This window comes from Hipposideros armiger, unplaced genomic scaffold (assembly GCF_001890085.2).
Source record: "Hipposideros armiger isolate ML-2016 unplaced genomic scaffold, ASM189008v1 scaffold_188, whole genome shotgun sequence".
Classification (NCBI taxonomy): Eukaryota; Metazoa; Chordata; class Mammalia; order Chiroptera; family Hipposideridae; genus Hipposideros; species Hipposideros armiger.
The window spans coordinates 38,863-110,951 of NW_017731538.1; the positions used below are offsets into that span (position 1 = coordinate 38,863).

Sequence of the window (72,089 nt, forward strand, 5' to 3'; positions counted from 1 at the left end):
AGTGTGGAATCAGAAGATGGGTAGCCACTGGGGGGATCCACAGTAGTGCTCAGAGGACTCTGTAATTCCAGTGCATCTATTGAATGTCAGCACAGGAGTCACCTTCTATGGGAAGCCTCCCTCTCCCCACCTCCCACCCTGGATATCAAGGCGACTCTGTGCTCCCAGAATGCACAGTCCTATCAAGGCGCAGACCACACTGCTCAACAATCTTTACAATCACTCAACAGCCTGCTTGCCCCATTGCACACCTTGTGCCTTTGAGGCAAGGAGGGTACCTTATTCCTACAGTGTCCCATCACCTGGGCTCAAGAAATGTTTACAAACGATGTAAAAAATATACATTCTTGGGCCAGGCTCCCTCCTCACGAGGCAGTTGCCTGAATGAGTCTGTCAACTTCAGGCTGCGTGCTGACACCACCCTTCTGTTTGATCTCCAAATGGGATAGTTATCACTGAGTTTGTTTCCTACTAGCAAAATTATAATCACACACCAGTCTCACCTTCCCAAGATTATACCTGATCATCTCCACTGAAGGTTTGTGTCCCTGCAGTCACACAGTCAGTCCCAGGTAACCTCCAGGGACACTCTACCCATGACATCTGTTGTATTTGAGGAGTTTTCAGTATTTAGCCCTCAGACAGCAATCAAAATGTCTGGTGATAGACGATTGGTTAAATAGGCCATACCTCCTTACAACGGAACACTGTGCAGCCAACACCATGTTTACAAAATAGTTTTAATAAACCAGAAGAATTCTTATTCTATGAAATTATGGGGGAAAGAAGTAGGTTAAAAATTTGTGTACATCATACGATTTTAGCTATGTGAATAAAGAGCAACGATAAAACACTGGAAAAGATATATTAAACTGTCAAAAGTAGCCACTTCTACATCATGGAATAATAGGTAATTTTCCCTCTTATGCCTTCATGTTCTTTCCAATCTTTAAGTATTATGCTGGTTTTACAATTAAGTAAAACAATAAACTTTAAGGAAAAATTCATGAGTAGCACATTTTCCATTCCTCTAAAAATGTATTGCTATTTAATCATATATCCTCTGATCGATTTGTTTTTGTAGGTCATACAGAAGCTGCATTTTAAAAAGGTCTCGTACCTCCTACATCCCAGGCAGAAGAAATGCCCCAGCATGTCTTGAACAGAGTTTAACTCTCCTGCCTTGGCTCTTTCCCCAACCCTATCACCCTCTTGTCATCCCAAATGTTTTCCTGGGACACCCCTGGTTAACACAGGCTGCAACCTTGTCAGTGTGGGGAATGTGTTATTCACTGGGAATGTGGCAAGACTGAAAAATACATATGATGCTTTCATTGAAGGATTAGGTAGATGTTGACATGACTTCAAACACTTTCTAATAATCATGTGATGTTTTAACCAACTATCTCCTATGTCGCATTTTTTAAAATTCGGCCTCATTTTATTGAGGTGAGATTCACATAACTTAAAATGAACCATTTGAAAGTGAACAATTCAGTGGCATTTAGTACATTCACAATGTTGTGTAACCACAACTTCTATCTAGTTCTAAAATGTTTTCATCACCCTAACAGAAAACCCCATGCCCATAAAACAGTTGCTCCACGTTCCCTCCCATTCCCACCCCTCCACCCCCCTTCTACCCCCCCCATCCCTCAGCCCCTGGCAACCACCAATCTGTACCTGTCTCTATGGGTTTACCTATTCTGGGTGTTTCACATAAATGGAATCATGTAATATTTTGAGCCTGGCTTCTTATAGTTAGCATAATCTTTTGGAGGTTCATCCACACTATAGCATATATCAGTGTTTCATTCCCTTTTGTGGACAAATAATAGTCCATTGTATGAATCTATCACATTGTGTATATGCACTTGTCCACTGATGTCCATCTGGGTGATTTCCACCTTTTGGCTATTGTGACTAGGGCCTCTATGAATATGTGTGTACATGGACTTGATTCCTACATGATATTAATGAGTTTATATTTTAGGGTAAATATCTGTGTTCACCATCTCAAGGGGAACCCACATTCAGGAGCCTATCTCTCTGTGCTCTAAACCAGGACAAAGTCCCAGCAAATCAGCGAGATGGAAAGGGTTGTAGATTGAGAGATGGCCAGCCATGGCAGGCCTTGAATTTTAGGTGGCTGCCAGAAGCAAATTAGCAGGAGAAAAGGGGGACGTGACAGAGAAGAAGTAATTACCACTACACATCTCTGGGTATGTCATTTAATTAAGCAAAGTACTGGCAATAGAATTAGCCACATGCTACCTCTTTTTAGTCATTATATATGCCTGGGAGTAGGTCCCATTGTGTCTTTCTAGCGCCTCACATGAAGCTCTGGCTGGGCCCCCAGGCATATTCAGGAACAGAGTGCCATGCAGCTCAGCTGACCACTGGCTCCCAGATACTCCAGGGTTCACCAACTAGCTTCTCCAAACTCTCAGAGAATGGCTTCATCCAAGCAAGGAGAGTGCGTGGACATCACCCCAACTACAGTGATCCAGCCCTACTTGTGTCTCCTGGCCACACTGGAAAGCAGGATACACAGGAAAACAGTTAGAGAGGGGGTTGAGTATAATGGTCAGGACCCCAGGCTCTGGAGCTGCAGAGCTGCCGGCCTATGGTTGAACTCTGGATTCACTTCTCACTAGCTGTGTGATCTTGTGCAAGTTATAACTACTCCAAGCCTCAGTTTCCCAAATGTCAAACTGGGGATAGTGAACAGTAGCAATCTCATCCAATTGCTGTGAAAATTAAAAACAGAAAGTAGGACACTTTAGTGTAAGAGCTCAATGTTACGAGGGTGGTACTGGAAACAAAGACTAGCTCCAAGATGATAGGCCCCCGCAGGGCAAATGGCAAGGGCCCCAGGAAGGCCCCAAGGAGGTTGATTTAAGTCTTCAAGTCTCCCCGAGGCGACCGCTTCCCAAGCCTTGGTCACACACAGCCTCAAAGAACCCCACCGGCTGAGGCTGATGCCACCAAATCCATGGAGCCCTACATCCTTCAGGGGACGCAGATTGTCTCAGGCTTCACCTGGTCCCCTGCAGCACCTGAAATGCAGCCCTCTCACACCACGTAGGACCCAGAGGCCAACAGTGGAAAAACTCCCACAAGGAGATGGGGAGAGGGAGCCATCAATTCTTTGGGCTTTTTGTTTTCTTTTTAAGGAATCTAATTTGTATATATTTTTAATGAGTACATTTAAAGATATTGAGCTAATAATCAGTAATGCACGAATATGGCAAAAACGAAAACCAGGATGGGTAAACTGGGAAATATTGACTGAGTCTAGTCTGAGGCACCTTCTGGACCTGTGACTGTGATGAACACAATATTCCCTCCATGTCATTGGGTTTCTTTAACTCAATACCATATTCATCAATAACCTTTTCCTCATTTACACTCACTCTGAGCCAGGTGTCATGTTAAGTGCCGAGAGATACAGAGGTGAAGAAGAAATGATCTCTGTCCTCCTCACACTCACAGAGGACACAGGTATGTGAACCAATAGTACAAGGGAGGGAGAGGCCAGAGGGAATTCCTGTAAATGCTTACATCAGTGGTGCTTCTGGGCTGGGCTTAGCCCCCTGAAGTATCTAGACTCTGAGCTGATGAGACCCCATCAAGGAAGTTAGTCAAAATAGATGCTATGTGGTTAGAGCTTTGCAAAATGCTAGTGTATTGTCAAGGCATTGCAATATCATGATGTGGGTGTGATTATACCATGATAAGTGCAGTCAGTGGCTCTCAGGGTGTTACATTATAATCTCTGTTCTGGCATGGTGGTGGTGTGAGGTATAGGGCCTAGTTATAATCTCACTGTGTGGAGTTGTGTTGGTGCCAAGTCCTATTTTGTCATGGTGTAATGTTCTAGTCATGTGCTATTGCAATTGTGTCACAGTGTTATGGTGCCAACTTGCCAGGAGGTAACAGGGTCACGATGACTTTGCTGTGTTCTGCTTTTGTGAGCTTGCAACGTGGAGTGGTGGTGAGGTATGTGTGATGCTGCCTTTCTTGCATGTTTTCTCTGTAAGGCACATCACAGCCCTCCTATGCTTAGGAACAGTAGACAGCACTTCACCACTACACTTGTCGGGCATTTTAGACAGTGAAATCACCAACAAAAGGCATAAAAATGCAAAAGAAAACATGGCATTAAATAGACTGTGGAGAGGACACTTGTTTATAGTACAAGAGCTGACACAAGAAGGCAGAGTGACAACTTAACCTCAGTGGGGAACAATGCACACCAGGCAACTCAAATTCTTCTCCACTCTGGCCAAATGACCTGAAATCACCATGAGTATTGATGTTTGGGTTACAAATAAATTTTAGCCAGTAGGCAAATTTGCAAACACAGAATCTGTAAATAAGAAAGATGAATTGTAACTGGAAGGAACATACATAGAAACTTACAGGACACAAGGAACCATTCTAAGTGCTTTACATATATTGACTCATTTAATCCCACCAGCAACACAATGAAGCAGGTGGTACAGTAGTAATACTATCCCATTTTACCACTCAGGCAATGGAGGCAAAAGAAGTAAAGTAACATGCTGAAGGTCCTGTGGGAACCGCCATACTTGGTCCATATTGCCTCGGGGTAACAATTACCATCAGTGGCCTTAGTTTCTCAAGAGAATCACTTCGAAGCCAAAGACCTGAACCTCCTACCTTTCCTCCAGCATAGCAAGCTGGCTCATATTTTCTCATTCAGAGAAGTTGAAGCTTTCCTGACGCTTCCGCTGAGGCTGGGCTCCCATCAGTCATTTGGTGACCTCCTTTGAAGCTCTGGCCTTACCACTATTGACACATCCACCATGGCTGCCCTGCCCGACTTGGGAGGGCCCTGTCTTCCTACCATTGGACTACTGAGTTGCCACTTTCTTGTGATACTTTCAAAAGGTTGTTTTTTTTTTTTTCGGGGAGTGGATAGAGGGGGAGGGGGAGGGGAGAGTGTTACATTATATTCTCAGAACAAGTCATTAAGGCTAGGCACATGATGCCATCCCCATGACTCAAGCAAGAGTGGAAGTACTAACTTTAGAGAGATTCCCTGACCCTCTGAGCCCCTTTCCCCACGAGTGTATAAGCACTAAGAAGTAGGAGGTGGTATGATAGAATGGCTACAGGCACCAGCTTTGATTTGAGAGATCTGTGTGACTGTGAAAAAGTTACAAACCATTCTATGCCTCTTTTTCAACACCGTAAAGTAGAAGCGATACTACCTGCCTTACGACAAAAGTGATAAAGTAGGGGTGATAATAGTACCTGCCTTATAAGGTGGTTGAGAGACTTAATTGAGAAAATTCATATAAAAGATTTCACATAATACCTAGTACCAAGAAGAGCTCAGTGAGAAACATCTTGCTTTTTCTTCCCACTTTTATTTCACAAGCATTATTATTAGTGTTCTGAGCTTACCACCATCAATTCTAAAGGTCTTTTGTAGTTTCTCACAAGAGTCCTAACATTTTCAAAATCAAATAGGACTCTTGGTGGTTTGTACACATTGCCTAAGCTCCTAAAGTGGTTGTATAACTGTATATCTTTCCCCCCACCTCCACCATAAAATTTTCAGAGACATTCAGGGATTTTAGGAGGGTGGTAGCAATGGTGGTGTAATTTTTTTTAAATCTTTTTGAATCACCCCACAAAACATACAGAGGGAGAAAGATAGCAAAATCAAAATCCTGCAGACAACATCTACAGCAAAACAAGGAATTTATACTAGCCCCAAAATATGAGCAATTGAGGGGGGGAACCCACAAATATCATCCAGACTATGTGGCATCAGCCAGTGTGTGGGAGAAGCAAAGAAGAGACAGGATTTATATTGAACTTGAGAGCCAGAGAACCCCAAATTGCCAATAGATATGCCTAAAGAAAGGTGAAAACAATCTGGGAAAAACAGCCATAACCAGGAAAGGCCTTGCAGGCATCAGTTTGTGAGCATAAGATCAGAGGACGCTGGAGCTGCCTGGGTTCCATCAACTCTTAGAACTAACAAGAGCACCCTTCCATGACAAAGGCCTGCACTGAATAGAAATTATTAGAAGTATAATCTAATTCATGGAGGATAAGGCATTAGGGGGAAAAAAATTCCCGATAAAACTGGGGGAGGTTAACTGAGCCAATAGGTGTTAGAATACATAAATCATATATTTGAACACTTGGTAATAACAACAGGATAGTGAACTCTAGAGCTATAAAGCTAGGAAAACAATCCTGGCCCACTTTCCCTACCAAAGTGAATAGGAGAACTAATGCCCTTTAAACATAAACAACAAAAAAGGACTGTGTTTGCATCCCACACAAAGTTGTTTTAAGAAAAAAGAATAGCGAGCAGAATAGCGTCCCCACAGACAATAAAGAATGACAGAAATAAAGACTAAAAATGCAGGAAGAAAACAAAGAAAACCTCAGGCACAGATGGCTGCCCTGGTGAATTCTATCACAACATTTAAAAGAAATGATGCCGGTTTTAAAAAAGCTCTTTAAAAACAGAGGAAGACAGAACACTTCCAGCCTCATTAAATGGGACCAGAATAACCTTAGTAACAAAACAAATGAAGACACTAGGCATTACAGGTTAATATCCCCCATAGATATAAAACCCTAGAAAATATTGCTAATAAGATACAACAGTATATAAAAAGGATAAAACTTCATGACCAACTAGGGTTTATCTCAGGAATTCAAGGTTGGCTTAACTTTCGAAAAGTAATCAATGTCACCACATTAACAATAAAAAAGGAGAAAAATAGTATGATCGTTTTAGTAAATAAAGAAAAAGCCTGTCATAAAATTCAATACATATTTAATAATTAAGAAAAAAAAACACCTCTCAGAAAACTAGGAATAGAAAAGGAATTCCTCAATCTCTGTGTTAGTATGGATCCTCTGAGAAGCAGACACCATGACAGGACTAGACATGCAAGAAATTTGTTAGAGGAAATGCTTGTAAGAGAAAATAAGGAGGAGACATGGAAGAGAATGAGAGACTTGTCAGATCATGACACAAATACGAGCAGGTGAAGGGGGAGGGGAAGAAAGCCGGTGGTGTAGAGCAACTGAAACTCCAGTGCAGGTTTTAGAGAAACAAAGCCATCAGGGAGTCCTCAAGCCAAAGTTACCCACCAGAGGAATTCCACATCTCCTAGGCATTGGCTGGAAGAAAACTTTGGGAAGTGTGGCCTCAGCACCAACAAGCGAATGGATTTCCAAATGCAGCTGCTGGGGCTTGGAAATCTGAAAGGTACATTTTCATAGCTGCTAAGCTGTTAAAGGGTATCTGTGAAGAACCTAAAACTAATCTCATACTTAATGGTAAAACCTGGAACACTTTCCTCTAAGGTCAGGAATAAATCCAGGCTGTCTACTCTTACTATTTCTATTCTTCATTGTACCGAAGATTCCAACCAATGCAAAAAAACAACAAAAAGCATAAGGATTGGAAAGGAAGAAGTAAATGATTGTATATGTAAGATATCTATTTTAAAAAGCTACTAATCAATAAGGGAATTTAACAAGATTTCAAGATATAAGGTCAACATACAAAAACCAAGAATTTTAACTTACATAGCAAAAAAAAAAAACACCATAAGGAAAGTAAAGGGACAAATAACAAACTGGGGGCAATTTTTCAACTTTTATCATAGATAAAGGGGTGATACTTCTAATAGAGAAAAAACACTTATAAAGAAAGAATGAAAGAACAATAATGCTATAACAAAAAGCTTGTGATGCATACAGAGAATTCAGAGAAAAGTGAATACAAATGCCTTTTATCTATATGAAAAAACCTTGATTGTGCACATTATAGGAAAAAGGCAAATTAAAAATACACTAATATGCCACTTTTCACCTATGAGAGTGGCAAAAATCCAAACGACCGACAAACACTCTTTTGGCCAGGCTTTGAGAAAACAGGCACTGCCATCAATGCTGGAAGGAATGCAAAAAGGTATAAATCCTATGGAGGTGAATTTGGCAATATCTAGCAAAATCACATATGCACTCTGGCCCTTTGACCCAGGAAGTCTATTTTCAAGAATCTGTCCTAAATAAATATTGATGGAAACACAAAAACATGAATACATGTTTATGTAAGAGCAAAAACCCAAATGTCCATCAACAAGGAACTAGTTGTACCTGTTGGTACATCCAAATAGTGAAGTACAATACCATGCAACTATAGAAAGGAATGTGGAATATCTCTATATGTTACTATGGAATGATCTCCAGAATATAATGATAAGTGGGGGAAAAGGTGGACTAAAGTATGTATAATAATAAGCTAATATTTATCTAAGAGAATGTGTATATACACATATACACACATGGAGAGAGATGCAAGTATATAAGTACATATTCATGTATGATTTTGCTTATGTAAAAAAAATCGGAAGGATCAACTATAAAGTAAATGAGATTGTTGGTTAAAGAGATAGGAGAAAAAAGGGAGGTGAGTTTGGGATAGAAGCTGGACTTCTCTGAATAGGACCTTGTTTTTAATATTTGACTTCAGAACCATGAAAATGTTTTAGGTGATTATAAATAACATTAAATCAGAATGGAAAAAGGAAATTCCTAAAGTCAAGAGTAAAATAAAATAAATGGATTTAACTGTGCACTGAGTTGACAGCTCAGTGATGCAGAGATATATTTTAAATGCTTTGAAAATACAGTAATTCAACTGTGCATCTTTAGTGAGATATACATAAGAACTGCAAATAATAATATTTTGGCATTGTTTTTCAAAAATATATTATTTATAATAAAATAAATATAACATGATAAAGCAAATAAACAATAATGCTATTGTCATTAAGAACCAAGATTTTCAGCACAAGAGCAAAAGATTCAAAATAAAATCAAAGAACTTAAACAAAACCCTGTATGTAATCCTAAATTTGAATTGAAAATACCAGTATAAACTCATAATATAAGAAATAGTTCTATTTCAAAGCTTGGATATCTTTCCTTTTCAGAAAGCGAGGAACCTATCAATGACTACTACATGCTCCTATCAGAACTAGGGAAGCAACTCAGGAGAGAGGCTCCCACAGGCCAGAGATGGGAAAATCTGAGCATCAAAGAGAACAATAGGGGGGCCGGCCGAGTGGCTCAGTTGGTTAAGAGCTCGCTCAAGAGTTTGAGCTCTGAGCAACAGCAGTTCGAGTCCTGGCCCGAGCTGAGCAGCCGCCGAGCTACCAACAGGTGGCAGGATGGCTCAGCTTAAAAAAATAAAAATAATAAATAAATAAATAAATAAATAAAGGGAACAATAGCTGCAATGGATTGAAACACATGGACTATGTTTAAATTCACGAGTTCCTGATGATTCTATAAAACAAAAAATCTCATTGGTCACCTCTAGAGGATGTAAGGGACCCAACTCACTATCCTGAATGCTGGTAAGTACAGGGAAAGAATCAAAGCATTTAACCTGTTTTTCCTAATTAAGTTATATCATGAGGCAACCAAATAGTTGATGAGGAAACAATTCTCTATAGAAATAGTCCATGTAATAAATAGGGAAGGAAAGACAGAATTAGAATGCCACCATTTTGCAAACCCATCAATGAAATCATGGATCTGGGCAATGATTATCAATGGCTGTCATGTCACAAAAAGAGACAACCAGTCAATATGTGCCAGTTGATGGAAGCACAGGATAACAGTTACAGAGTCACTAGATCTTACTGTGATTTTATAGGAGATATAGGGGACAAAGGAGCAAGGGAGATGACACCACAGGATGCAGTCTTATTTAGAAAATAGGAAATAAACTGGTTTCTTCAACAAAAGAATTGCAAGGGGATAAAAATATCTGTGGAATCTATCAGTTGAAGAGGCAAAGAGAAATATCAACCACTTGCAATGTATGAATCTTATTTAGATCCTAATTCAACTTGGAAAACACAGAGACAAATTTGAACACTGACTGGAAAATCCTTTCACTGCAGATAACTCACCCAAAATGTATCTTTGCTTTTTGTCACTTTCGGCAGCCACACTTTTGCTGGGGCTGGATTAGCTGTTAAACAAATGCTCCATTCCGAGTGTGCCATGCCAACAGAACTCTCCATCTGAAGAGGCTGCCAAGCCTTAACACTGGACAATGACAGCCACGCCACCTTCCCAGGCTAAAACAGCTTTTCCTAAAAGCTGTTCTAAGGCATTCTGCCAACCCACAATCAGGCACTGGGTACCTTGCTGGCATGTCCAGTAACATACATCAGACACTTAAGCAGCTCAATCGCCCCTCCCTCCAAGGAGTCCCTTCTGACCTATCCTGCCCATGGGTTTCTGTCAAAATCATAAACACACATACACACACACACACACACACACACACACACACACACAGAGTAACTAGCAGTGTCTTATAAGAATAGGCACCAGTGCTCAGCTCAGCAGCCCATATACTAAAATTGGAATGGTGCAGAGAAGATTAGCATGGCCGCTGGGCAAGGACGACATGAAAATTCATGAAGCGTTCCATATTTAAAATTGAAAAAAAGAATAGGCACCGTATACGAGTATCTCCCTACCACCTGCTACGTCAGGCACTGCTCAGCCCCTTGCATTCAAACCTAACAAGGGCCCTGACAGGAAATATTAGTATCCCATTTTATAGATGAGGAAATGAAGGCAGAAGCTCTAAGTAACTGAACCAAAGCCACATAGCTTGTAAATGGAACCCCTGGGATTTAAACCCAGATCTATCTGCTTGCAAAGCATGTTCATTTAACCACTGTGCTGAATACTTTCTTTAGCAGCGAAGTGGCCATTTAGCCAGTGTTTGCTGGGAGAAACATGGATCTAACTGAGAAATTCAGGTATCCTGTCCATGTCTGCCCTCCCACATCTTCCTCATGCCCCAGTGTGGGGCATCCCTTTGGCTCCACCTAGTGGAGGGGCTGAAGGATGCAGTCCACTGGGCCTGGACGAATATAAACCCACCCGGAAGGACGCTGCTGCTGAGCAAACCATACTCCCTCCAGAGTGTGGACAGGATGAGTTTTCTATAAATAATCATAAGACTGTGAAGAGATTCTCTCTCCTGGGGCTCCCTTTGCAAAGGTTGATGGTAATTGATGAGGCTACAGGGACATGCCAATCTTTCTGCTCTTACAACAAGGTGTGGTTATTTACAGAACTGTCACTTTCCCAGCCCTCCCTGCCCATCTCTGCCAGAGGCTTGGAGATCAGCAAATATCAATTTACTGCTGCCCCCAAGCACAGGCAAGGAGCCACCTGTATACCCCACTGCCTACAAAATAGGCTCAGGCTCCCGCTCTGGCTGAGAGTTGCTTTCTGTTTGGAAATTTGGAGAGAGAGGGAGAGAGAAAGATCACAGATTTGCTCCTTTCCCCGGCAGAGGGAGGTCAAGTGACCTTCCTGGAACCAAATAATAAACCACCAAAGCAATAAAACCTGGAGTTCCCACATTGCCCACTTCATCGTGGGGGAAATAAAGAGGCCACCAGACCAGAAGTCGGAAGTACGTACACTCAAACCAGATGGGCCATCTGTGAACAATTGACATCTGAGTTCCGGTGTCCACATTTGTAAGAAGGAGGCGAGTCTTCCATCATGTGCCAGCCACAAAAGATTTTTTTAAAGAATAAATGGTCTGTATTGTGTGAGAGAGCACCACTGTGATAGTCATTATTACAATGCAGTCCTATAAACCACTGTTAGGAGTGCCCACGACAGGTCTCAGAAAACACCTTCTAACAGTGTTACCAGCACTCCCATGGCCATGCTGGTCAGATGCCAGAGCAAAATGGAAATGCAGCACACCAGGTAAGCTTCTCGGGGCATCTGAATTTTGGGGGAAGATTATTTTGTTCCAGCAGGGTTTACACATATACAGAAAAATCAATTTCACAACTAAATAAAACACTTTGGGGAATCAGAGGGCAGAGCTACATTTCAAGGTTGCTCAAGGTGGCTTGAGGCTCTACCCAGAATTCCTGGATCTCAACCAGTAATGGATGGAAAATTGTCATACTCCTTCCTCGCCGAGGGAGATACTGAAAGACGGCACCAAAGGCTCTCCATTGTCAAGATGTCTGAGCCGACTCATGCAGAGGGGCCAGAGGGAGTGACAGACTAACGAGCAAGAACACACCTGAGCCTGATGGTCCAGCTTCTTCAGGGGACTCATGCTGGCACAACTGCCCATTGCACTCTCGGGCAGTAGGTCTCCTGGGAGCCACCTGCCCTGTGCAGCTGCGACATATGACCTCGCTCAGCCCTATAAAGTGGGAAACTTGACCTGTAAACAACAGAGTCGGGATTTGAATCCAGGCCCATCTACTCCCAAAGGACTGCAACATCCCCCCCACCCCCCAGTCTGAAACTAGCTCCCATTTCAGCAGAGTCCAGTTAGAGTCAACAGGGCTTCTTGTGCAGAAGGAACTGTATCTATCCCCTTTCATCAGACATCTTTTTTAGCCAGCTGGCCCTTTGATGCTTCTATGGGATGGGCTTATACTTGGAAAGTAAAGCCCTGAAGCTGCCCCCGTCTAAAGAAGGTATCAGGCTGGATTGACCAGGGTCATATCCCTCTTAGTGAGAAGGGGAGCCTTCTTCCTCTCCTCAGAAGTTCCAAGGACCCTCCTCCCCGCCCAAATCAACTGAAGTCATGTACGAAAAAAGCAACTTAGTTTTATTTCTTTCCTGAGGAGAAGGCGTTTTAGAAAAAGTTGTACTTGTTTGATTTTGTATTAGGGAGAAGCACAAACAATGATTTTTACAATGATAGGTAACATTCATGAGCACTTTTTTCTTTGTGTCGCAATTGATGCTGAGTGATTGACATGGATTATCTCAAGGGAGTAGACGAGATTCTTTATCCTTATTTTACAGGTGAAGACCTGGCTCAGAGTAGATTACCCAACACCACACAGCAGAGGGCCAGCTTCGAGCCTCCAGCCAGGTACTCATTCTGAGTCAAAGCCCCTACAGGACGCAAAGCCCCACATTGGCTCCAGACTTGCTTCTACAGAACCTACTCAATAGCATTTTTCAAAGTCCTTTTGTTGGAAATACAAAATGTGATACATCCATACAGTGGAATATATTCAGCCATTAATAAGAACAAAGTACTGATACAAGGATGGATTAATCTTGAAGGCATTATGCTAAGTGAAATAAGCCAGACCCCCCCAAAAAAAACCCCACAAATATTTCATAATTCCACTTATATGAAATATTTAGTATAGGAAAATTCATAGAAACAGGAAGAAGGATTCAGGTTACCAAGGGGTGGTGGGGGAAGGGCAGATGGGGAGCTATTGCTTCATGGATACAGAGTTTCTGTGTGGGGTAATGAAACAGTTTTGGAAATAGTGGTGATGGTGGCACAACACTGTGAATGTAATTAACACCACTGAATAGTAAATTTAAAAATAGTTCAAATTGCAAATTTTATGGTACCTATATTTATGTGTATTTACTTATGTTATAAAGATTTTCTTTAAAAATCCTTTTTCGGCTTAACCAAAGTAGTTTTTGTTGCTTGCAACTAAGAACCTGCCTGATCCACCATCTAAGATGGAACTTATGCTCTAGGTCACAACAATAATGAGCAGTCAAAATTACCCTGAAAAACACGCAAACCAAACAGGTGAATGAACGCTAGCAAGTAAACAACAATTTGCCTATTAGGACTAGATGTGGGAAAGGAGCCTCATCTGTAAATGTGTTTTAAGAAGGATGCACATCTGGCCCAGAGAAAAAGACAGGCTAGTGAGTTTAATTCTTTCTCCTGACCCAGCCCAGCACCACGCCACTCCTACCCCGTACAGTAGTGGTTCTCCACCTTGCTGCATATTGGAATTCCCTGGACAATTTTAGACATTGCTGACCCCTGTGCCCCAACACTACGCATTCTGATTCAACTATTGTGGGTATTGCCGGGACATGGTGAGGTTCGGATGCTGCCCAGGCGACTCTACGGTACAGCCAGGACTGGGTGTCACTGTCCTACAGTGGAGCATGCTCTCCCAGGTTTCTAATGGCCTCTTGGGGACTGACAGCTCTATCATCTTAGGTCATTGTTGTCACCCTACAGGGAGAATAAAGTTCTGATGCCAAAAGGTTCCCAATGAGCAGATGGGATTGAGTAGGCAGAACCGGCTTGTCACAAGAAGAGTTAAGGCAGCTGTGCCCTCAAGGAGTGGCTAACAAAGCATGACGGTCACCCAGCGGGGACTTTGCTTCTCCACCTCATGATTTCTGTTCTCCCTCTGGCTACATTGCCTCAGGTCACCTGAGTTAAACAGCCCTCCAGCAAGGCTCTCCCTTGTCCTTCATGGAAGTGGGCTGCCAGTCTTGTGGTTTATTCTGGATATAGTCCTCATTGGTTCAGAGTAAACATTTCTGAGTAGGGAAAAGTTGTCATCAGATCTATGTTTAGAAAGATAGTTCCAACAGTGGGTTTTTTTTATTGGTAGTATAATATCTTCCAGTCCACAAACTTTTATTGCAGTTCTTCTAAATATCAATCACTGAGCTAGGGGCAGGAGATTTAAAAAAAAAATAACAATAAGATGCAACCCCTCTTCTCCAGGAGCTAGTGGGGGAAATAGGCTGTTAAATAGATCAGTGAAGACAAAGTTGAAAATGTGAAGCCAAGAATGTGCCTGAGGAATCATGGGAAGCAGTTCCTGAAATCACAGAGGATGGCTGGGAGTCGGCCAGGTGCAGGTGAGGAAGAGTCTCAAGGCAGATAGGTGAATGTGAGCGAAGGCTAGTTGAACAAAGATAAGGGATAGCCTGATTGAGAGGAGGAAGCCACAAGATAGAGTAGAGCGTAGTGTATGGGAAAAGAGTCACAACAGCAAATGCTTATACAGTGCTTACTATGTGGTTTGCACTACTGTGTGTGTGAGTGTGTGTGTGTGTGTGTGTGTGTGTGTACACATTTATTTTATGTATTTGCTCAATTCTCATAGCCACCTATTGAGGTAAGATGATCATCTCCATTTTACAGATGAGAAAACCAAATCACAGGCAGTATAAGTAACTGTCCAAAATCACACAGCCAACAGCAGAGCCAGGATTTATACCAAGGCAGTCTGGCTGTGGATAAATATACTCGTAACTGCCACACTCCACTACCTCTGTGATAGATTACTGGACTAAACCACGCTTAAAGAGGTTGGATGTTATTGTGTAGGGCAAAGGGAACCACTGATGAATTTTATACAGGGAGTGGGAACATCACATGCATGAAAAGACAGAGATGAGGGGAAGTAGCCCTTGGAAGGTGGACAGTAGAACAGGAGAAAGAAAACTCTGAACTGGGCCATTGTACTAAGGGTGGAAAGGAGAAAATAGACGAGAAAAATTCTGGTGTTTGAATTAGTGGGACTTTGCGGTTGATCAGAATTGGGAATATGGGGTAGAGTCAAGAATGCCATCCAGAGTTCTAATTTAGATGGAATATAGAGTTTAGGGGGAGGGATGATAGATGGTTTAGACATGCTGAGTTTGGGGTGTCTGTGGGCACCTGGGGGGATGGAGGACAGGCAGTTGAATGTGTGGGCTTCCATAATGGATGTGAGGTCAACAGCTTTGTGTGAGAACAATGCAAGAGCGGGGTGACAATAAATGCTACAACAGGCCCCATTGCCCATGTCTCCCCTTACCTCTGAGCACCTCTCCACAAAACGGGTTATTAGTATCTGTCATTTATTAAACTCTCCAAGATACTGAAACATTCATTTTTGGCTGACATTCAGCTATTTCTCTGAAAGCAGGCAAAGTTAGGTTTTTACTTATCAAACTCTATTCATTATTCTAATTTAATTTCTCTGCAACCAGAGTGAGAAGCTTTTTCGAGGCATAAAGTTATTCTGATCTGAAAGACACAATTGTTTCATACCATCATGACAGGTCAATTTAGGAAGATAAGAGGTTGACAGCATAACTTCCAGGCTCATTTCTGAGAGCCAAACTCATCCCAGTGGTTTGGGGCCTCTCAGGCAGTTTGCTGAAGTAGCAAAACTCCATTGACTGCTGTTATAGATTCAGGTATCTCGGCCAAAGAAATAGCCCCGAATATCAACTATGTCCTGCTGTTCTCTCTAGCTTTCTCCATTTCAGTGGCAGACAGGAAACGTGGCTCCTCTGATTGCAGGAGACACAGCTTTCCATGAGCTCCATTCCCAAAGTCCCGGCCCCCAAAGAAGCCACTTCCTTCTGAGTCGGCCTCGAATCCCCTCAGCCGCTCCATCTTACTTTCATCCTTCACCCTGTTAGCCCCCACTCATCACACCAGGAATGCAAACCAACATTAACCATGCCACTGAAAGTCACAAACGGTACCACAAAACTTTGTCATTCATTCATTCTGATACATCCTTCATCCATCTTTATCTTTGAACAGATGTAAGAAATCTCAAGGTGGTAGAAAAAGCTAACGTTCTATTGGGTGGATGTTGCAATGCCCACTAGTTGTCTATGCAGTAACCAATCTCCCTTCCTCTTCTGTAGGAGGCAGCAAAGTGCCCAGCTAACAGACTGGCATGGTCTTAGAAAGAGGTAAGTGGCCAGGGCTTCCGGGAAACCACTTTAAAGATGGCCACCAGCTGACAGTGAACACCTTTTGTCCCTTTCCCCCTTTCTCTTCTTCCTCCTGGCATGTTGACATGACAGCTGAAGCTCCTCAGTCCTAGCTCCTGACCTCCAGACTTCTTTTATAAGTCACAAAACAACCTGATAATGTGATTAAGCCACTGTATTTGAGTTTCGGTTCCTAGGAGCTCTGCTACTGTGAGTCCCCAAGACAGTGGGAATTAGGAGACATGGAATGTCATTCTTCAGCCTTGGCAGATGTTTCTTTGGGAACAGCCATTAGAGCAGTGCATTAAAATTACCATTATGTGTGTCTGTCTTCCACCCTACATAGTGAGTTCCTTGAAGGCAAACACTCTGACTTATTCACATTATGCAGCAGCACCTAGGAAGGTGAGAACTCTGCACATGTATATTGGATGAACAAGTGAAAGCTGCACTGTGGACTGACTGGTGTTAATGACTGAGTCCCAGGAATTGGCTAATTCACGAAGCTATGCACCGTCAGCCTTGTATGTAGGATGCCACTATCTTTACCAAAATGCAAAATGTACCATTGTCTGCCTGAAGTGGTTGTTGAATCAATGCTTCCTTGGGGTGGGGAAAAAAACAAAACCCTTCTTGAGCATTGAAATATTCTTCCATGGTTAGCCACTCAATGAAAAAGCATTACGTGTTGTACAGACTAGTCCATTTTTTCAATAAATTTTTATTGAGGATCTTCTAGCGCTTGAGAATTAATCTTAACATCTGCTTTGTGAGTCAAATGTCCTCACTGCCCCATTTTACTGGTGAGAAGCCCGAGGTCCAGGGGTTGAAATGACTTGCCCAAGGCCATGTGTCAGTCCATGGTTTTGCCCACACTATTCCTATCTTACCTTGTTGCCTTTCTACTTCATAGCAGTTGTAGAACTGAGGCTGAGATGGTCTCAATGCCCAAAGAGAATATGTGGTACACTGAAGGCGGCCTATGCTTTGTGCCCCACGATCTCTAGGCTCTTCCAGCCCCAAGTAGAGGAGTAGGAGTGGGGACGGAGGAGGATCATGAGCCACTGGCAGTCTGAAACCACAGAGTCCCATCTAAGACCTGGAAATGTGTGCAATTGCTTAAATTAAAATCAATATGCTGCTTGGTTGGGCGGCTGCGCAATTGTTTTTGAAGCCGGGTATATTATGTTCTAAATGTTTAATCTGGCAGAGGCCATAAAAGACGAGTTCCAGGCCATTTGGAGCTTATATTGCGAACAAGATGGTCTGGGAGGCAGCGAAAACCAAAAAAATGACAGCAACCCCAATACAGTGGCACAGACAAATCGATCTGGTTCTGACATGGATGCTCAGCAGCAATTTGGGGTGAAAGAGACTCCTTCATTGACAGCAGAAAGGCAGTGATAAAAGCAAAATGGTTAGCTGTCAGATCTCGCTTTCTAAAGCTTGGGAAGACTTCCCTGAGATGGCAAGAAAAATCAATATGTCTATGGCAGGCATGTTGATTCGTGGCGCCAGACGGTCAAGGGAGGCGATCCTACCCTCCAGATATAAGCTACAACCATTTAGCATGCACAAGTCCAGCAAGGGATCCTCCTATGGAAAGCTTCCCAACTGGGGTGGGAGGGTGGGGGAGTATAGCATGGAAATTAAATGCTCAGGCTTGAACCGTCAGAGAAATGTGGACTTAAATCCTAGCTTTTCTACCTACTCAGTATATGCCTCTTTGTAATCGGTCTAGGTCTCTATTTCTGTGTCTATTCTATCCCTCACAGGAACAGAAGGAGTACTGGTCTACCAGCATTGCGGTAAGAATTAAGATAACTGGCACAGTCTCTGGTATATAGTAAGCGCTGAGTACATGTTAGCTGTTTGTATTAAGGTTTTCAGCATGCAAAAGAGCATGGGCCAGGTATAGCAATATTTAAATGCCAGGAAAGGTCACAACCTGGCCTCTCCTTTCTGTGGTGCAGGCCTCAGGTTCATTCGTGGCAATGGATGATATCTGGTATCTCTGTTACTATTATGCCAAGAGTGTGACGTTAGAGCTTCAGAGCAGGGAAGAGCTGTAAAAAGCTCCCTGAAGTTTACCTGCAGTTTATTGGATTGAACCCTCCTAGAAATATCTTCAGGGCCTGAGGACCATCACAGGTTGTACCCTTCTTACATGCCGGACGCTGTGTCAAGCACTTCACAGCTCCTCATACTGATTCCTCACAACTCTGTGAGCAAACTGAGGAATAGAGAGGGTACGAAATTTGCCCACAATCACACAGCAATTATGGAGGAAGGCAGAAACCATGTTTTTTCTAAATTTGGATTTCTAAATCCAGTATTCTTTCCACTGCATCACAGCTGTGCCTTTATTTATAGGAGCATAAATAAGATTGCAAAGGAAATGTTTACCTTCCTTAAGAAAGTCAACAGTTTTTAAGAGTCTATAAAATTACTTTAACCCATCTGTCTACAGAAACTTACTGCATTAATTACAAATGTTACCTGTTCGTTTAAAGAAGAATGGATATGCAAAATTGTTACTTATAATACAATGATATGCCAATAGTGTGCATTCCCTAATTTTTCACTGAGAGCCTCCACTGTGTTGTAGAAAATGTGGGAGATTTGAAGTCAGAGAAATGGGTTCAAGTCCTGGCTCTACCATACACCAGTTCTGTGGCCTTGGACAAGCTCAGCTTCACTGAACATCCATTTCCTCATATGTAAAAGGCAGTTATTGGTTTTTTGGAAAAGACGTGACATATTTTTTCTATGTTTTTCGCTGTAAAAATGCGTTATGACTTTTCCAACAACCCAGTATTAATACCAATTTCAGGATTGCTGGGAGGATTAAATGAGATAATATATGTAAGTCACCTAGTACAGTGCCTGGTACCTAGCAGGTACTAAATAATGGGACGCTATCGTTGTTCCTAGGAAATAATTATACTTCTGTAAAATATCCTCCAATTCAGACATATCACTAGTTCAAATAAGCAATTTTTGCTAAACGCAGCCTTCTGATTAGCCAGCAATTGGACTTCTAGGAATCGAGCCCAAGGAAATGTTCACATCTGCAGAGAAAGATGTGTGTGCTAATAATATTAATTACAGATTAGTTATAATAATGGCAAATGGAAAACAACTTCTATGCATCAAAAGAGGAATGGTAAAATAAATTATAATGTGTCTCTATCACAGCAAACCTTTTCTATAAAGAGCCAAATAAAAATTCTTTTTAGTCTTTGCAGGGCCATGTTACAACTACTGGGCTCTGCTGTTATAGCACAAAATCAGCCATAGACAGTATATAAAAGAATGGACATGACTATGTCTAAAAAAAAGCCCACTTTATTTACAAACACAAATGAAGAGCCAGATTTTGCCTCATGGTTTGCTGACCCCTGATATATTGGGTGGTCAGAAAAGGCATGATGCATGTTTGTGACAGGTGGCACTAGTTCATTTTTGGAAGTACTAGAGTCATTTGCATCTATGTTACTGCTATGTCATTTGACTGCAGACAGTTCTAGCTTTATTCTAAAAAAAAATTGAGCGATTTGGTTGAGTTTTGGAGATTTTACAGCAAGTTGAAGATGGAAGACCAAACTGTGCATTTTTGCCATATTTTACTGTTTTACTTCCATAAAGGAAAGAATGCACATCAAGCTTGTGAAAAGTTGCATGAAGTTTACAGTGACAATGCTCTACAAGAATGTCAGTGCTGATGATGGTTCACGAAATTCTATGTTGGTGATTTTGAACTTAATGAAGCTCCTTGGTCAGGGAGGCTCACCGAGGTTGATGACAATAAAATAAAGGCATTGATTGAGTCAAACCCATGTTACAAAACATGAGAAATTGCAGAAACATTGACCATCCATCATGCAAGCATTCACAACCACCTGAAGAAGCTGGGATACGTAAGCAAGCTTGATATTTGGGTTGTGCATGAGCTCAAAGAAGTTCATTTGACAGCACATATAAGCATGTGCAATATGCTCATTAAACGTGAGGGAAACGATCATTTTTTTGAAGCGACTGATAACTGGTGATGAGAAGTGGATTGTTGACAACAACGTGGTGCACAAACGGTCTTGGTCCCGATGTGATGATTCGCCTCAAACGACATTGAAAGCAGACATTCATCAGAGGAAGGTTATGCTCTCAGTGTGATGGGATTTTAAAGGTGTTGTGTTTTTCAAGCTCCTACCAAGGAACAAAACAATCAATTTAAATGTGTACTGTTATCAATTGAACAGTTTGAACGAATCCATCATCCAGAAACGCCCAGAGTTTGTTAATTGTAAAGGAACTGTGTTCCATCGCGACAACACGAGACCACGCACAAGTTTGATCACCTGTCAAAAATTATTGGAGGGCCAGCCGAGTGGCACATTGGTTAAGAACTGGCTTGGGATGCCAGAGGGCCCCAGTTCAGATCCCACATATGAGGGCTAGTGACACTGCTCTCTACAGCTAAGATGCTGAACAGCTCGACCTGGAGCTGGGCTGCCGTGGGTCACCGGTGACGGCGTGGGCTACAGTCCCCTGCTGCAGTGGGGTGCCATAAGCTACTGTGTGTAGCTGCAGCCAGCGTGAGCAGCCAGCAGCCGCCGTGAGCGGCCATCCAGAAGCCGGCGACTGATCTGCCTCGCCCAGGAAGAGCGCAATGATGGTGCCAGCTTGGGCCTGTGAAGCAACATCCTCCACAACTAGACTGAAGAACAAAACAACAACAACTTTTCTGTTCTCCTTCTCCCGATTCCCCAATAAAATGTAAAAAAAAAAAAAAAAGAAATTATTGGAGCTTGGATGGGATGTGTTGCCACACCCACCCCATTCCCCTGACCTTGCGCTGTCAGACTTCCACTTGTTTCGCTCTCTTCAAAACTCCTTGCGTGGTATAACATTCAATTCAGATGAGGCTGTAAATCAGCACCTTGTTCAGTTTTTCGCAAATAAAGACAGGTCCTTCTATGAACAAGGAATTATGAAGCTCACCGAAAGATGGCAAAAGGTTATCGAACAAAATGAGCAATATATCATTAATTGATCTTTGTTTTTTATATAAACAAATGACCTCTGAAAAACATAGACAAAATATGTCATGACTTTTCTGATGACCCAATATATGGTTAAATACTAGGCAACCATTAAAAAAAATAATAAATAAAGCAGACTGGCATGTATTTAGACAGAAAGATACCCACAAGAAAGCCTACAAATCATAAAAAAAAATAAACAGCACAATAAAATTGGGGAAAGAATATGGACAGGCAATTCATAAAAGAGGAAATTCAAATAGCCAGTTTGAAAAGTTGCTCAACTACCTAAATTGATGAATTTTTCTAAATGCACACTAAGCCAAGAAGATTCTATTTTTACTCAACAGATTTGCAAAATTGAAAACACTGACAAAATCAAGTGTTGATGATGCTTTAGAGAAGAGAGTACTCTCATACACTGCTGGAAAAAACATAAAGAGGGCAATCGCTTGGGGAGGCCATTTGGCAGTCTATTAAACCTGTACATATGCACATCCTATGACCCAGCATCTCATTGTCTGGGCCTCTACCCCAGGGAACCACTTTCGCACACGTGCAAGAAGGCTGCATAAGGAAACTAACTGAAGCATTATAATAGCACAAAATTGAAAATGGCCTAAAGATCCATCAATAATGGAATGGACAAACATAGTCCATACATTCATGTGAAAGCATGCAATTTGGAAGTTAAAAGAAATAAAGCAAATCTATATTTGTAGAAGTACAGACAGATCTCAGAAATACAGTGCCAAGTTTCAAAACAACTTTTATAGTATGACACAAATGATGTAAGAACATGGACACAAACAACAAACAACACTATACATTTACTATGGACACATGCACATGTGTGCAAAGGTACTTGAAGAAAGATATGAAAGGATATGCACTAAACTCAAACAGTAGCTATCTCAAGGCATGGCGGAGAACAGCAGGATTGAAAGTGGTGGCCAGAGGAGACTTTAGCTTTACCCATAATGTTCTAACTTTTTAAAAAGAATGTATCTATGTATTATTCTAGAATTAAAACAAATTTTATTTAAAAAGTGCTCATGATATATTAAATGAATAACCAAGTTACAAAACTACAATACATATATTGCATGATGGCATTTTACTTTAAAAATTATTATACATTGTTCTTGCGTGTGTGTGTGTGTGTGTGTGTTGTGTGTGTGTGTGTGTGTGTGTGTCTGTCTGTCTGTCTGTCTGTCTGTCTGTCTGTCTGAAAGGGTATATATACCAAATAGTTAACAGGAGTATATGGTTGTGGAATGGGAATTGGGGCCTGGGGAAGAATACTATTATTAGTCTGCTCAGGCTGCCATAACAAAATACCATGGACTAAGTGATGTCAACAACAGATTTATTTCTTCCAGTTCTGGAGGCTGTAAGTCAAAGATCCAGCTGCTGGCAAATTTGGTTTCTAGTAAGGCCTCTCTTCCTGGCTTGTAGATAGACATCTTTTTGCTGTCTCCTCAATGGCCTTTACTTCAGTGTGTACATGGAGGGCAGGGGGGCGGGGGCGCAGGAGGAGTGAGCTCTCGGGACACTAGTCCCATATAACTAGGACCCCACCCTCCTGACCTCATTTCACCGTAATTAACCTTGGAGGCCCATCTCCACATACAGCTGTACTGGGGGATAGGGCTTCAACATGAATTCAGAGGAAACACAAACATTCAGCCCATAAAAGATACTTTCCTTCTACTGATGACAAAGTGTGATATGGAAACCACACTGCAGCTGAATTGGCTAGGTTCCCACCACAGCTGTGCCATGTCAGAGCTGCATGACCATGGGGAAGTCAGCCTCCGTTTCTTCATTTCAAAAATAAGGATAATAATAATATGATGCTTAATGCGTGCCAGGTACTTTTATAAGTACTTTTTATATACTACCTCATTTAATCCTCACTTCAACATTATGAGGTAGGGTCATACTCCCATTTTAGAAATGAGGAAAGTGAGGTACAAAGAGATTCAGTGACTTGCCCAAGTCACAATGCTAGAACGTGGCAGAGCTGACTCCAAAGACCACAATCGTAAGTCATGACCCCAACACTGAGTGTAAGTTATTGCTATTTTCCCTTTATATAACATGTACAAATACATATACGTTTTATATTCCTTGAATTTTACACTTAGAATATATATGAATATGCATATAGTACATATATATTCATTTCCTATTGCCGTCATAATAAATTGCCACAAACTTAGTGCTTAAAACAATAAGAATTATGTTATAGTTATGGAGGTCAGTAGTCTGAAACTGAGATGGTGCCAGGGCTGCATTCCTACTGGAGATTTAAAAGCAGAATCTATTTCCTCGCCCCCCCCAACTTCTAGAGGCTGCCTACACCCTCGGCTCATGGTCTCTTCTTCCATCTTCAAAGTATATCATTCCAACTTCTGGCTCCATCACCGTATCTCCTTTTTCTGATTCTGATTCTTCCCATGTCCCTCTTGTAGGGACTTTGTCATTTGTTACATTGGGTAACCCAGATGATCCAAGATAATCTCCCTACCTCAAGATCCTTCAATTAATCCTACTGCAAAGTCCTCTTTGCCATGTAAGGTAACATGTACTGATCAACAGCACATTTCCCTTCACAGCACGTTAGACATAAACTATATTTCCATATATGTACTTTTTTCATGGAAGAAATTTGAGCTCAGGAAAAGGGACTCTGGCTGAGCCACTTGCCCAGGAGACAAAGGGCCCAGGGAGGTTGGGTCTCATGTCTGCCATGTGGTCAGGACATATGGATCTAGCCTGACACAGCAGGATTAGGAAAAAAAAGATAGTGACACACTGGCCACACAAGTCCCCTGGGCCCAACAGCACAGCAAATATTTGATTTGGGACAGGGACAACCTGAGGACCCCAATCCCACCAGTGAGTCAGGGAAACAGATCCGGATAGAATCAAAGGACCGCTTGTCCAGCTGGTCCCAGGCTGGGTCTGCATCAATTTGGACACAGCTCTCTGACACCTCCTTGTTCAGGCTTTGGCAGTGTCTTCTAAAACAGCTTTACTCTAACCAACCTCAACACTGAAACTTCTGCTCCAGGAATGAAGAGAATCTTGTGGTTTCCTTGAAAAATCCTTGCATCTGGTGTTCAGCTGTAAGAGCCTAAATGGTGCCACTAAATTGATTCTGTTTCCTCTTGAAAACACTCCCCACTCAATTCCATGCATTTTAATTTCCAATCAGCAATGCTTTGTCAAGGTACCGCAGTGCTACTTAGTGACAAGTCTCAGTGGCTGCTCTACGGGCCCTCAATTACCTCCCATCTGAGCCTGTTTCAAGAGACCATCTATAGTTCTGAGCTATGTGTCGCCCCACCCACCCCTGCCACCCTCACTGTGTTGCCTGGTCTGACCCAGCTACCGACATGCGTGAGCCCCTCCAGGACATTCCTTTGTTTTGACTTTCAGTCTCTGCCAGATCCCTTTCTAAGTAGTTCAAGAGAAAAATATGGTAGCTTGGTAAATACACTCAACTCACAATGTATCACTCTAGCTGCACTGGGCAGGTGACTCTAGGACACAACAGAAGGGCGTAGGGCGAATGTCAGAGGCCAGAGAAGCCAGTCTCCCTGCATGTCTTTTTTTTTTTTTTTTGGATAATCAATCACTTCAGTTTATTTCAGGACATAATATGCTTTTTAGACCCATGGATGATACTGAGTTACAACCCTGTTTAAATATCCATAGGGTGTTTTATTTTTGCAAAGCTACGTTCTAAAAATCATACAACCAGATAGATTAATAATACACACATCAAAATTAGATTAAAGATGTAGTCATGGCTCTCATTCAACCTGTCCTGGCATTAAAGAGTAATAAAGAAACATAGAATACCAGCAAGTATCCCAACCTTTACAGGTATAGTTGTTATCAAAGGTCTTTCTCTGATTTTAGCAAAGAGAAACCATCCAAATTTTATCTTTATGCTGCTGACATGATGTAACTTTGGTGGTATTACTATTTCTCCTACTGTAGCAATTTCTAGTTTTGTCAAGGCCTTTCCCCAAAATTTTCTGGAATTAAAACCCATTATTTCCAACCTTCAAATGAAAATGTTTCCATAAATCTATGTAACCAGTTGGTATATTCATATATATCCTTTCCAATTTCAGGCTAAGCAAAGCAAAGACATGCATTTAGAGCTATATTAGCATTATTAAAGCAAAAAACAACCCAACTTAATGTCAAGAGAAAATGTGGCCTTCCATGCAGTGATTGATATAGAAAATATTATTTTGACACATTTTATTCAAATACCAGTCTGATCACACATGGTCCAAGAACATTCAAATAATAAACCCAAAAGAAACAGATGTTAACAACTGGTCTTCAAACATTATAGCCAATGATGCGGCATTTGCCTATGATCTCACCAACATGAAACCACATCCACACCTCAGTGGCCACCAAACCATTCAGCAGAGCTTCCTTAACTGTGAGCTGTTTGAAGCTGCCAGTTTGAGCACTATTGACTATTGTTTTCAAGCTCTGAATAACTATAGAGATCTCCGCAGGGGTTGGAGGAACCAGCTCAACGTTGGCATAGTGCCAAAATGTGGCCAAGCGAGGTTTTGAGTAAGTTGTAACAGCATTTACCAGTGCCAGGGCCTTCTCTGCAAGGTTACAGACAAACTGGGCCATGGTTCCAAAATGGAAAGTCTCTCCCTGCATGTCTTGCTGCTGCCAATTGGTCAAGAGAGAGGCAGGTGACTCCCAAGTGCCATATGAGAAATAATCCTTGAGCTGACCAATACAATGTCCTTATCACTAATCCTATCACCACATCCTGAGCCAGCCACTTCTACTCATTGAGTCTGTTTCCTTATCAGACCAGTTTATGGAGCAACTAATATCCCTGATACCAGCCCATGGCACTGTCATTTGCATTTATTATAAATCATCAAGATTTCTTCCAGCTCAAAGAGCCTACAACCTTTTATTGAAGTAGCTCAGAATTATGCATGAAAAAAAAATGAACTTACACTGTGATTTTTTAAATCAAAAGTATTCATAATGAAAAGTTTGCACAACTGACAATTTTCAGGGTTGGTAAAAAATGTGATTGTTTAAAGATGTCTTCCGTTTCTTCATTCTTACACAGATCTTTAAAAGGAAATGGGTGTTTAAAACTGACAAACAGTATATTCTTTCTGGAGTCAACTTGGAATTCTGTCTTGTAAGATATAATATACTTCTTGATACGCTAAGCCATATGGCTGAGTGTTTTTTCTTTGTCATTTTAAATGTGATTTACAGTCATCAAATGTAACAAATTTTCACAGGACCTAAGACATTGCGGCATAGAAAAGAGAAGAAAGGGCTATGCATTAAGAAAAGGGGGCTATCACGGGATCAAATATGTGGTGATGGAAGGAGAACTGACTCTGGGTGGTGAACACACAATGTGATATATAGATGATGTATTACAGAATTTTACACCTGAAACCTATGTTTTACTAACCATTGTCTCCCTAATAAACTTTAATTAAAAAAAAAAAGAAAAGAAGAGTATCTGTTGAGCATCTATTGATATTACGTATCAGGCACTGTACCAGACACTTTCTATGAGACAGATGTTACCCCTAAATTTCAAATGCAGAAACACACTCAAAGATGTTACATAAGTGGCCCAGGTCACTGAGCTAATTATGCAGATGCTGAGATTCATAATCTGTCTCTAAATTCCATGTTAATTTTTTTATATCATGCTATCACTCCAGCATGTTAAAGCAGAATAAGTTTTCAAATAACCCCAGAGAAGAGGGTGTTAGACGTGACCATAAAATCTGCAAGTGGGCAATATAAAAGGTTATGACAAAGTCAGGTTTGGTTAATTGGAAAACTGAGCTTCAGTTTTCCTTGACAAGATGACATGGTACGACTTGACAACTCACACTGCGCACTTTTTGGATCGGCATTTAGTCTTCCTGATGCCTGAGTTTCTCTCTGTAAAGGAGATATATAATGAGAAAGAATTATTACAAGGGAAATTGGATCTTCTTAGTGATACCAGCATGGTAGACTTTGCTATGGATATATACAAAAACCTTTATTCTGATGCTATTCCTCATGCTTTGAGAGAAAAAAGAACACCAGTTGTTGCACAAATGAAACAGCTTCAGGCAGAAGCAGAACCAATTGTGAAGATGTTTGAAGATCTGGAAACCACAAGGCAAATGGAGCCAACCAAGGATGGTTGGATGCTATCTGACAACCTGGAAGACAAGCATGGTTTTAGGCGAGAATATTTAGAGACACTCTACAGATATACAACCTTCCAGTATGAATGTGGGAATTCCTCTGGAACAGCAGAATGTCTTTACTTCTTTTGAGTGTTGGTTCCAGCAATGGATGGAAGTGCTTTGAGTTCACTCTGGGGAACACTGGCCTCTGGAATGTTAATGCAGAATTGGGATGCAGCCATGGAAGACCTTACACGGTTAGAAGAGACCATAGATAATAAGTCTGTGAGTGCTGCACTCCAGTCTCTTCAGCAGTGAACATGGCTCATTCACTGGTCTCTGTTTGCTTTCTTCAGTGACCCCAAAGGGCTTGATAACATTATCGATCTCTTCTTTACCACCCACAGTATCCTAATGCAATTCAGGAGATGTGTCCTCGTATTCTTTGATATTTGACTGCCGCAGTCATCATGAACAAAGATATTCGGAAATGCCAGCAGGCGCTAAAAGACCTGGTCAAAGTTATTCAACAGGAGTCTTACACATAAAGACCCAATTACATGGTTTGTTGAAAGCTTATATGTAAACTTTGACTTTGAAGTAACTCAGAAAAAACTGAGGGAATGTGAATCTGGCCTTGTGAATGACTAGTTCTTGGTGGCCTGTCTTGAGGATTTCATTGAAAATGCCTATCTCTTCACATTTGAGACTTTTTGTCACATCCACCAGTGTATCAGCATTAACATATTGGCAGATAAACTGAACATGTCTCCAGGAGAAGCTGAAAGGTGGATTGTAAATTTCATTAGAAATGCACAACTGGATGCCAAGATTGATTCTTAATTAGGTCATGTGGTTATAGGTAGCAATGCAGTCTCACCCTATCAGCAAGTGATTGAAAAGAACAAAAGCCTTTCATTTAGAAGCCAGATGTTTGCCATGAATATTGAGAAGAAACTGAATCAGACTAGTAGGTCAGAGGCTCCTAACTGGGCAACTCAAGACTGGCTTCTACTGAAGAGCTGTAAAAAAAAAAGATGAGAAAACTATAAAAGAAAGATGAAACAATAAAACCATTATTTAAAGGGTGACATACATTTTAGAAACAATTAACATATGGAGTATAAGTTTTGGAGAATTTGAATAAAATTTGCTGTGTTCCTCGTGAAAAAGCAAGCAAACAACAACAAAAATAAAAAAAAACAAACCTAAGTTTCAGTCTCTCAACATTTAACAGAACATTTATGAGTACATGATCCCAGGAAGAGAAAGTCCACACTTGGAAGCATATTCTTGGAATGTGGCCATGGAAAGCAGGTCAAGTTTTCATTTTTACCCCAAAAATGCCCAGAGGTCTTTAATACTTCCCATAAGTCTGTGTCTCATTCTCCAATCCTTTTCCGCATACATAGCACAGGTCAGCTTGTGCCTTTTAGAGTTCTGACAACCCGTAGGGCTGGAGGTAGCACAGAGGACAGTGAAAAGGAGCTTTGCAATGACTCGTGACTGAACAGTATCATCCTGAAGAAGATGCCAAGAGGTGGGAGAAGCATGGTGTCTGTGGTTTATTGGCCAAGGCTATATTTCATTGCATCATCCACACCTGCACCACTGCCTCCCCAGGACTTACAGTACTATAAAAAATTCAGGATTGCAAAGAATGGCTCCACTTTCTTTTCTGCACTGTTGTGTCTTAGGTCCCGTCAAAAAGTGTCACATTTGATGAATAAAGGACATACGTAAACTGAGGAAACAAAAAAACTCATTCAAATAGCTTACACTCTAAGAGGTCTGCCATCTCTCACAAGCCAGGAATTCCAAACTGACTCTAGAACAAGGTTTCTCTACCTTGCACTATTGACATTTTGAGCCAGATAATTATTTGTAAGAATCACAAAGTGGAGTGGTCTGTGGCCTTCAATGCCATCCCTTTTCCCCTAGCTAACTCCTATTCATCCTTCAGGGTTCTGTTGAAATGTCACTTCCTCCGGGTAGTCTTCCCAGACTTCCTGAAGTCAGGAGAACAAATTCCCTCCTATGTGCTCCCCAGGCACCCTGAACTCCCCGCACTGAGCACTATGTTATAATGGTCTGTTTACTTAGATGATCCGGCAGAGAATTTACATAATGTTCTGATCTGTTCGTTCTGTTGTTGCTTTCCCAGCCCAATTCCTCGTTTGTTGCTTTTGTCTCCCTACAGCACCTTTGCCAAATTGTTATCAAGCCTCTACTTTCACACCTCCGATAATGGAGAACCCACTACCTTTCAAAGGCCTTCCTCTTATAGCTGGAAAGTTAAAAGTGTGTTCTCATAGTAATCCCCATCTTTCTTCTTATAATCCCTTCTTGGCCCTGACTCTACCCCTGGGGTCAACCACTGTCAGAATGACAGGTAGATGTAAGCAGCTCAGAATTGCTTAACATTCTCAACCCAAGCTGGCCTCTGCCAACCACCCAATCTCTTCTGAGCTCTTATCTCCTTGGGAGTTATCTGTGCATATTCGGGGAATAAAGACTCTTGCTTTCTGAATGAGAGACGAATGATGAGAAAGGCAATCCACAAGAGGGATGAATAAATCTCTTCCAGGTCCAGCCTAAGAGTTTGGGCATGGGTCCTTGGCCCCACTCAGCAGGGAACAGAGCATCAACTATGCAACTCCTGCCTGGGTTTTCTCAATGCCCTTGAGATACCAAGTGGAGACATAGTCTGCATGCACCTTTGGGAAGTCCAACTGTGTGTACCAAGCCTGAAGCCTGGTCATTTGCCCAATGCAGGTATCATGGACTCCATGTGTGTATCCCCCTCCCCAAATGTGTATGTTGAAACCCCAACCCTAATGTGATGGTATTTGGAAATGAGACCTGTGGAAGGTAATTAGGGCTAGAGTAAGTCTTAAGGGTAGAGCTCTCATGATGGGAATAGTGGCCTTATAAGTAGAGGAAGAGGAGAGATATCTCCATGTGCACACACTGAGAAAAGACCATGTGAGGACATCATGAGAAGGTGGCCATCTGAAAGCCAGGAAGTGAGCTCTCACCTAGAACCAAATTGGCTGGCACCTTATCATGGACTTCCCAGCCTCCAGATCTGTGAGAAATATAATAAATATCTGTTGTTTAAGTCGCCCAGTCATGGTATTTTGTTATGGCAACCAGAGCAGACTAATACAGCAGGCAACACAGGAAGAAGTTGATGCGTACAGAGGAAAGGTAGAAAGGAAAGTAGCAGAGTAATCCAGCCTACTCTCACTTCAAGGCTCACCTAGCTCAGGTTATCCACCCACGTACACACAGGTAGCTCAAGGAAACACACTTCTTTCTCCAAAGGATGGATTCCCAGTTGACACACCAGGCTCCTTGCTTTCCCTGAAGCCAATTGCAGACTTTCCAGTATGCTGCAACCAAGGCATCCGCACCATTTCTCAGACGGGACCAGTTACTTTTGCATCTGGTCAGCAGCACTTACTTAGATGCGGCTTCAGGATTTCTCATGGAAGAAAAACTTGTCTTCCCTAGGTGTTCCTGTTTCCATTCTCACTCCCTCTAAATCATTTTCCACACTGCTGCCAAAGGGTCTTTCTAGAACAGAAATCTGATCTTGTGACTCCCCTGCTTACAGTTTTTTGAATGATTGCCCACTACCTTTAGGGTAAAATCCAAACTATTTTATCAAACTCCTTTGACTGCCCCTACCTTCTTCCTGGGGGTCATGGCTGATCACTTACCACATGTACCTTGAATTCTATGTCCCACACATACGGAAGTTCCCCAAAGGTCCACACTCCCCAGTACTCTTGTACCTTTGCCTATGCTAGTTCTTCTGCCCGGGAAGGCCCCTTCCCTCCCATTCTCATCAACTGGGAGAACCCTTACTGCTTCTTTATTTTTTGGGGGGGTGTGTGTGTGAGAATTTTAATATTCACCAAATTAAATGGAAGGACAAGGACATATTGTAGATACAACTTAAGACAATTTAGAACCCTTACTACTCCTTTAAGACTCAGCTTCACCTTTCTAGGAAGTATCCTGGGACCTGCCCACCCCACTCCACACTTCCAGGATGAATTAGTTGCTCCTCCTCTATATCCCTGCAGCTCATATGCCTACCCGTAATATAAACACCACATCACAAACCTCTCTCTGTCTTCTTAATCTGCTCATTTCTCTCTCTCAAGTCTAAGCCAGGACAATGGCTAATCTTTATTTGTAGCCCCCTGATCAATGCAGAGCCTGGTACATAGTAGGTGTTCAATATATGGTTTTGGAGTGAATGAATGAATGAATGAATGAATGAATAATGAATATTTTCACCATTTTGACAATTCCCTGTAGGACACACTCTGATTAACACTATATTAACATCTCTTATATATCCCCTTCCAAATTACAATGTTTCCAAATCCATGAACTGTTTTAAGTTTGTACTGTCCAACACAGTAGCTACATGTGGTATTTAAGTTATATTAAGTTAATTAGAATTTTAGTTCCTCAGCCACACTAGCCACTAATGGCTCTCATATTGAACATTGCAGATATAGAACATTTCTATCATCACAGAAAGTTCTAGTAGACAGTGTGGGTCTAGGACAAGGCATATGAATTGGGAATACAAAGCAGAGCATACACCTTTGCACTCAAAAAGATCAAAACCTACCTAGTTGACTCTGGCTCATCAGAAATTAGCCAAGCATTTCTTTCTTACCTATGGCTCTGAATATTCATTTTTGTGTGTATATAAATTATTTCTCTGTTATGATAAAGTAAACAATCATTTTTAAATTTCTTGCTCCTTAAAATTCTCCTTTTTTTTTATATAATTGCCATATGGCTCACTGATTTACAAGGGTGTTAAGAGACTTAATTAATGTTTGTTTGGAGCTTTCCCTGTCAAGGTTATTATTAGAGGATCCATGGAGAGTCCGCTGGTAACAAAAAGTTAGTGGAAAACCTTAGCTTATTCAAATGGAGGCACACAAACAATAGGAAGAATTCTCTACTCAGATTTAATTTATCACTTACCTTTATCAACTATCAAGCACGTATCATGTGTTTGGTAGTGAATGGCAGAAAGAAAACATGGTTCATGCTGGACACTTGTCAATACTTCCTAGCAATGGAATCCCTGGCATCCATCAAAATTGCTATCACTGGGAGTGAACCTATAGGGAGATGAGTTGGAGATGTGGACGACACTAGCTGGTGGTTTGGGCTGTCCTGCCTTGAAGGGGTCACTATAACCCAGATTGTTAGCTATGTGGACCCAGAATTCAATTATGCCCATATACCCAAAGGAGATCATCATCATCATCATCATCATCATCATCATTGTTATCACAGTGACAATCACTAACACTTAGACAATATTATTATTGTCAGGCACTACTCTAAGCCATCAGTCCTATGTCTATGACTTATTGATCAGCTACTTGCCAAATGTGATAGCATTTCCCAGTGACTGAGCACTAATATCTGCAACTGTTCCAGAATCAGGGTATCTTAGGAATGTGCATCAGAAGTCCAGAGGTTGCTTGGTGGACGCTGACGGCAATAGTGGACATCCATGGGATATCCAGAGCCCCCAGCTCACCCTACCCAATTTACATAGTTCCTAGGGTACCTTCCAAGTTCTTTCATTTACTTCACCTTCTAGACACACTGGATTGACCCTAGGTGGACACTTCACCCAAATGGGCCATAAGCTTCCTTCCCAGGGTATGTGACCTGGGACAGGAGAAATGAAAGTGAGTTCGTCTCTAGTGGTCAAGGCTATACGGTAAAATCAGAAGCTATAGATGTCTGTTTTCTCTACCATTTGGAGAAAGTGTGTAGGAAGAGAGGCAGAAGTCAGCACTGTGAGAGAGGCAGGGAAATTCCTCGCCATGTTCAAGCTCCTGATCTCCTAGTGTCATCCTCAGCTCAGCCTCATCTCAGATCTGTCAGTGTACAGTTTTCATCTCTTCTTTGGATTCCAAGCCAGTCAATTGCCCTTTTGACCACAGGTTATTCAAGTTCATTTTCTTTCATGTGTAATCAAAAAAGTTCTGATTGACACAGTTGCCCTCAGAATAGCGCCTTATCCCCTTAACACAGAGCAAAGGCCCTACCTGCCCTGGGCCCCACCTTCCTCACCAGTGTCATCTTCTGCCATTCTCCCTGTCTCTGTGCCTGGAACACACCATGCTTACTCTCGCCTCAGGGCCTTCTTGCATAACTCTGTATTTTCTCCTCAACTGAAAGCTCAATGAGATAGGGGCTATATCTCTTTTGTTCATTTCTTTATTCTCAGGGACTAGCAAAGTGTCTGTCACACAGTTAGTGCCCAATAAATATTTATGGGATACATTCATGAGCCAATCCATCAATGGAAACTGAACAGTCCTGAAGAACTTGACACCCAACCACCGTGAGTGCCTGTGAAACGTCCCTGCCTACAACAGGAATGCTTCTCTAGGTCAAGGATATCCTGTCTTCCTGATTTTCAGACCTTCTTCCCTAGACAATTCTTGGAACTCAGTGACAAATCTGTCCATAAGGAACTCCCCCTGCAAGCTCATTTCAGACCTATCTTCTCTATGGCAAATCTACTTCAAGTATCGACCTGCAGTTAGGTTTCAGCTGCAGCCAAGTTAATGTACATGAATATGTGAAATTCTCCAGCTTGACTGAGACTTGATAGACTGGGCTCTCCTGATCTCCCATTTGCTGACTGCCTTTTACTAACTGCCCATTTTATGACCTCTTGGGACATTTCCACAGAGTGTTGATCTCATTCTGTGACATTTTTATTCTTCCTAATTTCACTCATAGAAGGCAATCTTGAGTTAAAGCTGTAGGGTTTCCACGCCTATTGTCACTCATCACTGGAATCCCCATCATTGAAATTGCTATACCAGCAACAGCCACGACCGCAGCCTAGGGGCTGGCACCACCAGCAGCCCTATCGCCATAGCAGCGGTAGCAACAGCAAACTCAAGTCAGGGTGGAGAATAACTGTTCTGTGGGGTTTGTTCTTCCTCATCATTTAAATCCATGCAGACCCCTTTTATCAACTACCCTCTTCTTTGTGCCCTGCTGTGCCCTCTCTTCATGTCCCTGTGCTCTCCAGATCACTGCTAAGATGGCACTGGAGGCTGCTGGGGATCAGAAGATAGGAGAGGACAAAAAGAAGAAGAAAGAGAGACCACAAAGAAGAGAAAGTACTTGACTCTCTCCTCCTCTCTCTCTCTCACTCAAGCACTCTCTTTCCCTGGTCCCGATCCCCTCCCCCATCCTCCTCTCGACCCCCACAGCCCTCCTTAAGCAGGGTGGCACCTAGCTTCTGACTTCAGTGAGACCTCAATTGCCCTGCTTTGATGGCAGATTCACTGGCTTTGCAGCTGACAGCGTGGAGCCTTTGGCTGGCTGCCAGGGTGCTCCACTCCTCATTATTTGTCTCACTGCAATTCATTTCCCTGTGATTGGAGACAGTTAGGATGCCAACAACAGCTGGCTCAGCCCTGTTTGGCAGTTACATACATAAACACAAACATGTGTGCACTGCCCCATCAGAAGTGAATGAGATGCTAATAAAGAGGATTAATTCCAAAGCGAGGGTTAGCCCAGAACGGACCCTCACCACATTCACCCGCTTTTGGAGAGAGGACAGGCACTGAAGCCTTGACGGGTGAGGACCAAATTAACGTACAATGGCTTTTTTGGGGAGAGAATTGCACAGTCCTGTTTATGAGGGCAGGAAGGGGCAGGGAGGGGCCCGGTTCTCTGATACGCCCTGTCTCTGAGAACCTTGTGGTATAATCCTCCAAAGTTACCCCAACAGCAGAAAAATCATAGGCTCTGGACCCCCTGACCTGCCTACTGCACTCTGCTTCCTTATGTCCCGTGAATGACTTACGGCTTTGAGTTCCTTACTTCTGTTTCCTGCTTCAAGACACTAAAATACATCCTACGGGTATCTGATATTGTTTCAGTCTCATACCTCTTAGTGAATCATGCCATAGTGAACCACCAACTAGCCATACTGAATGTCCTGGGGGGAAAAACACGTAGGGAAATCTCTATCCAACACCATCTGTGGACTCCTAGCCCAACTGTTTTCAACAAGCCATATCTGTGTTACCTTCAAGTTTCCCTTTCACACCTTTCTATAAAAACCTAGTGAGAGCAGCTTCTCTGACACTCACTTTCTCCCTCTTGAAGCTGCCACCAGTTGTGTCAAGCATCACTTTTGATGTCATAAATGGGAAGACAAGCCCCAACATCAGAAGTTAAAAGAATTAGGAGAAAATCTTTATTCTGAGCATGAGATGAATTAGGCATGTTCTTCAAAGTTAAGGCTGTAAACAATATGAATCAATTGGAAGTCCACTTTGTAATGGGGCACAGTTCTGATGTTTGCAGGAAATCTATCAGGCCGTGGCTTCTATTTGCATCTCTTGAGAGTTTTCTTATGTCTTACGAGTATAGACAGTAAAACTCTTCTTCTCCAGTCCAGTTTTGTCCATTCCCCCTTCACTCATGGACAAAATGAGACTAATACCTACACAAAGTTTTTTCTTTTCCTCCAAACCTATCCCATCCTCCAATGTGCTTGGATACTTGAGATTGAATAATAGCACACCAATACCAATATATGTTTTCAGATTTATTATCATAAGACCATGTCTATTTTCATCAAATACCAAAAAAAAATGCACCTTTCTAAAATACTAGAAATGTACTCTGTTAGCAGAAATCTGATGGTCTCACCAAATTCTTCCTTCCACTCCTCATTTTCAGTTTACAATATGGGCTTTGTCCCTTCTCCCAGGAAGATAAGACCTCTGACCTTGTAAGAAAATTATTTACACATTTCAGTTATCTATGACCCAAGCCCTCCTACTGGTGGGAAGTTACATGAATATGAAACAGTTTTAACGGATACTGTTCAGATGCACACTGCCAAGGCATACCGCGAATTACATCCAATTCCCTGACTACTAGCTATAAATCCCCCCTTCTACTCCCCATCGAGGAGCCCCTCACCATACTAGTGATTTAGGGCAATGCTACTGTAGAAATAAACACGTATGCACTATATATTCAAACAGGTAAATCATTCACAATCTTCAGGACTTAACTCATTACTAACAAGTTTCTGGTAAATGCAGAGATTTGTGTCATTTTTTTCTGTTTGTTTTTTTACTTATGTACCCCCTCAAACACCTACAACAGTAACTCTGACACATAGTAGATGCTCAATAATATTCGTTGAATGAATGGATGAAATAAATCTGCCTTACAACTGATGTGACAAACCAGTGTGTTATGACACCAGAGGCTGAGAACCACTATGGCTAGAAAGCACACTGCCCCTGAAGGGTCTTAAGAAAAGGGTTGACAGAATCATATGCATGTTTTTGAAACATCCCTCTGCCTGTTGTGTGAAGGATGAACAGGAGAGGAAGCACCCAGCAGCAGGAAGCTTTCTAATGGTAGAAAGCTGATGCAGTGATGCATGTAGGGAATTATGAATTTCTGAACCATGACAGTGGTGAGGGACTGGAGAGGAAGGAATGGATTCAAGAAATATGTAATAGAACCGAACAAAACTTAATCAAAGAATCTCTTTTTCATCATGTCTTTGAACAATTACATAGGCAAGAGCCGAGGAGTAGGAATGTTCATCATGCTGAAATCATAGTGGCAAAGCCCAGCTGCCATGATATACAGGCAGAGTGAGAAGTCACCTCCATGTTATAATGGCAGGAGCACATGAAGGAGCCACAGTCCAGAAATATCTAGGCCACCCACTGCCTGAAATTACAGCTTTAAAGCAACATTCCTTGGTTTTAGTCCTTGCCTTTCCAGACAACTTTATAACATATTTATATATTTGAGAAAGGGAAAAGGTGCAAACACTATATAAGGCACTCTGCACACTTTTATGGAATCTTCACAATAGCCTTGCAATTTTAATACTGTTAAAAGGAAACTGAAGCACAGTTAACAAGTGCTAAAGTTGGGATTTGAACCCAGGGCTTTGGAATTTATTTTTTCTTCAGTGAATCCTGACTGATACCATCATCATTATTATTACTACCCCTATTTTTATTTTGTTCCTTTTACAAAGATGAGGGTAGTGGGCCTAAAGGAAGAGGAAGTGGTAGAGGTTCTGAGAGGTGTGTGTGGTGCAGACAAGACAGAATAAGTTCATACATAATAAACATGTTTAACTTCACAACTTTCCCCAAGACTACACATTAGTGCAGGCCTGGATAGGAAAGTCCCAGTAACAATCCGAGCCCGACTAGTCTGATCTGGGATTCTAAGCACTCTTGTTCTCATGAGCTACAAGTCATCAGATCACAGAAAAAGCTCCCAGTAGAAGATGCCTATGGTCTTGAAATAATGACTAAACCCAGACAGGAGAGCTGAAAATAAAGACCAGGAAGAGTGATTTCCTCCATATTTTCCGGAATAATGGAAGGGAACTAGCTGGCCTTGACCCTAAGAAAGATGCTCCCCACATTTATAAATTTACTTTTCTTTTTCCAATATTCTCATTTTATTAATTCTGTCTTGTTCCTATTCCCCAGAACTCAGTATTCTTCTACATCTGAGCAGTCCTCACATCCCACTTCAGAGCTCCTAGATTTTGCACTCTTCCTATGTTTTCACCTGGACACTTCTAAGATGTACTAGAGCTGGGTTGTGATACCACACTTCACCAATAGAGGCAGCCGACTATATTGGCATAATGTTGCCCAAGACGTCAAACCAAATACTAGTTAGTTTCAGTTTATAGATATGAAGATGTATCCTGACTTAAGGCTCTTAAGTTTTAAATCTGTCCATTGAGTTTATGATATCAAGGCATACAACGGCAAAAAGGGAGATGGTAGAAGCTGAGAGGAGGAAGGCCCAAGGTCAGAAGTGGTGAGAGAGTATGCAGGACCAGAGCTATATATCCTGAGTGACAGTGGAGTGAGAACTGGGTCAGAGCCAAAAAATGAGTCAGTCACCAGGGCTGAGCACCAGTGACAGACCGAGGTGCATCAGGCCCTCAGCTGATTAGATTTGTCAGCTCTCTCAGAACTGATCAAGTTCAAGGGCTCTAAGGCAAGCTAACCAAATGTACAGGACACTGACTAATAAACCAAAGGCTGAATCATTAATTTTCAGGGAAAAATATAAGTGATAATTGGTCTGGAACCCAGGGCCTTCCCTGGACAGTACTAGAGATAAGCTGACAATATCTTGGTCTCTGGCTCTTGATTTTTCTAAAAAGCTGACAATATCTTTGTCTCTGGCTCTCGATTTTTCTAGATCCTTTGAAACAGTTTCCTCTGTGAGCAATACCAAACACATACTACTACATGCTGGTATAGGTGGGTAGGTTAAAGCTCTTTCTACCCACCACATTCTAGAAAAACTTTCCTGAGAATACTTTGAATTCTCACAGCAGTTACATCCATTCTTTCTTTCTTTCATTAAATTAATAGTTATTGATGCCTACTGTCTGACAATTAAGTTTGTGAACTCATCCTAAAAAAAGTGCTACATACTTCATTGCTGAATATCACTAGGGTCAACCTTTGAAGTACTCCCCTTGGGAAGCTATGTGCTGATGCCAGCACCTAATCCACCTTTCAAAACAATTTTGGAACTCTTTTTCTGGAATGGCCATCAGAGCTGTCATTGTATTACCCTTGATGTCCTGAATATCATCAAAATGTCTTTGTTTCAATATTTCCTTTATCTTTGGGTAAAGAAAGAAGTCCACTGGGGGCCAGATCAGGTGAGTAGGGAGGATGTTCCAATAGAATTATTTGTTTACTGGCTAAAAACTCCCTCACAGACAGTGCTGTGAGCTGATGCATTGTCGTGATGCAAGAGTCATGAATTGTTGGCGAAAAGTTCAGGTCAGATGATCAATGTTGATGGAGTATATTGGGAAAGGGGGAGAGGGAGCACGTTACATGAGATGAAGCTGGAAAAAAGGTTGAGGACAGATCATGCAAAGCCTGTGTGCTATGATAATGAGTTTGGGTTTTGTTTGAAGCAAAATAGGAGTCATGGGAGAATTTTAAGAAGTAGGGTGATATGATATGAGTGGAGTATTTAAAAGATCACCCTATCTGCTCCGTAGAGAGTGCATTGTGACTTAGGTAAGGTTGGTATTGATCTAGATGGAGAGAAATAAATTGAACTGAGAGACATTTAGGAAAGAGACTTAACAGACTTACTGATGGATTAGATGTGGAGGAGGCAAAAAAAGATAAGTATGACTCCTAGGTTTCCAGTAGGTGGGTGGGACCATGAATGAACTAAGAGAAAAACAAATTACCTTCAAGGAAAGTTTTCTTCAACAGAGGTCAATACTTTATGCTCTCAAATTCTGTGTATTACTAGAGATTCTCCCCACAGAATCTCTGGATCTGTTTCAATCAGCCGGAAAGGCCAAGCAGAGTAGCTGGTGATCATGATCCTCCTAAAGAAACATCAGCTCTCACATCAATGTTGAGGTCCAACTCTCTCCCGTTTTAACCTCCTTAGTGCGGTAGAGCAAGGCAGCACAGTTTTAATTTACCATCTCAATTAAATCGTACTATTAAGGTCACTCTTTAGACACTCAGACACAACATTATTAAACCCTATGCACTTATCATTATTATTGTTGCTGTTATTAAAACTTTATAGGTGTCTCTGGAGGCCTTTTGAATGAACTGCAAATTCAGAGGAAATTAAATCTTATTTTTATGAAAATAAATGTGGCTATTCAAGAACTAGAGTTGAATAAATTAACCATAGAGAACAATTTTCAATATATGTGTTTTACTTAGCCACAATTTATTGATTGCCTACTGTGTGTTAAGCTCTAATAGATCTTCATAATTGCTCCATGAAGCGGGCACTATTGTTCTTACTTGAAGCCTGAGAACATTGAGGTCCACAGAGAATGTGACCTGGCCAAAGTCATGAGCAGTGATTGCTACTACAATACCTTGAACACAATAGCCATGCTCTTTTTCACGATGTAGTTCTGAATGTTCTTCTATTTATGATTTCCTTGGGATTATCAGCAGCCTCATGCATAAATGACATCTTTATAAGCATCAGGAAAAAAGAAGCCATATGCCAGGGATCGTAAACTCAGGTGCCTACTGGACCCAGGCAGATGCTGCTAATTAATAAACAGCCCCGATAGAAGAAAAAAAATGGGTATCATAGGGACTGTGGCAAAATGGGGGAGCACATGCCCCTTCCCAGGAAGGCAGTCCCTTCTCATCCCCACGTGACCACCACTGCTGGGAGTGTGGCCTGTGTGACCAGACTTTCTGCTGTATCAAGGAAGCAAGAAATCCAGATTTCCACGTGACCTCTCTCAAGTTTTAAAAGTGTATGACATAACTCATACATTCTTAAAAATTCTGTGTGTGCCAACACCATGCAAGCCTAACAAAATGGGTATGTGGGTGGAATCCAGCCTGTAGGCTTCCCATTTCTGACTTGTACAGTACAGATTGTTGAAGCATTGTTTATGATCTAGAAGAATTTTAAACGACCTTAATGTCCAGTGATGTGGGTTGGCTCACATATCTGCGTTGTAGCCATCTGATTGAATTTTTAAAGCCTTTAATCGTCAGCAGTATGAAGGCCATGTAGTATACTAAAAAATTCTTATGATAAAGAGCAGGGTAACATGATTCTGATAGGACACTGAATTTGAAAATCAAATGACAAAACGATACCCAGTCAAGTGTTTTATATCTTGACTAGGAGGTGGCTACAAAAGTGAACACATGTGAAAAATCATCAAGCTGTACAGATCCAGGCACTGCACAGCATGAATGTCATACCTCAATAAAAAATTAATGACGCCTGGACTGTGATTACCATTCTGTGCATTTTTGCATGAACATGAACAAGAATTTCAAGGAAGCATGGGCAAAGAAAACAATTTAGGTTGGCTCGGGGTTGATAGAAGATTCCTTTTGCCCTTTCCTACATGTTGATTTCTCCTGCTATTACTGTAATACAGTATTTTTTGGGGGGTGGGGGAAATTCCTCAAAATATATTATCTAAGAAGAGTAAGAGTAGAACATAAGCTGATTAAAAATAAATAAATCAGTAAGTAACTACCTCCCCATTTCAGTGTAGGTTGAAAGCTCAAAGGAGGAATTCACTGTTTACCATTTGATCTCGGTCATTTTCTACCCCTTCCCAACTGGACGTATTGAGGGCTCCACCTGCTGCCTCAGCTCCATCCCTGAGCAGCTCAGAAGGGAAACTGGAAGGCCCAGCCCTACAAGGTAACTAAGAGACAAGGTGCTGCTGCCCACAGTCCTGGGTATTGGGAAGCCTCCAGCAAGACAAAGGTTCATTTGTGCTTTGAGCTACCACTGTACCCGCTGTATCATTCAGGGTGGTTTCTGCTATACGTAATAGAAAACCCAATTAAATGGCTTAAGGGCTGGAAAAAGTTCATTATCTCACATACCCAGAATTCCAGGTAGGGTGGACTTAGTGTACTACAATCAGCAACTCAACAATGTCAGCAAGGGCTCAGGCTCTTTCCACATCTCTGCCTTCCCATGGCTCTCCCCTCCAATCCTATAGCAGTAGAGTCAGAGATACAAGTAGTCAGAGACCACTTTCAGAGAACAAGTTCTTGGTTCACATCCAGCAAAGGAGTGATATTGTTTCCCTTTGTGGTTCTCTCCTTAAGAGGGAGGTTATTTTCCCCAAAAAGCCCCCATTGGACTTTTCATGTCTCAGGATGAGACAGGGTTGAATCACACAACCATTTTAAAATGAATTCCCAGAAAATAGGATGATGAAATTACCATGAACAACTTGGACGAATCACCTAGATTGTGGCTGATGTGGCGTGTCAACCCTACTGTCCTTGATACCCCTTATTAGTTTTAGCTCCCAAAAAATATCCTAAATGTGTCCACCTCGCTGATGTCCAAGTTGCCATAATCTCTTGCCTGGACTATAGCAAGAGCCTTCTAACTAATCAACCTACAAGTTCCTGGTGGGTAAGAACTGTCATTGTGTACCCAGCTCATCAAGGAGCCAGAAAGTTAAGTCAATCTTCTAAATAAAATGTAGGAATTAGGGGGCAGGGCAGGGAGAGAAAAATGAGCTAGAAATGGACGGAACGTTTCTGTTGGTGTTGAACTAGGCTTCTTTGCATGTGACGCTGCACCAAGGTTAGATTGCGTGTTACTTTGGCTTATATGTGGGTTATAATGTGATTCTCAGAACAAAACTTACATAGTAATTAGTTTCTCCTGGAAATGCCAACTTTAAATCTCAGAAAGAACTACCTGCCAAGGCAAAAAAACCAAGAAAGCTTTTCATTCATCCAATACATGTTTGAGGACTTACTCTATCTGAGGCAATGTGCTTGACACTGGAGACACAAAGGTAAATGAGACTGACACAGTCTCTGCTCTCTCAGAGCTAACAGTGTAGCCGGAAAGGCAGGCATTAAACAACTAATTACAGACTAATTATTTAATTGCTGTTTTGGCAAATGCTATTAATAGAGAAATATAGGAGATGAAGACCAGATAATGGTTTGAGGTGAAAGGTGTGAAATCAGAAAATGCTTCCCCAAAGAAATGCCATTTAAACCAAATGGAGTTTAGTTCAGAGAAAGTCAGGGACATGGATGCAAAGCAGAGGAAACTACAAAAACCCTGAGGCTGAATGAAACCGGGAAGTCAGTGTGTCTGGAATGGAGAGACTACAGAGGAGTAGGATGAGACGAGCAGCTAGCGGCAGGGAGCAGGGGCAGGAAGGCACTGTAACGGGTAGACCAGAGGACCTTTGCACTAGAGGTTTAAGCACGTGATAGGATCAGAGGCCAGAAGAGCCCACCTCAAGCAACGAGGAAGAGACAGTCAGAAACAACAGGTAAAAAAGCTGTTTCCAGAATTCTGGGAGACAGGGGGCACCCTTGCCCGTGGATGGAGCTCCTATTGATCTGTTTATTTTTGTCGAATTCACCTTCCCACCTGGCTGTCACAACACAGTCACCCCAAAGCCATGGATCTCAGTGAATGACCCAGTGCTCCCTTTCTGTTGCCCTTAGGGCTGATGTGGCCCGTGTGCAGGCTGAAGATATGCCCAGGTGCCTGGGACATGGTGCTCCCCCTTGCCCCGGCCCTGGAGCCAGCCTCCGTGTTACCCTAAGACTTGGCATTCTAAGCAGGCGCCTTGTCCGTTCCTCCAGCCTGGGCTGTGCAGAGGGGCTAATGTGCCTGTTAATTTTCCACATGAGGTAATACGCACAGTGAAGCACAAATGAGGAGCAGGCCATGAACATGTCTCCAGCTGAAAAATCAATTCATACTTTAAATTAGTCTGGGTGACCCAAGTCCCCGCTGGGTTCCTATTTCTATCTATCTTATTTGTAGAAAGTTGTCTTACTGGAACACGCAGCCACCTAGAGTGCCCTGGGAGGTTTCGCGGCTGCACCCCAGTGGCACACTAATGGCCCAGTGAGGAGGAGAGCCAGGATTGACAGCAGAGCGTCCCCAGGGTGGGAAGGCGGCACGCACTACACAGCACTGGTGACAAGGCCTGCTGGGCCTGTGCTACTGCTCAGTGTCAGCCACAGCATCAGGCGGCCTGAGGTCTGGCAGGCTAATACCTGGGCTTCAGAGGCCACGCCTCTCTCCCCACCACCTGGGGTCTTAGCTGATTAATTGCCCGGATCATGCATCCATTTCACAAACATATACACGGATGTCAGGTACTCTCCTTGGTTCAGAGGAAAGAAAAGATGAAAAAGATTCTCACGTACCATAACACTAGAGATTAGAAAAAAACAAAAACAAAGCAATCTGTCCCAGCTCTTCCATTTAATAGATATGTGACCCTACGACAGCTACCTAACCTCTCTGTGCTTTCGGTTCCTCATCTGTGAAATGGAGACAATACGTATTTCCCAAAGTGGTCATAAGGTACATGTATATGAATAAAATTAAGTTTTCATACACTTGCTTTCACTGAATCACATAAAATACACTTCATGGATTGCCACTAGATGTGGAGGTTATAATTGGAAAGGTCTCATATAAAATATAAGCCACACAAAAGGCCACATATGGTATGATTCCATTTATAAGAAATATCCAGGGCCGGCCGAGTGGCACGATGGTTAAGAACTCGCTTGGGATGCCAGAGGGCCCCGGTTCGGATCCCACATATGAGGGCCAGTGACACTGCCCTCCGCAGCTGAGATGCTGAACAACAGCTCTACCTGGAGCTGGGCTGCCATGAGTCGCCGGCGACGGCGTGGGCTGCAGTCCCTGTGGCAGTGGGTTGCCATGGGCTACCGTGTGTGGCCAGCAGCCAGCGTGAGCGGCCAGCAGCCGCAGTGAGCGGCCGTCCAGAAGCCGGCGACTGATCTGCCTCGCCAGAGAAGAGCGCAATGATGGTGCCAACTTGGGCCAGTGAAGCAACATCCTCCACAACTAGATTGAAGAACAAAACGACAGCAACTTGTCTGTTCCCCTTCCCCCAACTCCCCAGCACTGTTCCCATCCCCCCAATTCCCCAATAAAAAAAAATAAAAATAAAAATAAAAAAAAAGAAATATCCAGCATAGGCAAATCCATAGAGATAAAAAGCAAACTAGTGGTTGCCAGGGGCTGAGGGGAGGGGGGAATTGGAAGTAACCGGAATGGGTACAGGGTTTTTCTGTGGGGTGTTCAAAATGTTCTGCAGTTAGGTCATGGTGATGGTTGTACAACTCTCTGAATATTCTAAAAACCACTGAAGTATACACTTTAAAGGGATGAAGTTTGTGGTATTGTGGTATGTAAATTATATCTCAATAAAGCTATGATTTTAAATGTGTGTGTGTGACATGTGACATATATTAATGTAAAATTCACTTTGCAAATATCTCAGGAGGAGATCATGCAATATGAATCAAGATGATATACATGGGGAAAAAAACCAAAAACTGGATTCAAACATGGGCCCAGAGCAAGAGTTTCAAAAGCAAGTAAGGGGCTTGCAAGTGTTTCATGATGCTTCTTACATCGGCAGCCCATCTGCAATTGGACTGGCCACATTTCAAGCATCAGTAGCTACCTGTGGCGAATGGTTAGCACATTGGACAGCACAGTTTTAGAAGGAAGACTGAGAAGGAAAGAAGGAAAGACACACCCACTGACTGAAGCCTCCTGGAAGCTGGCCATGCCGCCCAATACTACCTTATCCACCTCACCAAAGCCCTGCAAGGAAGGTGGCACTAGCTCCATTTTGACGTTGGAGCAAACTGAGGCTTAAGGAGGGTAAGCAAGCTTAGGGAAAACGGAGCTTTGTTTTTAAGCTGTGAGGGAAGGTGCCTGAAGAGAGGGGACAGCTGAGATTTTTTTTTTTTAAAGAGGAGAAAATGATGATCAGAGGAAGATCCCAGAGGATGTAGGTGGCAGCTCACTTAAGGACGAAATCCCACAGGATGGAAGATGTATTTTACACATCATGGCAAAAAAAGTGGGGTTGGTTTCACCCTTCAGAATTCTCTGATGTTAGAACCATAAGGACGGGTGGAAGGCCCCTTCGCTATCAGCTGGCATCGACTTGAACATGAGCATTGACAGAAATGTATCTCCTCTCAGCAGAAGCTGAGATTCCAGCTGCACCAGTCTGTAATAATGACAGAAAGCAGCCCGTGCCATTCACTCAGTATCTCCCAGCTGCCTTCTCCCTGACTTCGCTGATGCCCCAACTCCACACCTCAACAGCAGCAACAGTCCTGGCCTCTTTCTCTTCCCCCTGTCCCCTCTCAATCCCTTTATTTTTTTCTTGCCTTTGCATCACCTGGTTCCTTTTCTCTACAGGTCTTTATTTCCAAGCCTCTTTCCTCTCCATCTTCATAAATAATCCAGGAGAGGCACTTTCAAAAGCTCTTCTTTCATGTGCATAATTAAAGCTGGCCTCTCCGAGATGTCTCCTCCCTAAATCATTCGTCAGATAAGGAAACTGGGAGAGGGGGTGACAGCACCCACTTCCTTCTCCTGCAGCATTTTCCCTTCAGATACGGAACAGGCATGTTTTGGAGCAGATGTGATAGAACTCCATCAGGCATGACTGTTGGCTCTGCCACAGCAACTGACCCAGTAGGCTCCCGATTTGCAGGGAGACACTGCTCTCCCCAACTTCTCATGATGTGTTTTTACAACCTGAGGAATAGGAAAGATGGAATAAATCCCAATTCTAGTTTAGTTCCCAGCTCACAATACACCCCAGCTAGGGTTAATTTAGGCAGTTTGATAAAAGGTCCTGCCTGGGCTTTTAGGTATTTCAGACTTGAGCCTGAGTCCTGACTCAGACACTTCTTAGCTGTGTGGCCTTGGACAAGTTACTTAACACCCTTTCCCTGCCCCAAAACTGTGGTTGCCTCATGTTTTAAAGTTAAAAAAAATATTTTTTAAAGATTTTATTGGGGAATTGGAGGAGGGGAACAGCACTGGGGAATCGGGGGAAGGGGAACAGACAAGTTGCTGTCCTTTTGTTCTTCAGTCTAATAAGAAATTTTTTAAGAATGGAGAGATTAAAAAAAAACAAAAAACAAAAAGCTGGCTTCCCCAGTTGCACTGACATAAATAAGGTGCATACGAGCACCAGCCGTTCAGCTTGGCATGGCTGTTACTGTCTTTCATTCCTTTCTTTGGTAACTGTACCGCCAGTGCAGATCGGGGGTTATGACTTTGTAAGACTCGACATCCTGTGCACCCCCTGTGCTCACCCCATGGATCAAAGATCTGCTTGCCTGTTCAGAGGAACAGCCAAGCTGAGCCAAAATGATGCCAGCCTTTTCCCTGATCCTCCATCCTCTGTCTACAGGGTCAAAAGGAGGCCAGAAAGTCAACCCCAATCCTGAGTGTGCCTACAGGGTGGCCTCCTGTGATGTCCTGTCTATGAATGAAGCCTTGGTGAGTTCTGCAGCCCTAGCGTTAAAACCCCAATTAGTCACATATAAGAAACCTTCCTGGGCTCAGTGTCAGGAAGGGGACAGGGAGGAGGAAGTGAGGGCTGCAATGAGTTTGTGGTTCAGGAAACCCAACACTCGCTTCGCTCTATATTCAGCACCTAAAACAGTGCCTAGAACCTACTAAACCATTTCTACCACATGGTGAAATTGTTGAATGTTTTCTCCCTAAGATTGAAAAGAAGACAAGGATATTCACTTTTACCATTCTTTAAAAACAAAAAACAAAAAACAAACTTTACTGAGGTATAATTGACATATAAAAAGCTGTACTTATTTAATGTATGCAATTTGATCAGTTTGGAAATAAGTGCACATCCATGAAACCATCACCATAATCTGTGCCATAGACATATCCATCACCTTCAAACATTTCCTACTGTTTCCTCTTTATTTATTTGTGTGTGGGGGTGATAAGAATACTTAAAGTCTATTTCCTTAGCAAATGTTTAAGTATATACTACAGTGTTGTTAACTATAGGCCCTATACTATACAGTAGGTCTCTAGGTCTTATTCCTCTTGTATAACAGCAACTTTGTATCCTTTGACTAATATCTCCCTGTTTCCCCCTCCCCTCAGCTTCTGGCAACTACCATTCTACTCTCTGCTCCTATGAATTTAACTATTTTAGGTTCCTCATAGAAGAGGAATCACATAGTGTTTGTCCGGTGTCTAGCCTATTTCACTTTGCATAATGGCCTCCAGGTTCATGCATGTTGTTGCAAATAACAGGGTTTCCTTCTTTTTAAAGGCCAAATAATATTCCATTGTATACATTGGAATAAAGACACATTGTCTTTATCCACTCACCCCCTGATGGACATTTAGGTTGCTTTTATGTCTTGGATATTGTGAATAATTCTGCAATGAGCATGGGAGTACAGATAGCTTTTTGAAATCCTGATAGCAATTTCTTTGGATACATACCCAAAAATGGGACTGCTGGATTATATGGTATTCTCTTTCTAATTTTTTGAGGACCCTTCATACTGTTTTGCATAATACTATACCAGTTTAAATTCTAACCAACAACTCATAATTGTTTCCTTTTCTCCATACCCTTCCAACACTTGTTTTATATATATATAATAGCCATCCTGACATGAGGTAGTATCTCATTGTGATTTTGATTTGCATTTTCTTGATAGTTGGTGATATTGAGCACTTTTTCATGTACCTGTTGGCCATTTGTAAGTCTTCTTTGGAGAAATGTTTATTCAGTTTTTTGTCCCTATTTTTTAATCAGGTTTTTTTTATGCTATTGAGTTGCATAAGTTCCTTATATTTTTTGGAAATTAATCCCTTGTCAGATACATGGTTTGCAAATATTTCTCCCGTTCCACAGGTTGCCTTTTCATTTTGTTGACTGTTTCTTTTGCTCTGCAGAAGCTTTTTAGTTTGATGTAATCCCATTTCTCTATTTTTACTTGTGACTGTGCTTTTGAGTTATAAACAAGAAATCATTACCAAGGCCAATGTCAAGAAACTTCCCCCCTAAGTTTCCTTCTAAGAGTTTTACAGTTTCAGGGCTTACAGTGAAGTCTTTAATCCATTTTGAGTTGATTTTTGTGTATGGTGTAAGATAATGGTCTGATTTCATTCTTTTGCAAGTGGATATCCAGTTTTCCCAAGACCATTTATTGAAGAGACTATTACTTCCCTATTGTTTATTCTTGAAACCTCTGTTGAAGATCAGTTGACTTGTACATGCATGGGTTTATTTCTGGGCTTTCTATACTGCTCCATTGGTCTATACATCTATGCCAGTACCATACTATTTGGATTACTGTAGTTTTGTAATATATTTTGAAATCAGAAAGTGTGATGCTTCCAGCATTATTCTTCTCGCTCAAAATTACTTTAGCTCTTCAGGGTCTTTCATGGCTCCATATTAATTTTAGGATTGCTTTTTATATTTCTGTAAAAAATGCCATTCAGATTTTGATAGGGATGGCACTGAATCTGTAAGTCATTTTGGGTAGCATAGGTATTTTAACAACATTAAATTCTTCCAATCCATAAACACAGGATGTCTTCCATTTATTTGTGTCCTCTTTACATTTTTCATCAGTGCTTTATCGTTTTCAGTGTATAAGTCTTTCATCTCCTTAAGTTTATTCCTAAGTATTTTATTCTTTTTCATGCTATTGTAAATGGGATGGTTTTCTTAATTTTCCTTTTTGGATAGTTCATTGTTAGTGTATAGAAACACAACTGATTTTTTTCCACTTGCTTATTTATTCAAGCCTTTATTATTCTATATAGCATGCATTGCACAATACATGGCACCAGTAATTCAGTCTCTCATGCTATTAGACAGGTCTGTTTTCCTACAGCCAGAAAGGAGGGAGAATGGCAGAACTTAAGAGAACTCCTGTCACATAGGTCCAGCAGGTTCCAACCCATCAACCTGGCCTAGGTAGGAAGATGGGGGAGCATGTTCACCAAGGAAATCTGTCCATCCTCCTGGGAGGCAGCAATATGGTGTTTGTTTGTTTCCCTTTGTTCCTGCAGCCCATGCCAACCCACATGAGTCTCAACCTCCTGTTCCTAAGACCCATGTCAGGCAACTAGTGTCACTCTCCTCTGTGCCTGCTGCATATATCTTTCCTTGAGTATCTCTATCTCCTGTGCCTGCAGCTATTACCCAACCTCAAATGTCTCACTCCATTCATCTGCATCCCATGCCAAGCCCCCACCCCACCCCCAGGGTGTCCCCTGTGCTTCAGCCTATCCTAGCCTGTGTCTGTCTACATTTTGTGTGCCTCCAGTCCATCTAGACAACAAGTGTTTTCATTTACTGTTCCTCTAGCCCCTGACGTAAACTTGTGTTTCCTTACCCTGTTTCTGCAGCCCATGTGTACCTCAAGTATCTCCACTTACTGTGACTCACTTGGTTGTCATTCACCTATTAAAGGACATCTTGGTTCCTTCCAGGTTTTGCCCATTGCTAATAAATCTACTTTCTATGTGTTCTTAGTGGTTTTAACTGGTATATTTTCACACCAGTTGGGTAAATACACTGGGGCACAATTGCTGCACCATGTGATGACACTATGCTTAGTGTCACAAGAATCTGACAATAAGCTTCCCACTATAATTTTTATACTTTTTCAGTTCACAGGTAAGGCAATGAATGATTTTGAGTTCATTGATGTCTAAGGTATAAAGTTTATATCTTTGATCATTTATTTCCTTATGATTGTCTGTTTGAACCCTCATCATCTGTGGATGATGACTAAACAGACTGTCTTTTCTGTGTTGATGTGTCTTTATCCCTTTGACCAAGTTCAAGTTTTTTGTGTTTGCATAGTTCTATTTGTGGATGCTCTAGTTTGTTCCATTTATCTATGTGTCTATTTGTTTTAAATTATCATGCTCTCTTGATTATTGTGGTTTTATAATAAATCTTGAAATTGGTAAGTGTGAGTTCATTGACTTGCTCTTCACCAGTATTGTCTAGACTACTCAATGTTTGAAACGAGTTTGTCGATATCTGCAAAATAGCTTGCCGAGATTTTTATTGAGATTCATTGACTCTTTAAATCACTTTAAGAAGAATTGACATCCTAATAGTATTGTGCCTTTTGATCACGAACAAGGAATATATCCCATTGATTTATTTTTCTTTCATTGCTTTCAAGAGTGTTGATACTTTTCTTTTATAAAAAAAGTATTCAATTTATTTAAAATAAAATTTAAAAATCACCTATTTCTCCCACTTCCCACTCTCACCCTCACCTCTTGTAACCACCAATCTGTTCTCCGTATCTATAAGCTTTTTTTTTTTTTTTAGATTTCACATAGAGGAGACACCATGTGGTATTTATCTTTTCTCTGTCTGACTTATTTCACTTAGCATAATACCCTCAAGATCCATTCATGTTAACACAAATGGCAAGATTTCATTCTTTTTTCTGGCTGAATTATATATATATATAATATATATATTATATATTATATATATATATATATATAATAACAATTTCTTTATCCATTTGTGCACACTTAGATTGTTTCCATATCATGGGTATTGTAAATAATGCTGCAATGAACATGGGGCGCATATATCTTTTCAAATTAGTGTTTTTGTTTTCTTTGGACAAATACCCGAAAGTGGAATTGCTGGGTCATAAGGTAGATCTATTTTTAATTTTTTGAGGAACTTCCACACTATTTTTCCTAGTGGCTACACTAATTTACAATCCCACCAACAGTGCACAGGAGTTCCCTTTACTCCACATCCTTGTCAACACTTTTTTCTTTTTGATAATATTCATTCTAATAAGTGTGAAATGATGTTTCATTGTAGTTTTGATTTGCATTTTCCTGATGATTAATGATGATGAGCATATTTTCATATACCTGTTGGCCATTTGTATGTCTTATATAGAAAAATGTTTATTCAGATCTTCTGCCCATTTTTGAATAGATTTATTTGGGTTTTTGCTATTGAGTTGTATGGGTTCTCTGTATATTTTGCATATTAACTCCTTATCAGATGATTTGCAATTATTTTCCCCCACTCAGTAGGTTGCCTTTTCATTTTGTTGATGGTTTCTTTTGATGTGCAGAAGCCTTTTAATGTGATGTAGTCCCACTTGTTTGTTTTTGCTTTTCTTGCTTTTGCTTTCAGATTCAAAAAATCATCATCAAGATCTATGTCAAGGAGCTTACCATCTATGTTTTCTTCTTGGAGTTTTATGGTTTTAGGTTTTACGTTTGTTTTTTATTCATTTTGAGTTAATTTTTGTGTATGGTGTAAAATGGTGGTCTAGATTCATTCTTTTGCATGTGGCTGTTCAATTTTCCCAACACCATTTGTTGAAGTGTCTGTCCTTTCCCTATTGTATATTCTTGGCTCCCTTGTCATGAATTAATTGACCATAGATGTGTGGGCTTAATTCTGGGCTCTCAATTCTGTTCCTTTGATCTATGTGCTTGTTTTTATGCCAATAACATACTGTTTTAATTACTATAGCTTTATTATATAGTTTGGAATCAGGGAACATGATGCCTCCAGTCTTGCTCTTCTTTCTCAAGATGGCTTTGGCTATCCAAGGTCTTTTGTGGTTCTATACAAATTTTAGGACTGTGTGTTCTATTTCTGTGAAAAATACCATTGAAATTTTTATAGAGATTGCATTGAATCTGTATATTGCTTTGGGTAGTATGAACTTTTTTTTTTTCTTTTTATTCTCAATCTAAATAAAAGTTAAGAACCGCCTTCTTAAGACTTTAGGATTAATGTGATTACACTTAATGCTTTTCTAGTTTGGGCCAGCATCCTGGCTCCCTGGCTACTCTAATCTTACCTGTCAAATGAAAGGCTCAAATGGCTACATACACAGTGGCTGGATAAATGTCTTGGAGAACCCATGTGAACTGGCTGCATAGAACATAGTCGCTAAGGGAAAACCTTGGCTGCTGAGAACTGCTTTCAAAGCCAAGGCATAATTACCTACAAGGTTCAAGACACCCAGCAGTCCCCTCTGGCTTAATGTTAGATGCCTGCAGACTGAGTACAAGGAACCATAGAATATCACCTTGACCACTCTCAATCTTAAATTTGGAGGTCATGGTCAATTAGTGCTCAACACACATTCTGTCCATCTTCCAGCATGTCTTGAAAGCAGAGGCTGGAAATCTGAAAATTATGTTGTTGTGACACCCTCATCACCACAGTTCTGGATTTGTTTTGGTTTCATGAATTGATGCACACACAAGATTTAGAAGATGAATGTAGGCAGAGACTGTGTTTTTGATTCTGCTGTTTCTGCTGACAAGTATCTATAGAGTTTGACTTCTCTGGGGCAGGATTAGCGGAGGTGCCTATGTTTGGTCACTAGTTTCGTTGGCTGAGGTAATACACAGAACATCTGTTTTGTGGGTGTGAATGGTACAGGCAAGGTGAGGTTTTGGAGCTGGCATCTGTATCAGAAGCTTCCTGGTCCTGGCTGAAGAAGATTCCTGAAGATATTGTGGGGCAGGAATTGAGAAAGTGATTGCCTGATCGTGGAGCAGACAGGTCCTTGGAGGTCTTGGGTCTGCAGAAAGCCTTTAGAAGCCGTCTTTGGAAACTCAGGCTAGAGTTTGTTTTCCTGCATGTGCCCCATACTGAGTAACTGTGGCTCATTTCTCCACTTCCTTAGACACTGATGGTAGGTAGGAACAGGTTCCCTGGGAAGTAGACACTCAACCCTCCCTATGCCCCCAAAGTCAGACACCATTTATAAATTAATACATTGGCATGGCTCACGGACAGCCTTTGAGCTTGGCTAGTGTAAAACTCTTTCTTAATGCCTAGTCACCTCTGAGTAAACTAATAAAATGGAGTTTCTGGACCTGCCCAGCTGAGAACTAGACCTTGGACTTCTGGTACCCAACCTTCCCCCAAAGCTCAGACATCATTAGAGACTCAGCTCAAAGCAAAAAACATGTGTCTCCTTGTATAGTCATCATTATAACAAGAGCTGATTAGAATAAGATTCCCAAGGGTTACTGTGAAGCTTCCTGAATGAAACTGGTTACGAAGTTCAGTGTTAAATAGCTGATGATTGTAGATCAATCAGGACACAGTGACAATAGCAGTCCTGCTTGTCCTGAAGAAAGCTGCTTCCCCCAGGAACCACATGTGCTGGAACTCTCCAGCATATGTGTGATAATGGTTCTTACCCTGGAATCCATGACAATACTTCAAAAAACACAGATATTGTGTGAGTCATTTCTTGAAGGACTGTGATTTTTTTTCCCTTTCTGTATACAACATTAGAAGACAATCACATAGCAAGAGAACCACGGTAGCAAGATAGAATGATCTGAATCCAATTGATCACATACCTACATTGGACAGCCCTCCTCTCTGAGTAATTTTCTCTATGGTTCCCTTCACATCTGGGGAATTCATATGAGTCTTGAGGTTAAACTGGGTAGCAGGGTTGTCCCTGAGCAGAGGGTGTGGAAAACCTGTGATGAGCAGATGGAAGGTGTGCAGGGTGGGATGAGGGCACTGTCAGGTGGATGTGTGCCTGAACTTTTTAACAATATTAACTCTTCCAATCCATGAGCATGAAATATCTTTCCATTTATTTATGCCTTCTTCAATTTCTTTTATTAATGTTTTATAGTTTTCAATAAGCAGAGGTTTGACATCCTTGATTAAATTTATTCCTAGGTATTTTATTCGTTTTGATGCAATTGTAAATGAAATTATTCTCTCAATTTCTCTTTCTGATAGTTTGTTATTAGTGTAAAAAATGTGAAGATTCAGTGTTTTCTGTTGTTTTTGTAGTTTTTTTTCCAGTCCTATTGAGAAACAATTAACATACATCACTGTATAAGTTTAAGGTGTACAGCATGATGATTTAATTTACATGTGTTGTGAAATGATTACCACAGTAGGCTCAGTTAACTTATCATATCATATAAATACAGTAAAAAAATTTTTAAGTTTCCTCTTATCTTGAGAACTCTTAGTACCTGCTGTCTTAACAACTTTGCTATATATCATACAGCAATGTTAACTGTAGTCATCATATTGTACATTATATCCTTAGCACTTATTTATCTTGTAACTGGAAGTTTCATCTTTGACCACCTTTCTCCAATTCCCCCTCCCCCCACCTCCATCTCTGGTAACAACAAATCTCCCTTTTTCTATGAGTTTTGTGTTTGTTTTGTAGACCTTTTGTTCCTCTCTTCCTCTATTTCTGTCTTATTTTATGATTTGATGTTTTTATATACATTGTATGTTGTCATTTGATCTTTGATGTATATATACTGATATACTTTGATTCTTTTCTTTTTATCATTTTTGTATCTACTATAGGTCTTTTCTTTGTGGTTACCATGAGACTTACATAAAATTTCTTATAATTATAACAGTCTATTCTAAGCTGATACTAACTTAAACTTCAAGCACATACAAAAGCTCTACACTTTTACTTCTCCCACTACACACACTTTACGTTATTAATGTCAGAACTTACTTCTTTTATACTGTGTATCCATTAACAAATTTTTATGATTATAATTCTGTTTACCTTTACCATTTGATTTATACTTTCATATGTTTTCCTGTTGTTGCTTATCATAGTTTTATTTCAACTTAAAGAACTCCCTTTAGCACTTGTAAGGCAGGTCTACTGATGATGAACTCCTTCAGTTTTTGCTTGTCTAGAAGACACTTTATTTCTACTTCATTTTTAAAGGACAGTTTTGTCTGCTATAATATTCTTTCTTCGCAGGTATTTTTTCTTTTAGCACTTTCTATCTTCCCACTCTTTTCCAGGCCTGAAAGATGAGAAATCTACAATAGCCTTATGGTGGTTCTCTTGTATCTGATGAGTCACTTTTGTCTTGTTTTTCTCAAAATTTTCTCTTTGACTTTTGACAATTCAATTATAATGTATTTCCATGTAGACTTCTTTAGGTTCAATCTATTTGTCATTTGGTCTTCTTGAATATGAATGTCTGTTTCCCTTTCCAGGTCTGAGAAGTTTTCAGCCATATTTCTTTAAATAATCTTTCTGCTCCTTTCTTTTTCTCTTCTGGGAGTTCTATAACGCATATATTTGTTCAGTTGATGATCTCCCATATGTCATGTAGTCTTTCTTCATCCTTTTCCTTTCTTATTTTCTTTTTGTTTTTCTGACTGAATAATTGTGATGACTTGTCTTGTGTTTCACTGATACTTTCTTCAGCTTGATTAAGTCTCTTGTTGAAGTTCTCTATTAACTTTTTCAGTGCCATGATTGTGTTCCTCGGCTCCAGAATTTCTATTTGTCTCCTTTTTATGATTTCTATCTCTTTGTTGAAGTTCTCATTTTGTTCATGTATTGTTTCTTTGATTTAATTTAGTTGTCTATCTGTGTTCTCTTGTAGCTCACTGAGTTTCTTTAAGATGATTATTTTGAATTATTTGTTAGGCAGTTCATAGATTTCCATTTATTTCAGGTAGGAGCTTTATTTTGTTTCTTTTTTCTTCCTTTTGACCTGACTTGTGCTGTAACATTTCCCTGATTCTTCAGGATCTTTGTTGTCTGAACATTTGAAGTCACATCATTCAGTCTCTATAGACTGGCTTTGGCAGGGAGCTCTCTTCACCATTCAGCCTGGTCAGAGATTCTGGGAGGGCTAGTTTCCAAAGTCCACCAGAGGTAGGTCCATTACCAGAGGCTGTGGGCTGGCTACTAAGATCTGTACATGCTGGTTGTTGAGAGTCCTCACCCCTTTTATTATTCCTGATTCCTTTCATGTTCTGGATGAGGTATGAAAGAGGTGGGCCCCTTGGTACCCCAAACTGAGGAAGTTGGATGTTCACTTTGCTCTCTCTTTCCCCCATGGGAGAACTTAGGGACTGAGAGGATCTCTCCTGATGCTGCACTGTGCTAGCTTGAGGGAGCAGTGACATGGGGAAGAAAACAAACTCTTCTTCTTACCCTTTCAAATGCATGTTTTTTCTCATTTCTGTGCTGCACAAGGGTGCTGTTACCTCTGGGTGCTGTAGTTATCATGAAGTTTTTTTTGTTTTGGTTTTGTTTTGTTTTGTTTTACTGTGATGATTATTAAATCAGTTTTTCTGTATGGAGACAAGAGCTCTAACCTCCTATTCCACCATCTTACTGACATCACTCCCTTTCTCACCATTCTTATTCAACAAAGTACTGTAAGTCATATCCAGCACAATATGATAAGAAAAGAAGATAAAAAGGAAAAATAAATAAAAGTATACAGACTGGAATAAAAAAAATAAATGTGTCTCTATTTTCAGATGTTATGACTATTTGTATAGAAAATCTCAAGGAATATACAAAAAACAAAAATCCTGGAACTAATAAGGTCACAGGATGCAAGATCAAAATACAAAACTCAACTGTATTTCTCCCTGACAAGAAAAACTAAAGGAGTTCACCACCACTGAACCAGCATTATAAGAAATATTAAAGTAACTTCTTGAAGAAGGAGGAGGAGGAGGAGGAAGTGGAGCAGGAGGGGGAGGAGGGATTTAAAAATATGAATAATAAAATGGCAATAACTACATACCTACCTATCAACAATTACTTTAAATGTAGATGGATTAAATCCTCCAATCAAAAGATATAGAGTGGCTGAATAGATAAGAAAACAAGACCTATACATATGCTGCCGACAACAAACCCACTTCATATTGAAAGATACACACAGACTGAAAGTAAAGTGATGAAAAAAGATATTTCACACAAATGAAAATGAAAAAAAAAAGCTAGGGTTTCAATACTTATATCAGACAAAATAGACTTTAAAACCCTCCATCGGGTGCAACTGATCTCACAGATTCATTGCACACAAAGATGCCACTATGAAATATGTCTTTACTGTACTAAGTCACAAACCCAACTGATGTTAGGTCGGGGGGAAGATACCGAAGCAATGAGTCATGATATTTACGTTAACCGTTAGATATTGAAAATTTGTGTGCAATGCATCTGTGAGACCAGTTGCGCGTGACGGAGGGTTAAAACAAAGGCTATCACAAGAGATAAAGGAAGACATTTTGTACACAACAGTCAAGATATGGAAGCAGCCTAAGTGTCCATTCATAGACAATTGAATAAAGAAGCTGTGGTACATATATACAATGGAATATTACTCAGCTATAAAAAAGAAGAAATGTTACCATTTACAACAAGGATGGACCTAGAAGGTATTATGCTAAGTGAAATAAGTCAGACAGAGAAAGACAAATACCATCTGATTTTACTTATATGTGGAATATAAAATACAAAATAAATGAACAATCAAAATCAATTGTATTTCTATATATTAGAAATGAAAGCATTGGACATGAAATTAAAGTAGGATGTCATTTACAATCATTAATAAGTAAAATAAAATATTTAGGTATAAAACATGTACAGTACATGTATGCTGAAAACTACAAAACTCTAAAAAAGAGATCTAAATAAATGAGATACTATGCTCACATATTTTAAAACTCCACATAGTAAAGAGGTCAATGCTCCACAAAATGATACATATGTTTAATGCAGTGCCTATCAAAATCCCAGCAATGTTTTTGAGGACATAGACAAGCTCATTCTAAAATGTATTTGGAAGGGAAAAGAAACTAGTATGGCTAAAACAATTTTTAAAAAGATAAAAAAAGGGGAAGGGATCACTGTACCCAATTTTAATCTTTTATGTAGTGACAGTAATCAAGACGATGTAGTATTGATAGAGGAAAAGACACATAGATCAATGGAACAAAATAAAAACCCAGAAACAGACCCACAGAAATATAACCAATTGATTTTCAAGAAAGGTAAAAAGCAACTTGATGGAGGAAGGATGGCCTTTTCAATAAATCATGCTGAGCAACTGGGGATCCACAGGGAAACAAACACAAAAACACTTTCACTTAAGCCTCATACATTATACAGAAGACGACTCTAAATGGATCACAAATTAAAAAATAAAATGTAAAACAGCCAAGCTTTTAGAATAAAACAAGAGAAAATCTTCAGGATCTATGTGTTTCTAAAAGGTTTTTTTTTAGTTTTACATGTGATTAAATAACTGGGAGACTATAACTGGAAGAATACTACAAAATTTCCATTGCCTCCCTTCTATGCTCCCAATTCTATGAGACAATGTCCTTTGTAGCCCACCCTAACTAAAACCACGCTAGAAAAAGAATTCTGGGAAACTATATTTCGGGCTAGTCAAGTTAACATATCAAAAGCCATTACAGATACATATGGAAAAATTTATGTTGACACCATGCAATACCTCACCATACTACACACCATACCAAAAAGTCAATTCTGAATGCATTATGTAACTAAATATAAAGGGCAAAGCAATACATCTTCTAGAAGAGAACATAGAGAAATATCTTTATGACCTTGAGGTTGTCAAATATTTCTTAAACAGGACACAAAATTTAATACTCACCAAGAAAAAGATTGATAATTTAACTGCATTAAAATTTGGAAATTCTACCCATGAAAAGATAAGACATAAACTGGGAGATTTAAGGGTGTGAAAGCAAGCCTCAGGCTGGTAACATGTATTTGCAATATGGATATGTAACCTACAAAGAGTTGAATCCACAATATATAGATAATGTCTTAAAAAGGTAAGAAAAAGGTAAGATAGTCAAATAGAAAAGGAGGATTTTCAAGTCACCAACAAATGTACGAAAAGATGTTCTTCAAAGAAATGCCAATTAAAACCACAATTATGTACCAAGATCCACCCAAAACAATGGCTAAAATTTAAGAGAAAATCAATATCAAATGTTGTCAAGGACATGGAGCAACTGGAACTTTCAGACCCTGCTGCAGGAAGTGTAAATTTGTATAACCACTGAAGAAAACTAGCAGTGACTACAAAAGTACACTGTATTCATAACTCATGATTTAGCAATTTCATCAAAAGGTAGGAATAATCTAAATGCTCATCAATAATAGAATGGATAAATAAATTGCAGCATATCATACAGTAGAATATAGCAATGAAAATGAGTGAACTCTTGCTATATGCAGCATCATTGTTGAATCTCACAACATAAAATTGAATAAAAGAAGCAAGGCACACAGAATATTGGGTGATTCTACTTATACCATTACAGAGTTCAAACCAGATTTTAAAATCTATATATTAAATTCAAAGTTATGTTTATCTTTAAGAAGGAGAGTGGGAATAATGACTGGAAGGTGGCACTGGGTGTCTTCAGAGGTGTTGCTAACATTTGATTCCTTAACCTGGTTCATGATTACATGGGTGTGTTCCCTTAGTGAAAATTCACTGAAGTCACTTAAAATTGGTGTGCTTTTCTGTATGAATGTTACCTTTCAACAAGAATTTTATTAAAAAATTAAATTTGAAATGGTGGTGATCAGCAAATTTGTGTATCAGCAAATATATGAAAGGGGCAGAAACTTAACTATAGATTGCCCAGGGAGATGTCAGGAAATACCAACCACAAAGGGAATCAGATGCCTGGAAATGAGGATCTTCTCAGGAGAGAGTACCAGAAACCAAGAGCAGGGGAAGTGGGAAAGAAAGCCAAAATACCAGACCAAGAAGAGGAGAAGCTAGAAGATCCTGGAAATACGGTGACTGAAATATGAGATCAGTAGCTGAGAAGGAAGGAAGTGCTGTTCCCAGGGGAACATTTAAGACAGGTATAATAGAGCAATGAGATGATCTAAAATAGTGACTTGCTTTAACCATTTATCTCAGTCTTTTTCTAATCTTGCTGTATAGTACTTGATTCCCAACTGAGAGATCACCTTGCAATCTTACATTATGGAACTTAAACTTCTATCTGGCAATTCCCAAAGGATTTCAATGGAGGAAGGGGAGGAAGTTGCCACCATGAAATACACTAAACATTCAAAACCACCCTTTTTCTGTCTCTCCTTGGTCTTTGAAAACCCAAGAATGTTTATAATATAATAATGAAATGAAAATAAAGTCATTCATCAGGAACCCTGTATTTATTTTCTTTATGTCTGAAGGTTGTTAAATCCTAATTATCCTGAACTATTTTCATACCGCTGAGCAGCCTCCACTTATGAAGTCAGTAATTAATATTCAATTTGCCTAGAGCTTTCAGATTTGCATGTTAATTATTGATTTCTTAATCACCAGGATGGGTACTTGAGAGCTTTAGAGAACACTGACATTTCAGTAAATGTTACAGAGTGATAGTCTCTGTAGACTGGGGTTTTTTAAGAAAATATTTTGCAATCTTTTATTTTCAGATTTCCTTCCCACCTGCAGCTCTGATTCTTTCCCTGAGGCATCTTCTCAGCTTTGCATTGCTGTTACTGATAGAATTATGAGCATGAACCTGGAAAGGACGCAATGTTATCCTTTATGGTCTCAGCCTGGCCATCCCCCTACTATTGTCATCGCTCTAGCAGAGGTGGAGCGAGGAACGATGGCAACACAAGCAGAGTAGAGGCAGAGACGAAGCTGGGACTAGTTTGGCTAGACATTGGGGAAATGACCTGGCTATAGTGTTGATCTAATTGAGCTATCTGGATTATCCAAAGCACAGAACTCAAAGAGACTCTTGTTGGGGAACTGACAAAATTGATGGGAGGAAGCTCAGGTGGCAGGTGACACTTGATGCTCAAGTAGAAGAAGCATCAAGTTGTGGTCATCAGGTCTTTCACAACAGGACCCCACCAGTCTTGGGAGGACCCAGGAAACAGGTGTATCCAATTTCCAGGGGAAAGGAACTGGCAAGGACTCAAACTGTTCTTATGAACTTAGCTGATTGAGTTGGTGCTCATATCAGAGCTCCAGATTGAGTTGGGAGTATGAATGTCTTCTGACCACTGTCTTTCCGTGGTTGGAACCAAAGCAACACACATGCATGCACTCACACACACAAGGGCTCATCAATATGGGGCAGCTCATAGAGTATTTCGTGAGTGAAGTTCCTGGAAAAAAGACCAGTGCACCAACTCCAGCCAAGCCATGATTGAATCAATCAGGAGGAGACTTGTCAAAAGCCAGGAAAAGAGATGCTTGGCCAAATGCTGGAGTAAATGGGGTGGGAGGAAAAGACACTGCTATAATGTAAGAGGTTAGGCAACAAACAGGCAAAGAGAGAGGAGGTATGGATATGGAGTGGGGCAGCTTAGAAATAAGTCTCGAAAATATAACTGTTAACACTTTTCACTTGCTGTTTGATACCCTACTGGCCAGAGACTAAACAGGTATCAAAATGGAAGCCTCCCACTAGACAAGTGTTAAGAGGGTTGGGATGGGAAATGCTATGGCTTATGTAATCTCCAGGAATCAATTACCCTGGAATAGCAATTCTACAACCACAGGTTACTAATGAACTTCATCCAGAGTGGGGCTGACACAATACAAATTTCATTCCTGCTGTCAGGACTGGCTAATTAACGAAGTGAGCCTAAGGCCACAGAAGGAGTTGGAAAAGACAGGATGAAAGGAATGAGGCTTGACAGAAGGCTACTATGAAATTCCAGGCCCATAATTCATGCTGACCACTACATTGATTCTACTGAGTGAACTGACCTGAAGAGGACATTTCCCAGCAAGAAATCTAAACAATACAATAGCATATATATGGCCTATATAATTTTAAGTACCCCAAAGTACCTTAATGTGGTTTTCAATAGATAGGCTGACCATTCTTCCATCATACAAGAGAAATGGGTTTGAGACACTTAATTACAGCTAGTATTTTTTAAATTACCTAAGGCGGTAAAAGTGAATCCACTTTTTAAGCAACTTTGTGCAACATTTAAAACGGGGGTCATCGTGCTTGCAGTTATCCCCGGCTTCATAGTGGTCCAGCATAGCTTGATGTAGCAGTCACTTTGAGATGACTCTCCCAATGCTCAATCCTGACCCATCTTCTCACTTATCTGCTGTGGCAGATTGTATCGACAGTTCTAATTCTTCATCCTCCCTGAATTCTTTCCCTTTCACTGTTCAATTCCTCCTACCAAAAAGGCCAAGAATATTCCCGTGCCCACCCCCACTCTGCCCCCAACTTGGGTTCTGTCATGTGACTTGCTTTGCAAAAATGAATGTGAGTGGGCATGAGTGAACAAACGTTTGAAAAGAGCTTTTTCTGGTCTTGGCTAAGAGGATCTTCTGGGTCTGTAACAAAATGTCAGCTACCTCCCATCTCCACCTCAGGAGTATAAGAAAATTCAAGTGCTTTCGCATACTTCTTGGAGCAGTAGGAACTCAGTAGGGTTTTCTAAGGCCCTCTCTGCCCGATACCCATATTTTATTTTCCTACTGCTCCCATACCATGGCAGCATGAAAATCACCAAAAAGTTGTCATTGCCTAGGATTCCATTGACTCTCAGGTGCCCCATATTTTCTAGAGGTTCCAGCCCCTTCAAAACCAATTTGGAGCTAATCCTGGGGAACCCTTTCTCAGTGGCCCTCAACTACATTTACTCTCTTCTTTTATTCCCAAATATTTTCTCTCTTCAAATACAGAGGTTTTCCTCTCTTTCCTATTAGTAGAAATAGGGAGAAAAGAAACTGGTTAGCCAACTATTCTTCCAAACCAATTTTTATGTCAAGATAATTCATTCTGTTTTTGTTTTTTCTTTCCATTTCTGCTATGGTCTCCCTTCCCTGAAGGCCAAGGTCTAGTTCAATGGCGGGAATGGTAACAGAACAAACAAGAAAACTGAGACAGCAACAGCAACAACATCAGCAGAAATCAATTACTACCCCATTTGTTCATCAAATGAATAAATGCCAAATCACAGACAGGTTCCGGTGAATAGACAGGTCACCTGAAGTATTAAGCCAAAAGCAGGAGCTCAGAAGGAGTATCAAGTCTTAGACACCAAAGTAGGACAGAGCTAGTGGTAGACACCTCAAGCTACAGCGACATCAAGAAAAAGAGCCACGTAAGAGAAGATAAACTAGAAAGAGCCATGCTATGGCAGGGGTGTAGGATTCAGCGGAAGGCAAATTGGGATTGGGGTTCACTGTGCAGGTACAAGGGATAACCCTGTGGCCATGGTTTGCTAATTTGACATGCTCATGCCCCAACTGTTTTGTAAACACATTTTCTCTTTCTTAATGCAGCCATGTTTATAGACCACTGCTTCCGGAGTCTGAAAAGGATCTTTTCTCCCCCAAATGGCATATGAACCAGTGCTCACTGCTTTTCTTAGTTTTGCTATGTTCACAGGTCTTAGGGATGCTGTGGTCATGTAATTATAGGTACAAATATGACTATCCCACCACCCTTATCTGTATAAGGCCCTTCCCTGCAGCAATTCAACCCTTTAATAGAGCCACTCTGATATTTTGAGGATTTCAACGATTAAAATCAAGCATTTCAAACTATAGAAATGATCCTGAAAGTATCGTCTTAGAACCGAGTATTTCAATGGTAATGTAGTTATCTGTCCCACATCAACATGAGAAAAGGTTGAAGCAAAATCACACATCAAGCTTAGAAGGTTCAACACAGAAAGGGATACAATGTGATCTCCTTCCCCTGTCAGGCCACCCTGTTATAAGTCGTGGAGGCTCTTCCTTCTTTTTCTCCTCTCCCCAAGTTAGTCCTTAAGTCCCTATCCGCTTGTACTAACGTGGGTCTCATGACCACGCATCCCCACTAGTTGGCTAGGTCAGATGCCCCTACTCATGCCCCATGATGCATCATGTCATCTTTCTGTCACTGAACTTCCAACTGCTTTAAAACTCAATGTTTATAAGCCTTTCTGGACTGTAAACTCACAGTCATTTGCCTCTTAATATATAGATATAATATAGATAAGGTCTCTTTGTTCCTTATCTATATTATTCATCTCTGTATCCTCCAGGACCAGTCTGGCACAGGGACTGGCATAGACCAGACTTCAGGAATCTGTAGAGGTGGTCAAAGCACATTTGAAAGTAATTGCAGTTTTGCTGATCCTAGTCCAAAAATCTGGACCATGACTTTGGGACCTCCCTGGTACAGCTGTCAAAATCTAGTGATTTCCTACTCTTGGCCTTCAGCCATTACCCTACCCTAGTATTGAACTAGACCTGTTTATGCCTAGCCATGAGTCTCAAAGCCCTAGAAGAAATATAAGGAGAAGACGGAAAGGGAAGTATTTGAGTAAGTACAGCCTGAACATCCGTCAGATACAAGCTGTGGAAGAATAAACATCCTCCATCTAAAAAATGATGTGCAAGCAACTCTGTGCTGCCTCAGCTGTGAGGCAAGGGCGAGGTGCTGTCTGGGTCAAGGATGACCATTATTTCTGCTGTCTGAACCACTAGAGACAGAACCCACGACCCAGTGCATCTTTTCCATCTTTGACATATATTATTCTATGAATTTTTGATGTTTCAATCTGTGTACTTTGAGGAGAATAATGGTGATTACAAAAGAGTACTTTGTGTTCTCCTGGGTATGTGATAGATGGCTGCTTTCCAAGCATGTCTGCAGTAGGGAAAAGCCAAGGGGGCATTACGCTAGCTGTGAGCAGCTCGTAACATACACCACTTTTGGAAGGCAGGCTAAACCCTTTCAAGATAGGAAGCAGTGGGTTTGCTCTTCCCCATTTCGGCAATTATCCTTTGGCTGATCTGTTTCATATAGTTATAAAGTGGTTATTTGGGATTAAAGGAGCAATTGAATCTGTTTCAAAAATAAGTTTAAGATTCCTCTCCTCCCTGACAAACATGTTATTACTGCCTTCGCCAAGAAGCATTTACCTGTCTGTCAGAAATACACTTTGTTTTTGTTTTGTGCGAAATCCTCTTTTACTGTCAAAGACACATCTGTGTGGAATAAAATAAATGCTTCTGACAGGCATTTCCTAAGGGGAAACACGAGCCTTCACCCTGCCCACGGGGGTCCCGGCCTTTCAGCAGCACCATTTTGTGGATGAAATGCAGTCATGGCTCTGGGTGTTTTAAAAATATAACCCCATGGATTTCCTTCATTTCCAAGGTCTCACCATGGCTGCCCTCATTCACATGCTATTGAAGACATTCCTTTCCTGAACATTCTCCTTAGTTTTTCCAGAAGTACTGAAAGGGGGGAGCCTTATAGCTCAGTGGGGTCCCTACCTAATTAAGATCCCAGGACAAGAGTTCTATCCTGTTCCGAAAACATGCTCAGGGTAAGCAGCACATCAGCCTCTGGGGTGAGTCATCCACTTTTTAGGCTACCGTCTTTTGCACTTAATAAAAACCTTCAAAGTGTGTTGTCAAGAGCGAGCACTAATATCAGTGGTAATACCTATCTAGAGCTTTAGATTTGCAGACTGCTTTCACATTCACAGCCTTTTAACAATCTGAGGAGGTAGATGTTTTCTCACTTTCCAGATCAGAAAATGAAGGCTGGTGAGGGCAAGGGTCAAAGTCAAAGAACTCTATAGATAGTCTAACCTAGTTCTCCGGAGTAGATATTCCAGGCTTCTTCCACTGCCAGATAAAAACCATTCCCAATTAGACTAAAAGTTAAGGGACTGGGGCCTGGAACCAGGTAGACCTTGGCCACTCCCACAGTTTTCTGGGGGACTCTAAGATGCAGGCAGGGCTGAGAACAGCCACATTCCCCTATACAGCCCTCCTCCAGTGGTCAGGGATGAGAATGAAAGTAATGTCTTTTCACACAGGAACAGGCTGGGGGGTTGTATGTATGAGTATTTGGGTGTGAGTGTGTGCCTATGTTGGGGGGAGGGGATGGGAGGAGGCATCTAATCTGCATATGCACCTCAAGAACTCTGAGAAGTCAGGGTTGTAGGGGTCCCCCTTCCTTAAGTATCTTAGACTCACTAAGAGAAACAGTGAAGGGGTTAGAGAAACATGATCAGACCACAGCCACAAATGTAAAACTATGTTTACATATCGTACATTGATTTTATTTCAGAGTTTCTCAACCTCTGCACCACTGACATCTGAGGCAAGATACACCTTTATTGTGGCAGCTGTCTTGTGTATTATAGGATGTTTGGCAGCATCCTTGCCCTCAACACATTAATGCCAGTAGCAATCACCCTCCCCCAACTGTGACAGCCAAAAATGTCTCCAGATATTCCCAAATGTCCCCAAGGGAACAAAATCATCATCCTCAGTTGACAACCACTGCTTTATTTCATTGTATTTAATGGACACTTATCTGTCCCCCCTTAACTGAAGGCTACTTGAAGGCAGGGGCTATGCTGTACTCACCTCTTTAGTCCCCAAATCTGGTAGAGATCTTTCAATTCACAGTGATATTTTAAATTGACCTGCCATTCCCAGGAGTGATCCTCTGAGAGTTTGTACTTCACAGTCCTGGTCCCTTAGCCATAGTTTATTAGACAAATGGTAGATACCTAATTCAATCTCAGTGAATCAGATTCGCTATCCTGTTGGAAATGAGGCTGATAGACTGATAGACCCTACATCAGCATGAGCTGGGTTTTGGCACAGATGAGTTGGGACCTGTGGACAGCCTCTTGCACCTATAATATGAACTGAGACACAGAGAAAGCCAATTTCCAAGAAATAAGAATGAAACAGATGTTCAAGAAGAGACTAGGGACCAGATGAGAGTACCTCTGGGATGATGATGGTTTTTCACACCTGCCTAATGACTTTTCTAGTCCCTTCCTGAGGCCTGGCTGAATTCCTGTCCTTGAGTTCTATAAAATATCCCTCTATCTTTATTACAAGCTTATGTAATACAGCTTGAACTAAATTTTGACACTTGTAATCAAAGAAATCTTAGTAATACAAGAGATCTGGCACTAGGTTGATATTAAACAAATTTTGTTTAATTAACAAATTAATTAATGGGTCAGCAGCCCAAAACAGGAGATAGTGAGAGCAGCAGGGCTCTGCAAAAGCAGTAGGGATAGACTCATCCCTCTAGACAGTGCCCAGCCCCTCCTGGAAGCAGAGGTGGATCCAAGACACTGGGAGAGAAGGAGTTAGATGGCACAGTGACATGTGCAGTAATAAAACCTGATAGGGTATTGACAAGAATCCAGTCCTCTGGGACTCTAATTCTAACCACTGAGTCTTTCCAAGTTGGGGTAATAGGGCTCCAGTGGCCTGCAGAGAATCTAATTATTCATTCAGCCAAAGCAGCTGCTCCTAAATCATTCAAGGAAACTCCCAATTCTCAGTTATCTACACCACAATGCAATTTGGTTCCCAGCTCCCCAAGAACCTCCCAGGATGAGATTCTTCCTGGATATGGGTCAGCAGGAGAGTGAGATTCAAGGACAGTTCTCCCAGCTCTCCCCTGGGCACACCAGGATGCATTCAATTCTAAAAGGCAAAGGGTATATAGCGAGGGGACCAGGCTGAGGTCCTAAGCGATACCATGGGCAAGCAAACCCCACCCCTGCATGAGGCCAGAAAGGAAAGGCACAGAAGGCTTCTGGCCTCCTGAAAGATGAGCAGATGAGTCTGGGTGGAAGGACTGACTCGAGTTGAACCAGGAAGGCTCAATTTCATGAAATAACAGTGACTACTGATTGTGGGATCAAATGCTAACTGTGAAGTCAAAATCACCCTGGTCACACATGAAAAGGTGCTCAACGTGACTAATTAGGGAAATGTAAATCAAAACCACAATGAAGTGCCAACTCACATCCATTAGATGGACTACAGTGAAAAATAAATAAATAACATAGAAAATAACAAGTGTTGGCGAGGATGTGGAGAAATTGGAACTCCTGTACAATGTTGGTGAGAATGCAAAATGGTACAGCCACTAAGAAAAACAGTGTGGCAGTTCCTCAGAAAATTAGAAACGGAATTACCATCTATTCCAGCAATTCCACTTCTGGGTATATATTCAAATGAATTGAAAGCAGAGTCTCAAAGAGGTATTTGTACACTCATACTTGTATTCAGAGCAGCATTATTCACAATAGCCAAGAGGTGAAAACAACCCAAATGTCTATCAGCAGATGGGTTGATAAACAAATGTGGCACAATAGAATATCATTCTACCTTAAAAAGAAATGAAATTCTGGTATACACTACAAAATAAATGAACCCTGTGGACATTATGCTAAGCAAAACAAGCCAGTCACAAAAACAGAAATGCGGTATGATTCCTCTTACATAAGGTACCTAAAGTAGTCAAATTCACAGAAACAATAGGTAAATGGTGGTTGCCAGGGGCTGAGGGGAGGGGGTGATGGAGAGTTGTTTAAAGGATATAGTTTCAGTTTTTCAAGATGAAAAGCATTCTGGAGATTGGTTGCACAACAGTGTGAATATACTTAACTCTACTGAACTGTACACTTAAAATGGTTAAGATAACAAATTTTATGTTATGTGTGTTTTACCACAACTTTTTAAAAAGCAACCATAATGGCTGAGAATGTCATCAATACAACAAGACTGGAGGAAGTAGAAAACCAACATTTGCTCACAGAACCCGTAGCTCTTTGTGAATGGCTCATAGCATAAGGCGAACAACCTCCAGCTGAGACTTTCGGGCAAGGGACTTCCCTGCCTGGGCAGTTTCCCTTGGACAATGTCTCCCTATAAAACTCTAAGGATACTGCACAGCACATTCTGTGTCCATCCCTGTTAATCTCTTTTACCATCTGGGGCTGTCTGGGGAAGCCATGATGCAAAGGCAACCCAAAGAGGATGCGTGATCCTCCAGCTTTGGAGGCGTGAGCTATCTCTGTCAGCAGAGGATTGTAGGAGTTGGGGCCCCAGAGCAGAGAACAGGTGGACAGGAGAACTTTGTCACTGTTAGTGCTGGAGACCACTGAGACTGCAGGGTGTCAAGGTAGATGCTACCAAGGCTGTATATTGAGCAGACCCATTTTGGTTGCTAAGCAACCTTTGGTGGCTTGAAAGAGCAACCTATGTGAAAGTGGGTGGTCAGGAAGAAAATGCCTCCTTGGGAAGGACTATCATTCAGGCCCATGACTGTGGGCAGCCAGTGGAATCAATCATCCCTGCAGCCTCACTGAACCCTAGGCAGGAGGATCCCTCCTGGAAGTAAGGTGCTGAATTCCTCCTCTGCTCAGCCTTCCTGGGATACCCCATAAGAGTGAGCCACTCCTTTCGGGGTGGCTCCAAATGCCCTCCTAACTCATCTGCAACAGGAACAACAGGCATGAGTTCTTCACAGGTTTGCTGCAGGAACAAACCAGTGAAGGAGATATGTCCTGATGGTGAAGGACTCATCATGGAGATTTCTGCCCCAACCTCAGCTGCCACAAAGGGGATTACTCCAGTTGACACTAAAGAAAGGCCAAGGGCCTAAATAAGAACTTCCAGTGTGGCAAGTGAGCTATAAAATGTGGCATCTCCAGTCCCAGCATCAAAGCCTAGGGAACCAATCGTTGAGCCACGCATGGTGCAGGAAACGTCCAGCTTCCAAAAGAACCATGTCCCAGCCTGTCTTCTTTCATTCAGTAATACATTCTCCAATATTAACTGAGTAAGTATGCGGCAGGTATTGTTCTAGATTCTAGGAAAACAAGGGTGAAAAGCAGAGACAGTCCTTTATGTCATGGAGCTTATATTCTAAGGCAGGGGACACATTTTCCCACTGAAATGTGACTGAATGTGGGACACAGATGCCCAGCACCATCACACAGAGGGCTCACCATCCCTCTCAGGTCTTTGACTAATAAAACTGAAAGTGAGCACCATCCCCTTTCATAAAAAGGGTCATAGCAGACCATGCTTTAAGCATCAAGCATTCCTGATAATGAAGATATGAAGACTCTATCCCAGTCCCAAGGGATAGAGTCTTTCCAAATGAGCATCTTAGGAGCCCCCTCGAGGGGAAAAAGTTGAGTCCCCCTCGGTCCACAAAGAAGCTGGTTTTCCTACAAGACCAATCACAATAAGGCAGTATGTCATATTGGCTCAAAGTAATGACTTTGAGTCAGGCAGCTTGATCCCATCACTTATTCTGTGCCTCAGTTTCCTCATGTGTAAAATGAAGATAACAATTCAGACCTACCAGAGTTTCTAAGCACATTGAAAGAGATCCTGTATTCAAAGCACTTGCATGAAGCCTACATACAAGACTTCAGCAAATCTCAGTGGCTTCCCCTCCTCCCCCCTCCTCCTTCCTCCTCCCTTGGGCTGACTCTCCCTTCTCTCACCCCTTGACCTGGACCCCATATGGTCCTCTAGGACACCCCACAGACTTCTTTCCCCTGCCAGGGTAGTACTTGTTTCACCCAAACTCTCATTTCCCTAGTTTCTATCCTCAGATAACTATCAGGACTGTAAGTCTCCTTAGGATCTCAGATCTGTGAGCCCCCATAACTTACCTGCAGACCCCAGGAGAGGATTCAGGTGGCATGGAACTCTGATAAGAGAATATCAGCGATAAGGAGACATTTAGAAACCCCCAGGAACAGAGTCACCCTTCCCACAAGCCTATTAGCAATGAAGAAACAACTCAAAATCCTTCCACTGACAGGCCAAAGCGATCAGTTTTCCCTGAATTTCCCCTCTCCCATCTTTCTTCTTCCAAGACAACACTCAAGGGTGGATGAGTTCTTATTTGTACAGTGGTGCTTCCTTATTTTATTGCAAATTAAACATACACACATTATAAACAAACAATAGATGTCTCTAGAGCAAATATACAGTTTTCAGACCCCTCATAAATTCTTCAAGAGGAGCTCTGTGACGTTTATAACCTCAGTACAATTTTGAGTGAGTTACAGTGCTGTGTGGGAAGTCAGGAAGGAGGCTGCTGGCTTAGGGGGCTTTAGAGTGAGATGCTCCG

The 72,089-nt window shown here is 41.2% G+C and overlaps 2 pseudogenes; one reads left to right on the forward strand and one right to left on the reverse strand.

Annotated features, from left to right (window-relative positions):
• Window positions 1-26,009: 26,009 nt before the first annotated feature.
• On the reverse strand, window positions 26,010-26,321 carry LOC109388264 (ATP synthase subunit g, mitochondrial pseudogene; annotated as a pseudogene).
• Window positions 26,322-27,547: 1,226 nt separating this feature from the next.
• LOC109388256 (eukaryotic translation initiation factor 3 subunit E pseudogene) lies at window positions 27,548-28,903 on the forward strand (annotated as a pseudogene).
• The last annotated feature ends 43,186 nt before the right edge of the window (window positions 28,904-72,089 follow it).